The sequence below is a fragment of the Python bivittatus genome, unplaced genomic scaffold, assembly GCF_059951505.1.
Source record: "Python bivittatus isolate LINGU-HERP-01145 unplaced genomic scaffold, Pbiv_v1 ctg000330_np1212, whole genome shotgun sequence".
Taxonomy (NCBI): Eukaryota; Metazoa; Chordata; class Lepidosauria; order Squamata; family Pythonidae; genus Python; species Python bivittatus.
Genome location: NW_028277058.1, coordinates 43727343 through 43788448, shown reverse-complemented (window position 1 = coordinate 43788448; position 61106 = coordinate 43727343). Strand labels below are relative to the sequence as shown.

Sequence of the window (61106 nt, the reverse complement as noted above, 5' to 3'; positions counted from 1 at the left end):
GTATTTTAGAGTTAAGGCACCAGCCCACCGCTCTCTGCCTTTTTGTGGGACAAGTTCATTTTAGTATCTGTGAAACAGCTATTTTGTTGACTGCCTTACATTCCCAGTGAAAAGGCAGGGTATGATCCAGATTAAAATAACTCGGCAGTAATTTTTGGAGTAGGTAAGCTCCATGGCTGCCATTCCACGAGAGCATTCATGACAGGCTTTCAAAGCTCCAACTAGGCCCACCTTCCCAAAAAGTTGGGGAATCTTTTTTTTTTTTTACCTGAGCATTTGCTATTGTTGGAAACTATCACTGTAAAAAGAGAAGCTTTCAAACTACTTCAGAGTTCTCCCACTTTCAGAGATACTTTATGAACAGAACGACTAAGATTAGAAATGAATTTGCTCTTTTTCAGCTGTAGGGCCATCATGTTTCACCAGGTCAGAGCAGGAGTACATGTAACCAACAAAAACTTTCTAGTTCAATTAATAGCAGCTCCCAGGTGTATCAGGCAGATGTGAATCTAGTGGTTTGGAGGCACAGGGATGGAAGTTGGTATCTTATATGGAGGATGTGGACTCTATCACTGACCCATAACTTGATGATTAAATTGAACTCCAGGGCATTGAATCTGTTACAACAGCAGCCACAAACATTTGTACTCCTAAGTGATTTCAGTACCAAAATTAAGTAACAAATGTGTTTAAGGCCTACTGAGAAACAGAAGCAGGCAACAGATCTGAGTATATCACCAGTGCTTGAGATTAACCACTTACCAATGACATCTCTACCAGTGATGGTACTGCCTTATCCTCCAAGCCTGCAAAAACAGTGCCATTCAACACTCTTTTTCTTGAGGTTCAGACATCACTTGGGAGCATTGCAATGCAGTTAGAATTTCCATGCCATATATACGTAGAACAGCAGGACGTCGTTTTCCTTATGATTAGAGAGTCCTAAATAGAAGAACTAGAATGCACCAGTGGCTAGAACTAGAGGCCAGATTACATAAAGATACAATAAAATTGGAGAGATAGTTATCTATATTAGAAGTGGTACAGACCTAAAAGGAACTTCATATATAAATTCATTCCACTGCAGTGTTACTAACTGCAAGGAAGTAAACCGAAAAGTATGAACACCTGACTTGCAACTCCCATTTTATTAGATGGCTTAGACAGCCCATTCCCAACCTTCTTTTCAAACATGAATGAATACAGTGCAAAGGCAAGACAAACCAAACACCAGAGTATATCTGATACTTATACAAAAATCACAGTAATTGTGAGAAACAGAAGTAAAAGTTACTGCTGTTATTCATATAACATGTCCTAATGAAAAAAAAAATGTCAAGGGATTCTTATTTTGTCTCAGTTGAAGCCGGTTACTTTTTAAAGCACACCTTGGAGAAAACTGCTTTTATCAATGATTTAAACAATGTGTTTTGTAGGAAAATATTCTAAACTGCTCTTGATGACTATCAAATGTTAAATACTATGTACTCATAGACTTATTTTTACATGTAGAAAAGGATTCTAAAATTACTTGTAAACTCCCTGAAGAGGACAAAAGTTGTATTACAGTACAAGTAGTTCTATAGGCCAGCTACCTGCATTCTGTAAAAAGTAAATCAATGTGCTAATGTTGTTACCTCATAAAGTTCTTATTTATCTGTGAAATTTCCTGGGTGTGTAGTCTACCACAGCTAGTAAGACTTTCAAACTTCACTTTCAAAATAAGCCCAACATGACTGGGTGTGGTGTTGAAACTTCCAACATACATAACCATTAAAAACTTTTAAAATAGCCCTTGGTGGCTCTTTAGTCATAGATGGTAATTTCTTTATACTATTTCTTATAAGGCATCTGTCTTGAGATTTTTAGTAAACAATGAAGCAAAATTAAATGCATGCAAACGTTGTAGCATCAACCTATAATTTACACTTAGAGGAAGCAGATACATTGGGGAGAATGGTTCCGCAAGGTAAAATCAGATATTATCTATCCAAAGCTCAAAAACTGGAGTGTTTTTTCTTTCTTTGTAATAATTTTATTAAAGTTTACAAAGATAAAAGAAACTAAGAGAAATATAAAAAGTGAGGAAAAGAAAAAGTGCAGAGAAAAGAAAAAAAGAAAAAAAATTAATATAAAAGTGACTCCCCTCTACCTCCCGACAAGTTCAAACAACCCCCATAACTTAATACCTTCTCTAGTATTTCAATAATAAAAAAAGGTATCTTCTTCCCATAATTCATCTATCAATAAAAAAAATCGTAAGAACTTATCGTTCAGTTCTATTCAGCTAAAGTCCATTAAGAGCTACCAGAAATAATATGTTTAAACCTTAATGAAATAAATCAATTTTGTACTCCAACTTATTACTTTCTCTAGAGATAACACAAAAGAAATGTCTCCTCAGTTATAAACAAAGTTTTAAACCATCATCATTCAGTCCTGGTCATAAAGAAATCCCATTAATAGCTACCAGAAACCACAATATATATATTTTAACCCTGATCATATAAGTTCATTTTGTAATCCTTCCGTTTACTTTTAAAAAGCTTGGTCTTTAATCCTGACAAATAGTATTCCACAAGTTGATTTCTTATGTTTTTCTCTTTGTCTCCTCTCAGGAACAGCTTCAGTAGTTGAACAGGTCGCTTTTATAAGTCCAAAATTAAAAAGCTATGCAAGTCACTCTTCTAATTATTTGTTTGTCCCCTTTAATTATTAAAACATCAGCCAGTTTCATTTGTAAATCTACTGTGGCATCTTTTTCCATGTCACTCTTCCATATCTTGTAGTCTGGCTTTTTAAAAAAAAATCCATTTTCAAATCCACATTCAAATCAGCCTCAGACTCTATTTTATCCTGTAAAGTCTGTTCTTCTTCTGTACCTGTTATATCCATTTCTAGAGTGGCAGACAATCTTGAAAGTAATTTCTGAGTACATTATTCCCAGACAGCTTTACTTTCTTCTATAGTCAAATAATATTGCTCCATTGCATTAATAGGTATCTTCTCCTTTAATTGTAATCATTAGTTCTCTCTGATTCCCTCTAGTCAAACTTCAGCGTTCCATCTTATCATATGTTTATTCTCCAGTCAACAAAACTCCCACAGGAGGATTCCTTACACTTAATTTCAAAAACTTCATATACACTTTTATAAAATTTTAATCAACCCACAGGAAATATTCTTTCAAGTCCATCTGGTCCCTTAATTTTCCAAAATCAACATTCTAGATGCTCGTTTGCTGTTTCCCCAAAATTAAAATTGTTCTATTTAATCTTTAAACTTTGAACTTCTTTCACCCAGGATAGAAGGAAACTATCCCGGTGTGATGAAACTTGCCCTTCAGAAGGTTAATATCCAAAAGATTGATAATAAGTAATTTCCTAAATTAGTTAAGAGAGGAAGTGGGCAAACCCAGTGTCTGTTTGAAGGCACTGAACCGCAGCTTAGGCAAGATGACTTTTTCCCCTGCTCCCAGAGCTCTCAAACCCAGCAGAGATCACTATCACGGGTGAGCCTCTGTATGGAGCAAACTTATGGGTGATCCTAATCTTCTTAATCCGGAGAGGGGTTCCAAGGAGCCAATTCCTTCACCCACTCCTCTTTCCACTGCAGCTGTCAGCATAATCTGCCATTGCTTCCCAGAAGCCTAAAAACTGGAAAGCTGTAGCTAGATACGGTTTGCTCCAAGAGTTCCATTACAGATCTGCAAAACTCAGTACAGGACACATTCAACTACATCATATTCACACTAAAGGGTTGTATCTTGAGGTTTCACTAGCACGTAATTAACTCACCACAGCCAACTATATATCCACTGAGATGCAACAAAATGATACCATCTAATGCAACCAAACAACTACTTATGTTACTAAGGTTTATTTAAGTAAATGGTAAGTTCTTAAAAAACATTCCCAACATGTATTTTATATCCCAAACCTAAAATTTTAAGAAGTTGGTCCCTGATGACAGGAAATGCAGACAAATTACAGAATCATATTTTAAAGGAGAAAATCCAGCGTATACATCTCACTCTGCCAGAGAGGAAGCACGAGAGCTAGCAAAGTAAAACAGAGAAAAATGCTACAACAGCATTCCTCAGCTTGATATTTTACAGATGAAAGGGCTACAACTCCAGAATTCCCAACCAATATGATTAACACCCATGCTGAGTGGGTATTCTGGGAATTGTAGTCCAATAAATCTAGAAGGCATTAGCTTAGAGAAGGTTCTTTGACAGACATATTCTAAAAGTGCAGACAAAAATAAGACATATTTGAGAAACCAAGTACAGGGGAAAAAAAGTCATACTGTATTCATTTTTTGGAACTTAAATAATGGTCAGAGTTACATGGTTCATATGGAACTTCAAGATGCACAGACAGAGGGCTGACTGAACTGAAGGTTATCCCTACCCTTGTGGCCTTAGGAAGAGGGAACAGTCATTGAAAGAGATTAATTTATGTTAATGCTAAAATATTAAAATCTACTGCAAAAACAGCAGAACTGTTTCAAATAGCACATTAGAGATTATCAAAACCAGTGCTTCATGTGGGCTCTTGTTGCAACATTATCTGCAATTTACAGATGTCAGATATAAGGTTATCAACTCTTTCAGAGCAGGTGTGGGTGAGCACACCTTATCTATTGGGATAAGGCAGCACCGAGAGATGTAGTATGTCCACATGCCTGCTCCAAAGCACCTTTTCAAACCCCTGCACATCTCCGCTGCAATTAATGCAAAGGGGGGGGGAGTGTTATTATTTAAGGCTAGGTATTAGGGCTATTGCTCCCCTAACAAAACTTAGAGTCATTTCTGATTCAACTGATTAAATCTGTCTATGAATAAAAAAACGTTCTCTAGGATTTTACATGACATACAACTATCAGAACAAGTATAATCACAGCAAAATTATTCCTCCCTGAGAAAGGAATAATGTCTCTTCTAAGAAAGCACTTAACATCCATAGATTTATTGAGCTTTGACAGTAAAAATTAAGTCTGCTTTTTACATTTGTGATGCTCAATGCAGGGGGGGGAGGATCTTTTTTTTAATCTATCAAAAGATGTTTAAAATCAATCAACAAAATACTGACAGTTCTAACATGAATGTATCTGAAGTCTAAGGTCTTTAGTAGTCATTCAGAAAGTAGCTCATTTAGCTTTAAACAGGAATACATGCTCTACACACAAATTCTATTTAATTTCTATATTCAATCAAGTATTCTGGATAAATCTGGTGCTTCTCAAAAATGACAAAGATGGATGGATTCAGGAGACTGTTCACACAGCTGTTATAGAAAAGATTGTTCTGGTTATTTTTGGCAGGAGGGCGGAGATAGGAAGAACAGCCATTTGTAAAATCTCCCACCAATACTTTGGCGAGAAACATATTCTTGACCGAAGAGTTGATTCCACTGTAGTTATCAGAATACGCAGCATCCCTTGCAAAGTAACTTCCTATAAAGAAGAGAGAAAAACATAAAGAAAAAGAGGCCATGCTAGAAGTTCAACAGGTGAATGTAATGTATTTAGTGGTTGTAAGCCAGTGTTGTCCAAACTTGGCCGCTTTAAGATGAGTGGACATGCTGGCTGGGGAATTCTGGGAGTTGAAGTCCACTCATCTTAAAGTGGCCAAGTTTGCACAACACTGTTGTAAGCCAAACAAAGATTGGGAAGACCCAAGTTCAAATCCACATTGGTTTGGGCCAGTCACTACATCTCAGCTCCATCCACCTCGTTGAGGATAAAACTGGAGGAAAAGATTATATATGCCAGCCCAAGTGCCTGGATATCAGGATATAAATGCAACGAATAAAAACAAATATTAAAATTTGAAGACATTTATGGACTTCAGGACAGGGCCACACCACCCCCAGAAAAGCTGGATCAGCATAATTCAAGAAGAGGAACTGAACATGCTATACCTGAATGATAGGTTTTGCACATATCTAGGGCAGAGCTTTTCTTCTGCTAAATACAGACAGAATTTAAAGATACAAAACCCCTTTACTACATCCTTCTTCAACCGGATACCCTTCAGATATGTGAGATTCCAACAGCCATTATTTCCAGCGATTACCATCAGTGGCGAGATATATTGCAATTCAACATCTGGAGGGTCAGAGTTCCCCATCCACTTTTGCTACTGAGTCCAAATAAATGGTATAGAACTATTTCTATACAGTGTGAAATTGAAGCGTATCAACTTCAATTAAATTATTATGCACAAAACACAATATAGGTTACCTTTGCCATAAGCTGTACCATGAACACCACAAATCCTCCAATCAAAATTCTGCTGGCAGATAGCATCAATGTGGTTTTTACTTGTTCCATGAAACAATGACCTTTCATCCACATCCTTGCCCCCATTTGCCTTCTTCATCTGCTCTTTCTGCCTAGAAACATGAAAAAATGACACAAATATGACCATGGGAAAACAAAATAGGAACTGGCAAGGGGATACTTGATACTGAGTACCTTAGCCTAGATATCCAACTCTCTTAATGATGCCGTTCTAGGGATGAACAATTATGGATGGTAGACTCCATTAGAGAAAAAGCAGGGTTCCCCTCCCCTGTGGTGGCTCTGTGGCTTGCAATGTCTGAGTGCGTGTAATCTTTAATAGAGGCTGTCAGCAGCTAAATTAAGGAAAGAGTAGGATTTTCTATTTTGCTTATTCTGATCATCTTCCAGTGGTTAGACTAGCCTTCTCCAACGTGCTGCCAGCCACATGTGTTAGAGAGCCATGCTGGCTGAGGATAACCAAAGCTAACACCCAAAAGATTGGGAGGATGCGGATTCAACCTATTATCTACTAGCTTTTAGATGCTAGAGAATTCTGCTAGTTTGGCATGCTTTTTCCTTTTATTTTAAGTGTCCTTTTCTTTTTTATACCCTGCCTATTCATGATTGAAAGACAAGTTAAAAATACTGTGACCTAATAGGGAACTATTACAGCTGAAAAACAGTCTGCAAATACTGTACATATACTTACATATACCATTTGTTATTAATTTTTCATGATTTAATTCTCACCCAATAACACAAGTTAGAGAGTTATGGAAGGAGAAATCTGTAATGGAGGAACTGCTGTTTCAAAGTCTTGCTCAGCTTTTTAAAACGACTCCTGCTGGGCACCTTTTAATTTTCCCTTCCACTACAGAAATGTTTCATTCTCTTCTGAAGGGGTTACATGGGAGATAAAGACAATTTGACTAACAAATCAAAAGCATTCCTTTTCCCTGCATATATTGTCAAAGCAACGGTGGCGTGACAGCAAGACCAGGACAGCTTTCTATTGGGCCTAGAAATATCTACAAAGGTACCCTTTCTATGAAATGTGGGTGGGGAAAGTATTACTACATCGTGCTGTAGTAAAACAAAGAATGCTATGTATTCTAGTGTTTGTTCTCCATTGTACCAAACAGGAAAGTGTGTGAGGGAGGAGCCAAAACTCAGAGTACACATTTTTCATTTTTATCATTTCCATAAACTCCTGAAAACTGAAGTTGAATCAAACACTTGCCCTTTCATGTCAGCTTGATTCCTGATTTGGTTTTACTGTTTCCAAACCCAGACCTGCTTCTTTCACATCTTACGAAGAGATATTTTGGAAATACTTCTATTGTTCAGAAAAAAAATATCTTTAAAGGTCTTTAACAAAACCTCTTTCCCTCCAAGTCTTCAATCTCTATCCAGACAGGCTCCTTCCCTAACTAAGCTCTTTCTCTCTCTACTTGCAACACCCAATAGCCCCATGAATTTGGAGCTGATCCTTAATGTAAGCCAGTGTTTCTAAACTTTGGCTACTTTTAAGATGTGTGAACTTCAACTCCCAGAATTCCCCAGCATCTCCCAGTCTTCCTTCATCATAATAATGGATTCCTCATGTTACAGCTAGCAAATGGATTTTCCACTTAGGTCCAATAAGCAACATTTGCACACAGGAAGGCTTTTAAAGTACTTGTTATTTTTTTTTCATCCCCAAAGGGGCATATATTCTTATATATTTACTCATAGTACTAATATCATTTCACTTATATCCTGCCTTTTCTCCAGGATTTCCAGATAGCATCATCCTATCACTGAGAGTTATGCTGGGCTGAGTGGGACTCAGCGATTTGGAAAGTATGTATGTGAAGTCATCCAGTGAATTTTCATGGCTAAGGGTGGACGTGGACCTGGACCTGGGCCTCCCATCTCAGTGCAACCTTTCAGTGGGAGTACTCTCAGAGTAACTTGCAGATGAACAGCAGTGACACTCCTACCCTCAGGCATTCAATATGAACTTGAACCCGGGAAAGGCTGGAGAGGGAAAAGGTAGGGTGGTGTGAACTATTCAGAAGGGGACTTTCTACATGTCTCCTCAAGGCTTGGAGGCACCACTTTGTGGACCTCCCCATACTGCCTGAGTACAGCCACTAATGGCAATGTCCAGATATGGGGTGGCTGCTTTAAGAAGATATGCTTTGAGCAGCAGATGCAGAGGGATGCTTTACAAAAGTTCCTGACCCTCTGAATGATTCACACACTGCCAGGGAAAGGATATATTGAACAAATGAACATTCTGCCACAAAAGGAAGTCTACTTATATTCCAGCGATTGGAGAGAACCAGTATATGTGAAGACAAAAGCTTTCAATCAGGTAATTAGCTATGTGACCATCAGAGTGTAGTCCCCAAAGAGTAAGAAACAGTTAAATTCTCTGCTCTCCGGCAATACAGCCATGATCAACCCCCACCACTTTTAATCTAAATAATACTGAGGAATCCTTCCAAAATAGTATTTCCATTTAATCTAGCATTCTGCTATGCAACAGAAACCTGAAGCTTTTAAAAAATCAGTTTCAGAGAAGCCAATGCACAACACCAGTGCAGTTGATTTGCACATACCACTGATAAACTTCCCAAAGAGACACATTCTGGATTCTTTTGATTGCCACAATTGTGGCCCTGGGCATTGTGCGCTGAAAGTTAGCCTGGACTTTTCTGTATTCACTGGAGGATGGGAGGAGGTTGATTAGCTGCAAAAAGGAAAAAAGAGTATAAACATGTTTCAAAAATGGGAGGAAAACTTAATTTATGCAGCAAAATTTGAAATAAGGTTATCTGCCCTAACTTACCAAGCACAACATGTCATTGAGTCCTTAGGTATCCACTGATCAGGGAAGATGAGACAGGGAAAATATCTATGTCTTGAATCATCTTCATACTTTTGAGTATGCTTCCCAAGGATGATCAAGCTGGACAATGATCCATCCTGCATATTCCTCTCACTATGCTATTTTTAATCAGTGCCAATATTTAATCCTGGTGCTGAATAGTGCTTCAAAGAACAAGAGAATAATGACTGGCTGGTTCAGGAGGCTAAAAGATCTGAAATCTCAAGAGAATTGACCTTCCCTATCTAGTAGAAAGATCACAATGGCTTCTAATAAGTTCTTGCTTACTGTGGGCTTAGCAACTACTACCTAACTGGAGTTGTAGAACAATATCTGATCCAGCTTGGGACTATGAATTCTCTCAGTGACTTGACACTCAACAGGTGGTTTTAAGAAACAGGAACTTTTATTTCATTTATAAGATTTATATACCACTTCAGTCTGGGTGACTCTAAGCAATATACAATTTAAGCCATAGCAAAATATATCTGCCCCACTGCAAAAATATTTTTAAAAACTACATTAAATATAACGACTTTAGAGGAAACAATCTCCTACTTAGTGCCAACACCAGTCAATCTCTGAAGGCCTTCTGAAGCAACTAGCCCCTTAAAAATGGGGGCTAGTCTTGCTCTGGGGGACAAGGCATTACAAAGGGTGGGGGGAAGCTCCCACAGAAAATGCCCAGTTCTGTGACCGCTTCTGTCATGCTCCATAATAGGAGGGGACCTTCATTCCCTTTCCCTCAGACTTTCTCTGAGAAAGACATTCCTGCAGCATGGTTTATTTCATGATTAACTGCATTTCTAGCTTGCTTTTCCTCTAAGGAGCAGTGGGTGCCTTATATAGGAGTCTCACCTCATTTTCTATCCCACATCAACCCTGTGATATAGATTAGGCTGAAATTGAGTGGGTTGGCCCCAAATCACTCAGTGAGTATCTCTCCTATGTAAAGGAGCCTTGAACCTCAGTCTTTCCAGCACAGCATGTTAACTGTTACACAATTCTGGCTCTTAATCACCAGTTTTACTCCTTGTTCTCTGTAACCTACTTATCATCAAGCTGCCTTACTCTTTATTTTACAGAGATGGGCAGGGCAGAAGAAGAGTTAATTGAAGAAGTAAACTAATTATTATTAGCATTACTGGATATGAGTTTTGTTGTTCACATGCAATTTTCCATTGCTGATGTTTACTGGACCATTTAAATTTTATTAGAATATTCTGTCCCCCCACCCCTCACACACATACCTGGAGGGAGAAGAGCTAGAGTAAAAACTAAAGGAATAATATCTTACTTCCTTAAAACATAAATTAAGGGACTCAAACAAAACATTCAAAATAAATTAAAGGATGAAGAAAACCTGAATAATTATGGGATACAAAACCAGAGCCTGCCAAGGACAGAATACCAGCATTTGTGCAGAAAAATAACCATTTGTCTATTTGTTATGATACCACTATGCACAGTGCCTGATTTAAAACACACACACACACACACATTATGTAACATACTGAGTTGAGTGACTACATAGGGAATACGGAACCATCTACCTACTTTCGTGAAACCTACCGCATATCCCAGTTCTGGTAAGGCTGACTGGTCCCAGTGAGATGGAATGTGTGTAGAGCTTTCCTTTGATTGCTCTGGCCCACTTGCAAATAAAGAGATTGCAAAATTAGTCAATGCTCTCTTATATATAATGCAAAGGAAAAAAAAAAGATCATCAAGCAAAGTCAAGGAATTCAGTTTTGGAATGTAACTTTGAAGCAAGTGTTAAGAACACCTATTAAATTGAATGAAGGAGGGGAAATCAAAGCAACCAGCAATACTTTCAGTGATGTGTAAGTGAACATCCTTCCCTACTCTTGGTTTACGTTGTTAATTGAGAGCACTTAAAATTTTATCAGCACCCATGCACATAAAACACAGGCAGAACTTTGATCACACCATCATGGCTGCAATCTGGGCTTTTTTTTTAACCACACCCTGTGGATATCCTTGAGTCCCAATACACATCATCTATTACTGAACTTTTATAGCCACTGCACTAGGGCCCTCTTCGGGTCATGCAGGTAGTAGATAAGTCACACAACAGCCATTTCAGTTCTCTCTTCTTGCCTTAAACTGACCTTCCTCCAGCTTCTGCCCTCCTCTTCTCTCAGAATTGACAACTTGCTAGGAATTACTGGTGTTGGACCATTATCTCTGGAGGAACCAGCTTGGGGAAATCAATCAGGATGGTCTGCAAAATGTACCACTCTGGGCTGATGTGGTCCAGAGGAGAAACAGAATGTTCTAGAGATCTTCAGAATTTTCTGTTCCCAGAATGACAGATTCTTCACATACATACTTTCCAAATTACAGACCAAATTATCTGTAATTATGGGGTCCCTTTCTCTCTCTCTCTTTCTCTCTCTGTCTCTCTCACACACACACACATCCATCCATCCAGGTCACCAACCTGCTTTTCTTCTTCTCCACTTCTTTTAAAGACACAAACTTAGGCCGCCTGCAAACACTTCGTTCTGTTAGATATTTCAGGTTTTTCTGTTTCATGGCTGAAAAATGTACACATACCTCCCTCAAAACACTGAATTGTGCCTTAGTAAAGAAAACAGTCTGTCTAGGATCCTAACAGGATTCTGAGAAGGTCAAACACTAGGCAGAACAAAGTTCCCCCTTATTTAGATCAGACAATGAGCCATGCAACAGAATGGCTGCTACTACTTTTTTTTAACCACTGAAAAAGCTAGCTCTGCTTAAAGCAACAGCAAGTTGTCCAAAGAGCCCCCCCCTCCACTTTCCTTTTCCAGCTTCTCTTAGAACTCTTGTGTGTAACATTGTGTGGGCATCCTCCTGTCCACAACATATCAAATATGCTTCTGGCCCCCAAAGATTGTCTATCTTAAGGCATATTAAACTCCCTTCTGCCCACAGGTCTGACCTAGTAAATTTCCAATTTGATTTTTAAATTAAAAATCAGGCTGGAAATTGTGCAACTAGAAATCTATCCTTAGAAACAAACAGAAAGTCACGGTGACTTAACTACTTATCTCTACAACTTATTCCATTCAAAAATCTCTTCTTGTGATGGACTGGAATGGAGGAAGGGGGGTGAAAACGGTGCTCTCGTCTCCAGAGCAACGCTCTGGAGATAAGCGGAGAAAGCTGGCACATCCCTAAACACTCCAGAAGATGGTAGAGAGTTGTGCCTGGGAACTGCTGGTCAGTCTGAGAAGATTCTGTAAATAAGCGCTAGCTAATAAACCTTGCTGATTGAACCTGCACGGTCTCCAGGAGTTCCTTGGGCTAGGCCTGACACTTCTATTAACCAAGCCATCAAAGGGGCCAAGTTTATATATTCACTTTTTTATACAACATTGATTCCAAATTAGAGTAATGCTTTAAAGACAAAAGTTATTTGTCAAGCAAGGCCACTCATGCCCTTTTCCGGAGACTCACTGAAGTCCCGTGTTTAGGAAACTACATGCTTGGATGATGTTACCCATGAAGTTGGGCCTAGCAGTTCATCAGTAACAGCTGAACCTGATTAATAGGGACGTACAATTCACCACCAATTCATGCCGACTAATAGATTTTAGAGTGTCTCTTTTGGACTTGACAAAATAGCCCTATCCACCTTAATCAGCTATGCTTAAGCCAGGTGCATGGACATTCAATCTCAGCAAAGAAAAGGGGATGTTTCTTTGCTTTGTGGCTTCATTGTGAAGGCGCACTTCAATCAAAGTCTCAAGAAAGTGAAACCTCCATTAAAAATCTGCTCCTAATCTAGAAAAAAATATCTATGTACATATACCTACACTCAGAAAAGACAGACTGCCCTCTAAAGCGCCTTTACAGGGACTGTATTATTTGAGGACAAATTGTCTTCTGTCACTAGGTAATCCTACCCAGTTTGACTATTACTGACTTTATGATCTAATACAGCAGTTCTTAAACTGGGGGTAATTTGGGCATATCCTATTTGGGATAATAGAGCAATTTGTAATTGCTTATTTGTGAGTCGAGGATCCAGTTTAGGACTGATGCTGCCGAAACACTTGTGTAAAACAACAGAGTCTGGATATTTTGTAGAGGTATAAATAATGACATTATGTATCTGAGACTGGGAAAATGGTATTGAGTCAAACAGTTTAAGAATCACTGACCTAATATGATAACTTAATTATATCCAAGTTTATTAATACAAAAACTGGTTGATTTCTATTTAGTTGGACAGCTCTTCCTAATAGACAATACTGGGCTAAAAGAACCAAATATTTTGGCTAAGGCAGGACAACATGGACTTTTATCTGGTGCTCTCAACTGATTGCAAGAGGGAAAACACACCTTTAAAATCAATCTCATAATTCTGTATCCCAGCCGAGAACTGGAGGGTCGTAAATGCTTCAGACTGATAGGCTTTCTCCAAGTCAAAGCTGGACACAGTAGCAGCAGCATGATCATTATCCTGGTACCACAGAACCAAACAAAAAGGATTTGTATATCACTCCAGAAAAATCTAGGTTCTTAAGATTTTTTTTTTTAATAAAGGATTTTCCTAAGGATTAGAAAGACCTATCTATACTTTCTAGAATGTCTAAAGGTACTTCAAATTTATGTTGGAAATGTGGAAAATACAAAGGGTCATTTTATTATGCTTGCTGGACTTGTAAAAAGCTAGAATATTTGGGGTTCGATACACACAGTGATATCTTTGTATGCTTTTAAAGAATGATATTCAATTGAAACCAGAACTTTTTTTTTGCTGGGACTAATGGACAGACAACTAGGAAAGACCTGTGGAAGATTGTTTTTGTATATGGTAACTGTAGCGAGATTTTTATATGCACAAAAATGGAAAACGTCTGAAACACTCGCAAGTTGGTATGTCGGTAAAGATGGCAAAATTTGCAGAGATGGCAAAACTGACTTGTTTATTAGGGAAAAGACAAGAACTACATTTGTTAGTGACTGGAAACCCTTTATGGGCTTTTTGCTGAAAACAGAAAAAAATGAACTTGTGATTTATGGGCTTGACAATTGGAACATGGAAGGAAGGGAGCCATGATATAACTATAGAGAGAGAGGATAAAATACAAATGCATTTATAACTGCTGTAAAGAAAATCAGAAGCTGCTTCCTTATTTCTATTTTTTCTTTTCTTTCTTACTTTTCTTTTTCTTCTTTAAATTTGTATTATTTTTACTCTATAAAAAATTTCTTCAATAGAAATTAATACTAAAAAAAAGAAAAAAGAAAGAAAGACCCATCTATACTGTATTGTATTTGGGGATACCTATGAAGAGACCAGTAGGTGGACTTACCATGAAGTAAGAGATGATAATGGGGATATCTGTGATAGGTTCAAAGGGAGCAGTCGTTAGAGCCTTAAGAACCAATGACAAGTCCCATTAAGAAAAATGATGGATGTCTCAGGATAAAAGGGTTGCATTTCTGAGAAAGTGACACATATGAGGGTGGCCAGCTAAAGATGCCCCTTATTCTTCCTGGAGGACAGAGTCCAAGGCAGTTGTCAGTCTGCATAATGTATTTACCACTAGCCTTAGCTAGCAGGTCTCTCTACTGCAACCCACTGTCAGTGCAGTGATCTACCAAGCTCTTCCCCCACTTTCTTCTCAGCGCTGGAGGTGAAATCTTCTACTCTTTCTGAACCTTCAATCCTTCCTCCATGAAAGAACAGAGAGCTACAGACTAAACAGAAAGTTTCCTCCATGAACCAGGAAGAAATCTTAAGTCCTATCTTCTAGCTAGAACTGGTTGAGCCTTTCTTCTTGGCTCCATCGTCAATAAACAAGAATTATTAACTGAGACCACCTAATGGGAAGCAGTTTCACCAGATATCCATTCATTTCCAGCATTGTTCAAACTGAAATTTAACAGCCAGATTTTGGATGGACTGTTTATTTTAACATGAACCAGCCAGCATATTTTGATTATATATGTGATGGCCTTTCTTCTGATGCCTAAGCAGGTATGTCCCCCAAATATTGAAAGAGTGTACAATTCGTAAAACACCATTTCTAGACAGGCTTTCCTGATACCCATAATTTATTGTAAGATTTATTTATTGAAACTCAGTGTGTCACCTTTTGCAGTATTCCCCAACCTGTGATGGAGTTTAACTTCTATTGGTCGCCTTATCTATCTATCTATCTATCTATCTATCTATCTATCTATCTATCTATCTATCCATCCAATCAATCAATGAATCAATCAATCAATCAATCAATCAATCAATCAATCAATTTATATAGCTGCCCATCTCAGACCAATGTCTCTGGGTGGCTAAGACCTTACTAGGGATTATGGGAGTTGAAGTCTGTTTCCTTGTCTTTCCAACATTTTTAATTTGTTTGGCCTTTTAAAAACATTGACCCTGATTTTATTTTATTCTTGCTGTTAAAGTTTCCATTTTGTACTGCTGTTTCATTTTGTACTGCTGCATTACATTAATTTAGTAGTAAGAGAGGAATGTCAGTTGGATTTTCATTCCAGGTACTAAAGTTATTAGGATACTATACATCATACAGAAGAAAATCACAACATTATTTCAGTGTAAGTAATCTTTACTTGAGAGCCAGTTTGGTGTAGTGGTTAAGGCATCAGGCTAGAAACCAGGAGACTTTGAGTTCTAGTCCTGCCTTAGGCACAAAACCAGCTGGGTGACCTTGGCCATTCATTCTCTCTCAGCCCCAAGAAGGAGGCAATAGCAAACCACTTCTGAAAAACCTTGTCAAGAAAACTACAGGGACTTGTCCAGGCAGTCTCCAAGAATCAGACATGACTGAACGATTTTTTTAAAAAAAGCTTTACTTACTTGTTTTCCATATTCATTCCATACATTATATTCATCTTTCCAGTACCAGGTCCAAACTGTTGTGAGAATATAGTGAGGAGGCTTGGTCACAGAAGATGCTGTGGAGAGGCGTCTAATTTTAGCAGAGCCACATGTCATACTGGAGAAATCAATATACTTCATGCATAAACCTTGGCCAAGTTCCTTTCTTCCAAAGTGGAACTGCCTGTGGACAAAAAGGTTAAAGCTATTCAAAAAAATGTATTCTATCTTCTATTTTAATGGTCTTTTTATGAAAAGTAGAAAAATACATTAGAACAGTGAGGTATATTTTCTGTGTGGAAAAAAAACTTTTAGCTAGCTGATGTATTCCTCAGAAGAATCCCAAAACTTCTATTTCTCATAGCTCCACAACCCCAAATAGCTCCCCAATGTAATTTATTATTCCAGACACTTTTCATCCTTTACAAACTGTATCACATTTGCTATGGATGTAAGTTCCTAAGAGCAAGTGAAGCTAATTTAGGGCAAGAATAAGCTTTATCCAACCTCAGGGGCCAAATCTAAATAATGATACCCTTTTATCTAGGAAGAAGATAGACAGATTTTAAAAATAAAGTTGCTAAAGGAGAAATCAAAAGGCATACAAAATTCAGTCTGAAACAATTCTTCCTTGAAATGTCACCAAAAAGCAAGTTTTTTTAAAAAAAATGACAAAAATATTCACAAAAAGCACTGTTTCAGCATAAATTGTTTCGCAACTACAGCAAATAATTAAGCATATGACCTTATTTAAAACCTCACTGTAAAGCCAGAATGATAAGTAGGTGATACCATGGTCATAAAAGAGGCCATATCTATGATACCCAAGCAAGAGACAACTGAAAGGACTTGTATCATTTTTATATTTATAAGGTATATTATTTTATATTGTGTTTCACTGATACAGCATATGCTTTATGTGCTAAAAGTCCCAGGTTCAAATGTTGGGTAGATCCAGGTTAGTGATAAATACTCTTTTAATGCTAGGCTTTTGATTAAAGTCAAATGTTTGAAAAATCTCCTCCTTCTATTATTCTCATTCTTCCCATCTTTGCAAATTCAAAAGAAGGGGAAAGGAGAAATTCAGTCTCACTGAATAAAACTCAATATTAGACTGGGATCAACTGAGTTCTATACCTTTTTGTACTGACTTCATCAAAATCTTAAGTGTAACTTATATGAGTCTAAAAATTGAATTATATGGAGCATAAATTGTATGTTTCCATGCTACTCCGCTTCCAGATTCTATTTACAGTAAATACATAGCAGCCCAATCCAGATTAGGACCTGCATATGGAATGGGAGAAACCTTCTTCTTCCCCTGCTTCTTTAATTCATTACTGAGTGACTGAGAGGAAGAAAAACTCCACTGGAAGGAAAAATTTTGCAAACAGAGAGACTTGAGAGGAAAGATTTAGTTTCTCTCACCCACTTGCAGTAGTCCCAATCTGGATCTGATTACTGTGTATTTACAGTAAATATAAGTCCAGAAATGGAGTAGCACAATATGGGATTTATGTACGATCAGAAATATCAAGGACTGCACATATTTTGATTACAAATTAATGCCAGTTGCATGACTTTGGGCCAGTTACTGTCTCTTAGCCCAAGGAAGAAGGCAATGGCAAACCACTTCTGAAAATATTTCTGAGAAAACTGCATGGATTAGTCCAGGTGAGAGTCAGTTTGGTATAGCAGTTAAAGGCACCAGGTTAGAAACCAGGTGACTGTGAGCTCTGGTCCCACCTTAGGCACAAAGCCAGCTGGGTGACCTTGGGCCAGTCACTCCATTTTGGGAGGACTGACCCAGGAAGAAGGCAAGGGTAAACCACTTCCAAAATGGTGCCAAGAAAACTGCATGGACTTGTCCAAGAAGTCTTCAGGAGTCAAAAACTGACTTGAAGACATACATACACACATATGCATTCCTCTAATTTCCATAGGTAGCCTATATTAAATTAAAATATTTCATATCACGTCTATATGTTACAATAGTAGGTAAACCATTAAAAACAGCTAAGCATGCATTAAAACCTTTAAAGTAGAAAAAAGTAGCAAAAATAGCATCAATACAATTTAAGTCAGGTAAGAACATGTTATTATAAGAACAAATTATTAATATATCTATACCTTTCATTGACTGGGTCACAGTAGGCTCGCTCAACATCCTCCATATCATTCAGATCTTTCCACAAAGTCCCATGTAAAATTTGCCATCTATATGGCAAATGGTAGTGAACTCGGGTACACTTATCTAGATAAACAAAACCAATATTATATTATATTCTTGATCCATTAAAATGCTTTTCAAGGAGAAATGCTAAGGCGTTAGTACTGATGAAATTTCCAGGCATACAGGATGGGGAGCCCCTTGCAACTGTCCCATCTTCAGACCTTTTATTCCCTCTTTTGCACATACTTATATACATCAGCTGTATATTAATTGCCCGGTTTGTGCTACATCAGAAGTCGTCAGAGGTATTACAAATCAGGCCTTCAATTTCTAAGAGTGTTCCAAAACTGGGCTGCCAAAAAAAAAGAAAAGAGCCAAAAAAAACCCTCATAATTCTTTGCTGAATAATTGTCCAGATTTTTGCAGCCTAAATATGGTAGCTGTAGTTCTTAATCAATTATTCCTTCTCACATATGTCCTAACAGCAAGAGATGACAACCTCACTTCACAACACAAATGTGAAATTACACCATAGCTTTCTAAACTAAAAACTGGCTTTTTTTTCCTACTGAAGGCGCAACTAGCAGTGGGTGGTGGCAGAGACCACAAACAAGCATTAAAAAAAAAAAAACTAAGCTAAAGAAGTCCTGTGGCCTACATCTAAGCTGCTCGGAAATGATGCTAAAGGTCAAGTTTGTGGTATCTGGAAATACACAAAACCAAGACCAGATCAACAAGGGAACCAATTTCGCGGAATGGTGATGATCTCTATACAGATAGAGACTAGAGAGCTATCTATCTAGGATCCTTTATTTTGGATTTCTGCACTGAGCAAGAGTTGGACTCAGCCTAAATGACCTCTTCTAACTTCATGATTCTAAGGGTAGGGTGAGAAATAGTAGCATTCATATCACATATCAGAAACAGGGAAAGCTTGACCCAAGTGATGCCAGAACACCCAACATGGATTTTACCCCACTTACCTTGAAAGCTACAACTTTTCCTAATGTGGTATAAACAAATCATATCTGATTCATCAGTGTCTGTGGTGGACAATACCTGATTTTCTCTTCTCTCTAAGGAAAAATGATGCATATACTTTGACTCAAAATGACAAAAGATACATTATTTTGACTTCCTCCAATTCCCTGTATATCTGAGGTTTACAAAAGTTGATCCCCCTCAAGGGAAGACTTAAGTACCCAGATCAGTTCTAGAATTACAAGGCCAGAAAGAGGCTGTGGTTAAAAGGTTATGGGCGGGGGCATGATTTGGGAGAGGATTTCTTGATTTCATTAAGACTCTGTAGGAAGAGAACTCTGTTAGTCTATGGTGGCAAAAAATCAGGAAGAGTTGGGAACACCTTTCATGACTAACATATTTTATTAACAAGGATAAGCTTTTGTGAGTTGCAGCTCACTTAAGACCCTCTATCTTTCTTTCAGTGTTTCAAGGCCTAAACCCTTCCTAACATCAGGAAGAAAAGTATTATTTTATGCAACATTTCCCCTAATCCTCAACATATATTTAAATTGTTTACAGCAAGGACAGTTGTGATTCCTCCCTCACACACAAGCAATCAACAAGAGAAAAGACATGCTGATCCCTGTAGGCAGAATTCACACATTACACAAAACCATAATGAAGTCTGGTCTTGTCTTAGCATGGTATGTGAATCCAGCCTCTGTGGTTCATGTATCATGGTTTATCCAATCAAACATTTTGCCTGGTGGGAAATTATCTTCCAGTGACCTGAAAGGGGAATCAATTGCCGTCTTCTAATGTTTCCATTTTACATCCACCCCTGGCATAACCCAAAAAAATGTACAAAAAAAGCACAAGATTGTTGTATTGCAGAGTTGAGAAAATATAAGAACTGAAAAAGGCGGTGGTGAAGGATAAGGGAGAAGCAACAAGTTCAGAAAAGGAAGAACAAGGTAGGAAAGAACAGGGACTTCTCATTAGCTTATTGCAGAGAAATATTTGTGGAGAACACATTTACTAGAAGTGTAGGAATCACATGGACTCTCTCAGATCAATGTGAAATGACCAAAACATCACATTAAGGAAAAAAGGTAACAAGATACCCAACACAGATTAACACAATTGATTTCCATAACTGTCTTTATAAGATTTATATCCTTTCTTTCATTCATCTCAACATGTTATATATAGCACTCCCTCCTATTTTTCCCCACAATAATCCTTGGAGGCTCAGGTAGTTCTCCATTAACGACCACTCATTCAGTGACTGTTAGAAGTTACGACAGCACTGAATGAGTGGTACTTACAACAGATCCTGGCCATTCCGGCACCCTGCAGTCATGTGATCATGATCTGAGTGCTTAGCAACTGGCTTGCACTTACAACAGTTGTACCGTCCCATGGTCATGGGACTGTAATTTGTGACTTTCCCTGCCAGCTTCCTACAAGCAAAGTCAATGGGGAGGCTAGCAGGGAAGGTCACAAGTCGCCCCTGTAAGTCTCTCCCACTCCTGCTGCTTTTTCTCCAGAGAAGCCTGGCTATGGAGTATGAGACCCCTGTAGCACGCACTCACCTGCAGCACCCCCCACCCATACTCTGTGGCACACCTGCCTGACCAGCCACACTTGTGCACTGCTGCGGCAGCCACGGGTGCATCCTCCCACACTTGGCAGCGGTCATCCCCGGCCTGGCCATGCTCACATGACAGTGGCCACCAGCACATCCTCCCGCACCTGGCAGCAGCCACCTCCCCTCAACCCGTGTTTGCACCAAGCCACAGCAGTGACTTACCGACCCAGCGGCCTGGGACTTGCAACCCACCTGGGACTTTCAACTTCCTGACGGCTTCCCCATTAACTTTGCTTGTTGAAAGCTGGCAAGGAATCATGATGAGGTCCTCGCTTAACGACCCACGATCCTCGCTTAACAACAGTAATGGAGACTGCTGGGATTGCTGTTGCTAAGTGATGTGGTCATGTGATATCGCACTTTATGACCCCATCACTTAGTTACAGAAATTCCAGTTCCTATTACTGTCGTTAAGCGAGGACTATCTGTAATTTGGGCTAAAAAAGAGTGACTGGTAACTGCTGATTGATCATGCAGCAGAGCTGGAGAAAGCTTCCAAATGCTTATCTTCCCATAAATTATTTAAAAACTTTGAACTATGCAATCCTAATCGGCAAACAGCCAAATGCAGCCTATTTAATACTGTTTCCAATTGCATAATTGAGGTTTTTACAATCACAGCTGAGAAAGCACAGAAGATCAACTATATTTTCTCTCTTTTTTCAGAGATGACCAAGCTGGCCATGTCATGCAAAGTAGACAGATGTAAACCCTTGCATACCTCCCTGATCAACAACAGTGGTCTTAGAATGCCTAGGTGAGTGTCAAACTGAGTTTGGATTACCCCAGTTCAGATCTCCTGTATCACAAGCTGGCTAATTGCTACAATGCAAAGCACTGAGGTGATTCTGACAGCCCAACCCTTCCAACTTACTATACTTCCTGACTGTGCAGAGATAACAACTCCCAGAATTCCCAAGTTAGCATGACAGGAAAATTAGGAATTATAGTCCCAAGACATTTAGAGAGTATCAGACTGGAGATGACTGCTGTACTGTTTCCAAACAGGATAAAGTACTTTACCTTTGTGTGTTGATGCTGCTCTGCTTTTTATGTCATACACATTCCTGTAGATCAATGGAATTCGACTAATCAAAGCTTGACTCATCCCCCACTTCTCCAGTTTCTCGTAACAATCAGGATTAAAAATATCATGAGAGTGTCTGCAGTTATTCCCAAATCTACATTCTCCCTGGAGATAGTACTGACATATATGAAGTTTAACACAGATCTTCTTAAAGGTGCAAGATCCATAAGGCCCATCCCCTTTGTTGTAATATGGGCAGATCTGGTGAAGGAAAGGGGGAAAAATGGTATCTTTAAAGCAAATGGATATATTTAGTCTATCTCTAGCCAAGCAAACATGTAAATACATAATTATGCCTAAATGTTCACAAGGAACATGGGATTCAAAGCATCTCCAGGGAGGTTTAGACAGAGAGCAAGGAGCCACCCTAATTCAATACCAGGTGCTCACCTTCTATTATACAAGGTTCTATCCCCAGCTATGACCACTGATAGCACTGGAAGATTGCTTTCTTCCAAAATGCATATTCAAAACTGATTACACCAGTCAGTGGCAATTTTCTACTGCCTTATTAAAGGAATCCCACAGCATAAACTATGCCTCCTTATGATAAAGTTAGCAATGCTGTAATCTTAGACTAGGGCCTTTATTTTAATTGAGTATTATTATATCCCACTCATTCAACAAGAGGTTTTCAAAGCAATCTTGGAAAAAAGATTTAACCAAAATAAAAATACTAAGCCCAATAATTGAGACCAATTTTGGGGGGGGGGTGCCTTCAAGTCAGTCTTGACTCCTGATAACTGCCTGGACAAGTCCCAGCAGTTTTCTTGGAAAGATTTCAGAAGTGGCTGGCCACTGCCTTCTTCCTAGGGCTGAAAGAAGGTGACTGGCCCAAGGTCAACCAGCTGCTTTATGCTTAAGGTGAGACTAGAACTCACAGTCTCCCAGTTTCTAGCCTAGTGCCTTAACCAAACTGGCTCTCCAACTAGAAATACTGATTTATCACTGGAAAGGCCACTGATAGTCACTGAAAGTGCCACTTGAATATGTGCAGGGACATATTCCTTCTATACTTCACAATTTCCAGTTAAAACACATCAGGAGCATAAGTTTGAATTTGCTTAAATGGCAACAACTAACCAATAGCCTAAAACAAGCCCAAATTACTTCTGAACTGTCAGACAGAGGTGTTTTGCAAAATACATTTCTTCCTCTTTTATGACAAGAATACCTATTCTGATGTTACGATGTAAACCAATCAGGGTCATTAATAACTGCAAGGGTATAAAAATACAATAATAAACAAATAAATAGATGTGACCAGCAGAAGCATCTATAATTATGTGAAAGGAATCAATAAAATAGTAACATTCAAAGCCCAAAATATAAAGACAAGTATTTACATTCCTGAAACATGTATGGTTAAAAATGCATGTTGCAAGTAATTTTTTTTCTCTGCATCAATCACAGAGAAAAATGTCTTGCACCAAACTGAAGTCTGTTCCTCTCTTTCAACTCTAAACACAACAGCTGATTTCATGTACCTTGTTTGGTCATTAAGCAGACTGCTTGGTTCTGGCCTGAATTTTGACCTTGAATTCAGCCACTGTAGTTTGCAAACCATGGTTTATATTCAGTGTGTAGTATGATACCAAGCAACTGTAGCTTATTCAATAAATGGTTACACAAACTACTGTAGCATGATTCTAGAAAATGGGCTGGATATGATTATCAGGTCATTTTCGACTCCTAGCAACCACATAGATTCTATGAAGATCTGTCCCTAACCTGGTCTTCCAATATTGCACCCATTGTTACAATTAGTGGAGTCCTTGGTGGTCTCTGAGCTTGGTTGTTTGCCCAACTAGGTAACATCATCAGTACAAGTAAGGATGCTGCTTGGTCCCTGTTTATATATAGTAGTTTGCCCTGCCACTTTAGTGGGGGTGTGGTTTTCTCCTTGGGTTCCTTGATTTGGGTAGTGTTTTCTGCTTGATTGCCTGGTGTTACCTCCCTACTTATCTGTGTGTTGGCTGCTGGAGAGGATGTGGCCTTTTTGTTTCCTTCTGAGCTTTTTTATTGTCTCTTTTGAATGGTGTGTAAATGTGGTTTATCTCTATGTGTCTATTGATGGTTGATTTGTTTGAATGCCAAGCTTCCAGGAATTCCCAAGCAGTTTTGGATTTGGTTTGGTCTAGGATGCTAACAGTTTCCCAGTTGAAACTGTGGTTGAGTCTATCCATGTGTTGCGAGATTAAGTTTTCATCATGTCTTCTGACTGCTAGTTGGTGTTCATGGATGTGCTCTGCTAGTCTTCTGCCTTTCTGTCCTACATAGTGATTGTTATAGTCCTTAAGCTGTACGTTGTAGATGTCTCCTGTTGTAGTTATAATTAGATTAGCCTCAATCAGTGGGGGTTATATTAGACAACACTCAATCCTACTGATTGCAGGTTTACTCTGACCAAGTCTGGATCCATCCCAAAATGCAGGCTACTTTTCCTCATCAGCAATGACGACAATGTTGACTACAGCACTTTTTGCATTCAAGTTTATAACAGAAAACCCACAAAGATTATATATGTTTACTTTTAAAACTGAAGATGAAATTCCCCTAACACCAAATTTCCTGGATAAATTAGAATGATTCAGTGGGCCACATCGTGCACAATTAAAATTTCATTCCATTAAGAAGCATCAACCATGCGTGATAAGCTCACCTCGGGCAAGAGCGAAGGATCATTCTGAAGCAGCAGTTGACATAATTCATCAGAGTTTAAGATTTGCAGCCCATGTTCTTTTAGGACAGAAAGGTTGTGTCCTGTATAAATGTCATGGATAAACTTGCATGGTTTCCTAAAAGTTTTGGAAATATTAAACATGGTTTGTAATTCTACCTAGTTTTAAGTTTAAAACTATATACTGTTCATAGGCATGAGCGGACAGCAGACAGTGGCATCTTGACTGATATTGAAAGCTTAGCTGGGTGTCCCTTGAACCAGGGACTTCCTGGGAATTCCCAGGATGGTAATTTAAAGTCTAGGAATTAAAAAAAAATCCTAGAAGAAAGCAATGGCAGACTACTTCCATTTCATGCCAAGCAAACTGTACAGATATATCCAGGCAAATTATCAACAGAGCTCATCTGAAAAATAGTTTTATTTCTACATGGAATTCAATTCCAGGGCAAGAAATGGAGTTGTTTTGCACACTCCAACAAAAACCAGAACTTATATTGACTGATGAACATGGTACATTTGTTGGGGTGGAAGTTGAACCACGTGGGGGCTAAGACTATGATATTGGGAATTTATGCCCCACATGAGGATAATGCAACCTTTTATAAATGACTTATGGAGAAATTAATGTTTTTATGAATATTTCTTACAAAAATTGGTGTTTGATGGGGGATTGGAATGGAGAGATTTCCCCAGTTAGACTATACATCTGACAAAAACATTAAAACCACTCATGATAAATTACCAAGTTTTTTTTTTTTTTTAATTTGATGGAAAATTTAGGGTTAGTGGGTGCACAGAAACAAAAAATGGTAATTCTAAAGAATATACTTATTTTTCAGAAAGACATAGTTCTTTTTCAAGAATAGATATGATCTGTATCTCAAAGAATCTAGCTAAGATTTCTAAAGTAGAGATTTTACCAAAGACTTTTTCTGACCACAATCCTATGAGTTTGGTTTATAAAAGGAAATCTACACCTTTTAGATGGAGATTAAATGAAATGTTGTTACAGAAAGAAGTAATAGTGAAGGATTGTAAAAAGAAACTAACATAATTTTTTGAAAATAATCTGAATATAGGCACTAACTTAAGAATGGCTTGGGGTGCAAGTAAAGCTTTTATGAGAGGATATTTTATACAACTCAACTTAAAAAGAAGAGCAAGAGAAAACACAGGCTATTTTAGATGAGATAAAGAGAAAAGAAGAATAATTAAAGAAATCTCCAGGGAAGATAAACATTTCTCATCAAGTTAAACTTTTACAGTTTTTGATGTTAACAGTAAAAGAAATGGAAATAAAAATGAACCATGCAAAGCAAAAAAACTATGAATTTGCAATTAAACCAGGGAAATGGTTAGCATATAAATTAAAAAAAGAAAAAGAAAACAGTATTGAAACTTCAAGAGAGAAACACTGTATGAACGGATAATATGGCAATGCAAAAAGCATTTCATCAGTGTTATTCCAATCTGTATAAAGGACATGATATTTCTTTGGAGAAAATAGATGAATATTTAAAAATATTGAGATGGGCGGTGACAAATTTGAAATATAAATAAATAAACAAACAAAATTTACCAAAGATTACAGAGAAACAAAGACAGATTTTGAATGGACCTATAACAATAAGAGAGGTTTTTCTGAAGCTATAAAAAAGATTAAATCAGGAAATATACCTGGACCAGATGGATTACTGGGTTCTTCTTATAAATGCGTTGATGAACTTTTACAACCTTTGCAAAATACAATGAATTTTATTTTAGAGGGAGGAAAGATGCCTGAGACTTGGAAAGAGGCAAATATAGCATTAATACCTAAAGAAGGATGATTTGACTTTGATAAGAAATTATAGGCTAATATCACTACTTAATGAGTATAAACTATTTACAATGATCCTAGCTGATAGGTTGAAAACAATTTTACAAGATTTTGAACTTCATGAATAATGTGTGTTTCTACCTAAAAGACAATTAAAAGATAATGTTAGAACTGTACTGGTATATTAGAATATTTTGAACAGCACAGTGAAAAACAAGTTGTACTACTACTACTACTACTACTACTACTACTATTATTATTATTATTATTATTATTATTATTATTATTATTATTATTTTAGATGCAGAGAAAGCTTTTGACAATTTGAATTGGACTTCTTTATTTAAAGTTTTGGAAGATATGAACTTTGAAGAGAATTTTAGAAAATGGATAAAATAGATATATACTTCACAGAACACACAAATAATTGTTAATGGAGATCTAACTAAACCATGTGAGATACAAAAAGGAACAAGACAAGGTTGCCCATTGTCCCCTCTTCTGTTTATTTTGGTTCTTGGAATGCTGAATGGAGATGTAAGACAAGAGGATTATGGGTGTTGAGATTAAAAGAGACTTATAAACTAAGAGCCTTTGCAGATGATCTGGTGTTGGTTTTTTCTTTTAAAGATCTTTTAAAGGGAAGTGAAATATTAATGGGAAAATTAAAATAATTTGGTGCATTAGCAGGTTTTAAGATTAACAAACAGAAGACAAAGATGTTGACAAAAATATGAAGATACAAGATCAAATAGAATTGATGAATAAAATGGGTTTTAAGGTCGAGAAGATGATAAAAAATTGGGTATTAAGATGACAAATAGGAATTGTATGTTATTTCAAAATAATTAAGACTTCAAATGAAATTTAAAAGGATATGTTAAGATGGAAGAAGACACTATTGTCATTGTTCAGGAGAATTTCTGTGATTAAGATTAATGTTTTGCCGAGAATGTTATTTTTATTTCAGACAGTACCTGTTTTGACATCTGATGTACCAATTAAACAGTGGCAGAAAAATGTATCTAAATTTGTGTGGCAAGGAAAAAACCCATGAGTTAAATATATGGTGTTAGAAGATGTAAAAGAAAGAGGAGGATTGGGTTTACCTGACTTGAAATTACACTTTGCAGCTTGTTTAGTTTGAATGAAAGAATGGATATTGCTGAGAAACAGAACGCCTTTGGAGTTAGGAGGACATGATGTGAGATTTGGGTGGCATGGATACTTATGGCACAATAAAACCAAGGTTAATATAGATTTTAAAAATAATTTTGTTAGATGTACCATACTGAGAATATGGAACAGATATAAACCTAAGTGGTGCCTGAAAATCCCTTTGTGGCTCTCCGCACAAGAAGCATTTTATAAAAGAGAAATGATAATTAAACATAAATGGTTAACTTCCTCTGATATACTAGAATTTTGTCAAGGAGAATGTAAAATGAAATCAAGAGAAGAACTGGCAGCAGAAGGATACACATGCCAGTGGTTTTCTTATATACAATTATTAGATTTAAAGTAGATAAAAACTTTTGAACACTGTAAGACTGAATTTGAACAATGAACATGTTATTGCTAAAACGTAGAAACTTTGATTGAAACAGAAGAACAAGTGAAAGAATATGATAAAATGGGCTAAAAACTTTGATTATAATATACAAATGGAACAAAGGGAGAATATGTGGTTTAAAGACTAAAATTTTACATTATGTTATACTCTTAAAAAGACTTTTTATAAAATGATGTATCATTGGTACATGTCACCAGAAAAAAATGTCTAGAATGTATAAAGGTACTTCAAATTTATGCTGGAAATGTAAACAAGAAGAGATATTTTATCATGCTTGGTGGACGTGTAAAAAAGCCAGAAAAATTGGACTCAAATATATATAACAATACATTTTAAAGATTAATATACAATTGAAACCAGAGACTTTTCTTTTGGGACTTATAAACAGCTGGGAAAAAATCATGGAACTTTGTTTTTGTATATGACAATTGCAGTGAGATTATTATATGCACAAAGGTGGAAAGATTCGAATTTACACACAATGGAGGAATGGATGGTGAAGATGACGGTACTTGCTGAGATGGCCAAATTGACAGCTTTAATTAGAGGCAAGAAATCGTCTAAGTTTAATGCTGACTGGAAACCCCTTATTGACTTTTTGCATGAAATGGAAAAAAATGAAATTATGATACATGGTTTTGATGATTAGGAAAAAAAACCAGATTATATAAAAAGTGTAAGTAAGGTTGTAACCATACAGTAAGAGGTTAATTTACATTTATTATAGCTGTTGCAAAAGAAAATCGGAAGTCGTTTTTTTTTTCTTTTTTCCTGTACTTTTGGCTTTCTTTTCTCCTTTTCTCTTTTCACTCTAAATGTTAGCTTTTGTTAGTTTTTATCTTTCTTCTTAAAATTTTTAATAAAGCTTATATATGTGTGATCAAAAAAAGGAATTCAATCCTAGGGCTTTCGGTGTACATACCAAACTTAGAAAGCTTCTTCTAATGATAAATGCTTTAGACACATTGTGCAATTTTGCAATGTCAGTAAAGATTGGGGAAGGGAAAATGAAAGATCTGGGCCAAACAGGAGAATGAAGAGAGAGTCAGCTGAGAAATGGTGCTGCACAGTAGAGCTTCTTGTTCATGTCCTGCTTACGTATGCAGAGAGACACATTGTTTTAGACTAATAAAGACAAGAAACACAACATTCCACTTCCTTCTTAGTTAAGTCTTGATAAGGCAGAGTAAACAGGATGGCCAGGAACAGAGAGGTAAGAACTAGGCCTGAGAGGATCCTCTTTCCGAAAGGCCCTGGGAAGGAAACTCTCTTGGTAGAACCAGGTGCCATTTTCTTTGGAAAGGCTGGATTGGAAAGTCCATTTACACATCTCATCTCAGCGGTACATACAAGTTATCTCAGCTTCACCCCATTACTAATAAATATACTTTGTGTGAGATGGGCGGCTATATAAATTAGATAGCTAGATAGCTAGATAGATAATGTTGCTGAAGAAAAGTATTAGCGGAAGATCACCCACGGTTTCCCTAGATCCGAACTTGAAACGCTTTCCAAGACGCAGCCTCCCTACGGAAAGTTTCAAGGCTCTTTCATAAAAAAACAGCACCACGATCAGGACCCTCAGGTTCGGCACCGGGAGTCGTATTTCGAGTTTTTTTTCCTAGCCAGGAGGGGAAAAGGAACCTCAGATGCAAAGCTGCTGTCTCAAAAGTCCCCGTCAATGAATCCGGAGTGAGAATAGCGCCCTGCACCGCACCCCCGCCTTCCGCTTTGCCGGAGTTCACCGCATAAAAGGGCGAATTGCCTCCGGAGCCGAGCGGCCCCAGAGCGAACTCCCGCGATCGGCCGGGGCGCAGCCGGGCGCCCCCAGCGCCAAAGAAAATCCCGGGAAAACAGGATCCGCGGCAAGCGAAGTTCTTCCTCCCAAAGGACGCGCCTCCTTTGGGAGGTTTCAAGACTGCCCCCGTCCCTCTCGCTCGGGGCGACCCTCCCCTTCCCGGCGGACGTGTCGGGCTCACCTCGCGGCCTGATGGCGGCACCCCCCGTACACGAAGTACCGGCAGAGGTGGAACTGCCGGCAGCCACCGGCGCACTTCCCACTACCGTGCTCCCGGCACAGCCGCGCCCCAGTGGTAGCCACCACAACACGGTGCTCCTCGCTGCCGGCCGCCGAGGGGGGGTCCTCCCGGGTCACCAGCGTGAACTTCGTCTTATCCTGCAGTATCAAGGCCAGGCCCTCCGAGGTCAGCCGGACCTTTATGTCGCTGACTTTCAGAGAGCCGCCCGCGGCGCACACCGCCCGGAGGATTTCGCCGGCGAAGACCGTGTCCATCCTGGCCTAGGAGCCTCACCCCTTCCTCTTCCTTTTCCCCTTCCCCACCAGCCGCAGCCCCCCAGGCGACCACCTCCTCCTCCTCCACTGAATTCCCGCCCTCAAGATCGCTCGTCCCACCCCCTCGGGTCAGCCCAGAGTTTGCTCTGTTGTTCCCTTCCCTGCTCGCTCCCCGGAGAAATGAAACCGAAAGCAGCCGAGAGCTTCCCAATAGAACAAGGCGCAGCTGGGTTGCTAAGCAACGGAGGGATGGGAAAAGTTTAACTTTTACTTCTGAATCGACAGTCGAGTGCCAAGGGCCGGGGCCAGAACGGTGCGCGAGCTTTCGACTCGCCCGGGACTCATCATTAGGCGAGCAGCAAAGGCAGAAGTAGAAGTGATCCCAAATTATGCTAGGAGTTATGGTGTAAGGTTAGGCTAGTTTCCCATATCACACTGTGCGAAGTTATGGCTTTGGCTTATTAGTTCATAAGCAATGGTTACTTGGTTAGGCACACAGAACACACTAACATCATGTTTTGTTAAGCCAGATGACATAACATGGAGTGTAAGTCACCTGAATCTTAAAATGGAGGCTACAGACTAGAAGTAATAACATCTGGCTGGGAAAGCTGGACCACCAGAGTCATTGGGAGCAGGTGGCTTATAAATTTAATTAATAAAAATAAGGCTGAATGAACAACAAAATGATGCCTTTGAATTGTGGTGCTGAGAAAATAGTTGAATATTCCTTGGACCACAAGAAGAACAAATTGTTCAGTGCTAGATGAAGACAACCAACCAACTTCCTGGAAGCCCTCATGAAGAAGCTAAAACTTAGATATTTTGGACAGGAAATCCAGAAGCAGAAGTCACTGGAAAAAAATGAAGGCAATAACAAAAGGCCAGCAGAAGACAAGGTGGCTTAAGTACTAGCCCTGATGACACAAGCATGAGCTTACAAGAATTCAAAGAAGCAATTACCAACAGATAGTGCTGGCAGAATGATGTCCATCAAATCACAGAAAGTCAAAAGGGAATGAATGACAACAACTACCTGATTATGACTCAGTTCACACAAGAAAGAGATAAGGAAACATAGCTAATTCTAATTTACTTCAACACTCTTTGCTATACCTCCCCATACCTTCCTTTCTTTGTAAACCCTTCTTCCATCATGTCACCACACTGCTTCCAACATTGCTGTTTGTTCTTTAAACTTCTTACCTCTCTTTGAGGATCTCACCAAATCCATTGAACCATGACCTTCTCAGTCTTCCCATTTCTCTTGACGTATTCCATTACATATTTGTTTTACAAGTCATTCTTTCAAAGCATTTCAATATACTTGTTACTTTGGTATTCAGTTGATAATTATTCAACACCCATTTTAAGTTCTTGATTCCCACTGCAGTTGATGTACTTATGTTTCTCCTGACATACCCAACTCTCACTTTCATATAGCAAAATGCACAGAAGTGTGTTATTATATACAGCCATTTTTGTTCCTTTGGATATCATTTCCTTGCAACATATTAGATATGATTCACTAGTAGTTGCATATCTTAAAATTTCTCCATGCATTTTCCCCATCTTAAGTAAATATTCTGTCCAGGTAAACAAATGGATTTGTTTAAATTCATATACTCTAGTTTTTGCTTTTATTACATTTATTATATATCCTTCTCTTAGTTCATGCTTAGAACTTAACCATTCACTAAGCATTCTGTTTATTCTCACACATTTTCTACTTCATCATATAATTTACAATAAATTACTGAATTTTCTGTTAAACACAGCTACTTTGGATTTTGAAACACTTGATATAAGTGCTAATGTGATGCAATGATTAAAGTGTTGGACTAGGAGATGGGAGACCCAGGTTTCTAGTCTACCCTCCCCTATGGAAGCTTATGGGCAATTTTAGGCCATTCACTCTCTCTCTCAGCCAAACCTACGTCACAGAGTTGTGGAGAAAATTAGGAGAAGGGTGTGCCATGTATGCAACCCTGAACTCCTGATTTAAAGGCAGGATATAAATCAAATAAATTTTCAGCTTCATCTTTCTCATTGCATCATATAATGTATCTAATATTGTCAGCCCATAACATGATATTGTACAAAGGTACATGCATATTTGTGTCCCCAACCAGCCCTTTTAAAGTCAACACAAAAATGCCTTATACATTTATCCATAAATACATTAAACAACCAAAGGGATATTACGTATCCTCGTTTTAGTTCATGCTTAGAACTTAACCATTCACTAAGCATTCTGTTTACTCTCACACATCCTGTACTTCATCATATACCACTCTTATTGCATTCAGCTTCATATTTTGGCACATTCCCTAATAACACCTATTCACTTTTATCATATAGGAGGAATGCCTGAAGGGCCAATGTGAGGAATTCCCTAGGCATCTGGAAGAGGAAGTTGCTCAGATTCACTCAGAGTAGAATGCTCTGGACAGATCCTGAGGAGATGGCCAAATCTTTGTCTTGCAAAGTTAACCGTGATAAGTTTAATACTGTGATTCCTGAGGAAGTAGACAGGGTTCTCTGCAACATCAGCTCAACCCCTCACAGTCTGGACTCTGCCATTCCATATAGGTAAAAGCCATAACAGAGGTGATGGGGAGTGGGATTGGGACAGTGGTGAATGCACTCTTCAGAGTGGGAGTGTTACCCCCTTCTTTGAAAAAGGCAGTGGTATGCTCCTCCTCAGGAGGCTATGGCTGAACCCAGATGTACTGGACAATTATCAACCTGTTTCCAACCTCCCCATTGGGGGAAGGTTGTGGAGCAAATGGCAGATTACAACTGCAGAAGACCCTGAAGGAAGTGGGTCTGGACCAATTGCAGTCAGGTTTCAGGCCTGGGTTCAGCTTGGAGATGTCACTGATTATGGATATTAATGATTTCTGGTAGGTAGTCCCTCCTGGTCTTGCTGGATGTCTCAGTAGCTTTCAGTCATAGTATCCTTCTGAGCCACCTCTGAGGGTTAGGAGTGTGGGTTACTGTTTTGCAGTGGTTCTTTTCTTTCCTGAAATGAGAGTTTTGGGAAAGGGAGAAACTCCTAACTCCTCTATTGTGGGGTGCCACAATGCTTAATGCTGTACCTGGTGCTATTTAATATTTACCCCTAGGTGAGATCATCTGTTGGCATGAGGCCAGGTTTCATCAGTATGCTGATTATGTCCAACTGTACATTTTGACCCCTGGCTGAATAAATGCTGCTGTTGAAGTGTTGTCCAGATGTCTATAGGCTGTCTGGGTCTGAATAAAGAGGAACAAGTTCAGATTCAATCCCAGAGAGATGGAGTGAAGTTCAAAGGCCTACTGATTCCAGTGAAATTCCATCATTAGCTCTGGGTGAGTTTGCAGTTTGAGTTTTCCCTGAACAGAGCTAGTTTTCCATTTTGGAGTTCTCTTGGACTCACAGTTCCTGCTTGAGGAACAGATGACACCTATAGCTAAGAGGGCTTTTGCACAGCTCCTTCTTGTGCACCACCTGAAACCTTTCCTGAAGCAGGATGCATTACTTACTGTCAATTCCTGGCTTAGTTAATCCCTTGACTGATTGCTTTATCCCTTGGTGCTAATTGTCACCTTTAAAGCCCTACATCATTCAAAGCCTCGGTGTCTGAAGGACCATTATCTTCCAGCAATATTTGGCTGCCTGATAAAATCTATTAGGGCAAAGTCTTTACGTGTCCCCTTGATTAGAGAATCCATCTTCAGGGGCCACAGAAGCATGCCTTTTCAATCGACACCCACCCTTTTATGGAATAGTATTCCTCAATATTCAGGGAGCCCTTTCCTTGCCTTCAGGACATTAGTGCAAACTTGGCTATCAAGCCATGGACTAGGCATGAGGCATGTCGACCACATTTTAGGTCATTATTTAGGTCAAACCGAGAGTGAACAGCTACTTTATGGTTCAGTGACTTATGTGAACCTCCCAAATGGATTAATTAGGTAAACCAATAAATAAAAAAATAAAATATAAATAAACCAAGATAGGCAAAGTTGTTTGGCAGAAAAATATTTAAAATGCAGTGGGCACATTCCCAAAATGTAAGTTACTTTCACATATATAAAGCTTATTAATCATAGTAGTATAGATTACCCTTTGAGATAGAGGAAGAAGCAACACTGACATGGCTGAAGTTCAGCCTTCTCATCTCTCTTCTCTGAACTAGCATCTTCTTGAACTGCAGAGCTATAATCATATACCTCCATTTAAAGGTCATTGGAGCTTACTTCTGAGAAAATAATAGGACTAGAAAGTAGCACACGGGACTAAGTGACACTAAGTCCAGTCAACACTTGGACTGTTCAGTGCTTCAGATTCCCTCTCCAAAGGGGCTTTGGAATGTATGGGATGCCAAACAGAGCATCTGTCTGCAACCCTTTAGAGTAACTGTATCTTTTCCCAGGATCTTAGGAGAAGATATAGCTACTTTAAGTCATTTGCAAGCAGGTGCTACATGTTCACTCTTGAACCCCTGGAGGCACATTTTGGAGGTAAAACCTGAAGTTCTCTACAGTCCTAAGAAATAAAGCATAATTTATGTTGCACAGCAATATTTTGCAAAAGTGACATAAACAAGGAATAAACACACCTAGCGAATTATACTCAATAATTCATTACCATTGACACTTTTAAGTAGACATAGTATCATAAAACACAGAGCAAGCCACAAACGTCTTGACTCTCACTTCTGTGTATGAGTTTTAATCATGCAGATATGGATCCACAAAGCCCAAAACAAAGCATAGGAAAGCAGGAAAACTATCACAGCAGCAAAAATCTAAATTTTGTGAACCATTATTCTAGAAGGACTAATGTAATTCCTCTTTAAGGTTATCTATTAAAGTGAACAAACATCATTTGTGTCAGATGAGATGGCTTTTTCTGTTGCTTTTAAAAATCTGACTAAGAATGCAACAACATTTGATAACAGCCAGACCTATCTTCACAAGACAAGGCCAAAGGCTATTATCTTAAAGAAAAAATCCAAGGGAGGCCTGCTGGATATGTGCCGATTTTTGTGTGTGTGTTTGTTAAGATCCATCCTTATTCTCTGCTAAGAGACACCATGCTAACATTTATAATTGTGAGTTGCTAATCTTACTGTCTTCAAGGTTGACCTCCATTCTCACAGCCTCTAGAAGATAAATTTCTGAGTGGGATGCTTTTTCATACTTCTAAGGTATGCTTTGAATTGCTGATAGCATATTCGCTGCATTTAGACATCACCTCAAGTTATAATTTTTGATGATTTTGTCTTAACTGTGAATGAGTTGTGTGTGCTAGTACTTGTTGCATAATTGCTTCTGTTTTCCTACTAAAAGGAGCGACTAAAACAAAGCTAGATGGCTCTATCCATGGTATGTTTAGTATGAAGCCAGAGTCATAAGCCAAAAACAATATTAGGAGACAGAGGAGACAGAGTCTCCAGTTCACAACTGATTAGGTTCACACATTGAACAAAGACATGATTTGCTTTTGTGTGTTTGTCTTGGAATATATCACAACTGGTTGAGGTCACTTGCCAATAAGCTTTAAACCAGGGTTTATAAACAACAATAGCTGTGTTCACCCAAATATACTAAACCAAACCACATTAGCACAATGTGTGAACCCAGCTGAAATTGTAAGAATGGAAAGAATAATATGCAAGTGTATCAATTTTCTCCTGACGTAGAAGACAGGTAATTTGATAATATATCAATACACTGAGACTTTGTTGAGTTTTCAGACAATAATCTCAGTAAAAGAAAAGCAGAGTACCCTCCAGGATGTTGTGGACATTAGTTCCAGCAGTTCCTCACCATTGGTTATGGCCATACATCTGGAGAACACCAGTTGTCCATCTTTATGTCCCTATTTTTACTTATAAAAGGATGAATCTAAAATAAGGGACATGTCTCTACAATCATAGTTTCTCAACACACACAGTTAATCACCTGGCACCTTTCAGGTCCTATTAGCTGGAAATTAAGGAAACTGTGATTTCAGCATCTGGAAGGCATCAGCATTGGGATCTAATGGAAGCCACAATGGCTTCTACTAGACAGCTTCTTCTAGACAATATCACTAACTACTTTCCACCCACATTCATGGGCAACCACATTGGAGAAAGCTCACATGCACATCAAATTTTCAGTGCTCTATGAGAAAAAACATGACTCACACCCATGCAGTGTACACAATCTGAATGGATATAGTCAAATTTAAAATTGACTAAATTTTAAACATAAATACAGTTAAATGTTTGATTTTATATATTCCTATTGGGTTTTTCATATTTAATTAATCAAATATCAAAGAACTATACCCATTCAATGAAATAAAAGAATCAGAGCTAGGTCTGGTTTATACCACAAGTTGTGCCATAATGTGATATATGTATTAGGATTTGGTTTAGCGTATTGTGTATCATCTAAATCCATTGTGTTTTTTTTCATTAAACCATGGTTAAACAATCCATGGCTTAGTGTGAATCCAGCCTTAATGACCATCTGCCATCTCTAGATATTTTCTAAAATGAAGCTGCACAGATTTTTAGGAGGAAAGGTTGGCTTCTCATTTCCAGTGGCTAGTTTGTAGAAGGATAAAATGTAGCAAATGTGGTTGAAAATTGGATTTAATTTAGGTGCCTCTAAATGAAGGAAACAAACATGCCTATGCCTTCTTAAAATTTATCAGTCCCCTTTTTCTAAGAATCTGGGCCACCTAAGCTCATCTCAAAGCTGGCTAGTACATAATCAACCCCATGGTTCCAATTTAAACTACTTTCCTTTTGAAGCCCATTAACTTTAACAAAGGAATATCAGCTTGGATCTAGTTTCTGGATTCTTTCCCTCATATCCTAGAGCATTTGGCACATTCATTAATATATTCTGCAAGATGAAGGTAGCTGTTGTCTCTGAAAGTGGAAATAGGCTTTCAAAGCTTTAATCTACCTCAACATTCTGTAGAAATAAAAAAGAAGTTTCTTAGCCTAGGCAGGAGAAAGTCTATTCCTATGGGTCATTTCCTGCAAATTTGTAAGGACACCCTGTCTGCAACAATTTCCTTACTTACCCTAACTGTGAAAGAGCAATTTGAAAAAAAGGAAAACAGAGTTCTTAGATTGGACACAACATGATACCTGGGCAAGGGAATCTTAAATGTTTGAAATGGCCCCCAGGTGAGCTTGATTCTTGGTGCCTACATCAATATAGTTTTCTTGAAAATTACACTAATGGCTTGCCATTGCTTTCTTCCAGGATGCTTTTTCAGTGTAGCCCTGGGATTATCAGGTGTTCCCTACTGAAGTCCTAAGCAGGGCCAAATCTGCTTAACTTCTCTGAGATCACCAAGGGCTGACTAGGTGCTGCCCTCTGCTGAAGCAATAGGGTCTTTCCAGCTTCAGAAGGCAAAATCCAAATTAAATTCCAATGAAATCTTTGAAATACGTGTTCCCTGGATTTATAGCCAGATATTAGATTGAGATTGTAAAGAATATTGTTCTCATGTATACATGTTTAAGTCCATGATACATGCTTACCTATGTAACTCAACTCTCAAGAAATCAACCTTCAGGCAGATACAGTCGATATTAGAAGATTACACTTGGTGTCATCATGAGAGGCAGATGTCCAGAGAGATTTAGGAATCATAGGAAACAGGGTTTTTCAAGATATACTATGATGTATAACTGAAACACACAATGACACATGCCATCAATTGCAATGCTACAGAAAGGCCAGACTGTAGGGTTACGTTGTATTTTCTTAGAGAAATAACATTTGTAGTGGAGTCCTTGGGGTTCTCTGAGCTTGGTTCTTTTCTTGCAATTGTTTCATTACCCGGCTAGGTAACATCTTCAGTGCTAAAATGGGATGGGGTTTGCTCTCCCAGTGCTAGAAGGATCACACTGCCATACATCAGAAATGTCTCAGAAACCACCAACAGACTATTACAATCATATGGCATCTCTGTAGCACACAAACCAACAAAATCACTCCAAAATATCCTAAGTAAACCAAAAGACCCAGGAGCCCAAGAAGAAAAAACAGGAGTCATCTACAACATACAGTGTAAGGACTGTAACAAACACTACGTAGGACAGACAGGCAGAAGACTAGCGGAGCACATCCACGAGCACCAACTAGCAGTCAGAAGACATGATGGAAATTCCTTAATCTCACAACACATGGACAGGCACAACCATAGTTTTAACTGGGAAACTGTCCGCATTTTAGACCAAGCTAAATCCAAACATGCAAGAGAATTCTTGGAAGCTTGGTATTCAGACAAGGCAACAATTAACAGACACAAAGAGATAAAGAGCATCTACATACTATTCAAAAGAGACAAAAGACCAGAAGATGGCCTCACCAGCATTCAATCACCAGCAGTCATCACCAGGAATCATCACCCAGATAAGCAAAGGTTACCACCAGGCACACAACCAAGCAGTCAACATATGCTAATCAAGGAACTAGCAGAGAAGCAAAACAGAACCCCCACCCCCACCAGCACTGGCAAGGCAGACCACAGCACATAAATAGAGAGCAAACCCCATCCCATTTTAGCACTGAAGATGTTACCTAGCCGGGTAATGAAATGTTTGCAAATGTTTGCTCAGAGAACCCCAAGGACTCCACAGTTCAACCCTGAGCTACACATATTCACCTCCATTGCTAACATTTGTAGTCTTATTTGTCTCAGGGCATAACATTGTCGAAGAAGATGTAATCACCTTGTTCTCAGGTATAGAAGCCCTGTTTAAATCCCGCAACATGAAATAGTCTGCCCTATTATGCTGACTTCTCCTCCTTTCAATGTTTAATTAAAAAGCAGGTAAAATAAAGTGACAGATTATGCCAACTAATAAGCACTCAGCCACAGAGGAAAATCTTCTCCTTCCATCTTCTTCCATTGCGTATAAGAACTGCACCCTCACTTTTAATATTTAGGAAGCTTTTTAAAACATGGCTTTTTCCATATGCATTTGGGGACTGAAGCAAGAGTAGGAGATGTACCTGAGCTAGGAATGAGTCTGGTTGTTTTAATGTTATGAAGGGTTGTGGTTTTAATAACTGTATTATGATTTATGATTATACTATATTCATGTTAGGCATTTATTATTTTATAACTTTGATGATTTGTTAATTATTGCAATGTATGTATGTTATAACACATGTAATTATTACAGGTTGTTGCCATGAGGTGCTTAGAGTCTGGAGACTGAAGTGGCATAAAAGCATTTGCAATAGATAAAAATGAATATATATTATTTCTTGTATGGATACGGAAGGACAACAGAAGAAAGAAGATAGAGACTGATAAATTGTGAATGTAGTACCTGCAGCTTCAGGTAATGGCTTGCATTGTGAATGGGATATCAGGGATTACAGCGTTTTTCAGCAGATAAAGTACGTTTAACTAGGTATCATTATTTTTCAAATAGTGCATCCATTTAGATAAGTAAGTAGTGACCCACCTATTCAAATGGAGAATTGCCTGGCACACATCTGGATGTCATTCTGGTTCCAGGTCAAAGCCTCTTTATTTCTCTAGCCTTTTTAATCCTCTGCTGCTGTTTTCTCTAATTTGATACCTTCCCTTTCGGTTCACCCATTAAGTAGCATCCCCAAATATGAGTACTGTACTGCTTTTATATTGCTTGAGAGTTCTTTTTAATTTTGTTTCCTGTCTTTATGCTGTTTTGTACTGTGGTCTTTTAATATTATTGTTTTCATGGTCTACTCAATTCTGTAATTTGTGTAGATCATCTTGAGTATCTCTGGATAGGCAAGGTATAAATAAAACAAAGGTCCCAATAGAAGCGAATATGTGTAGCTCAGGGTTGAACTGTGGAGTCCTTGGGGTTCTCTGAGCTTGGTTGGACTCCACAAAACAAAGGCCCACATATTTGTGTATTGGTTCTGCTTAGCAGAGAAATTTGTGTAATTAAACTAATTTTAAAAAATGCTGAGAGAATCTACCAGGAAGGGCTAAATTGTATTAAGGTTACAATCCAATGTTCAGCTTTTCTTGCAGTGCCTACTGATCATGGTAGGGTTTCTGTCTGAATAACCACCCATACAATTAGAAAGTAAAGTTCTTTTAGTAGAAAATGTGTCTGTGTTTTCCTGCTCATGACCTCCTGACTGATTTATGGGAAATTCAGAAGAACCTATAAATGCAAAGCAGGGATTTTTTAAAATTGATTAACGGTTAATCCCCAATATGCTTTGCTAGGTACATTTTATTGTTATTCATAAAATGATGCTCTCAGCATCTTTAGAAAAAGTTAAGCATTTCATTTGATTTTCAATATGTTCCTTCTTGTTGCGGTTTTCAAGGGTTCCTTTCTCAATGGGACTTCCCAAAGAAGCCCTGTCTTGGGTTAAACAGGGCCAAGAATATAGCGGCGTAAGAAACAGTGCTGACTGCTGGGAATTATCCTTAAAAATGGCATTGTAGCTCCTGTAAGGCCTACTTGGGTGGATGAAACCATCCTCAGACCAACAGGGACTGACCCTTGCTTAAATGGAGAAGAATGAGTAGGTGGGGGCACCACTTGCAACACTTAGAAAAAGTAAAAAAGGGCAGCATGTCGCGCTTGGGCATAGACCACTTTCTAGTTTTTAAAGACTAATCTTTAGGTGTCATCTGATTAAAGCAGGGCTGGCCAGCCTCCAATCCCAAGGCAGTTTACAGCTCTCAGCCAAATTCCCCAAACAATCTCTAAAAGGATGAGTTCAGAGGGAAAAGAGAATGACAGGAACAAAGATGTCAAAACCAATGTCCGATGGATAATGTATTTCTCGATTCACCTCGGCTTGGGATCCACCCAATGCTTGCTTGTGCCCTGCTCACAAGCAGCCCCGAACAGACTTTTCCTGAGGAAGAGTGGTCCTTACTGAAAAGGAGAGTAAAAAAGTCACAGCTGAATTCTGTCTTCCTATGTAAGCATTACCTACATAAGATCAAGTCACAGAACAAGAGAGAATTGGGGAGAAGACATTCCTTCCTTGAAAAAGAAAGGTGGTCTCTGTCATCTGGGGTCCCTGAACACACATGCACTAAAAATAAAGCACTTGCAAATGTCCTTAACTGAATCAGATAAACATTTTAATTGACCAAGAGATATAAACAGTAGGACTGTGCAAATCGTTTGTCCTTTGCAACCTTGGTAGTAGGTACAAAACGTCTCCCTTTGAATTCTTTAGGCTGCTGTATATTTTTCTAGGCTTCCATGGCTTCTTGGTAAGGTGCTCCTTGTTGTCTCTGTGTACAGCTATCCTGCTTTGGTTTTTTTTCCCCCAGGGAAGTAGTTGTACACATACATGCATATGGAGATAGGTGGGAGCAGAACAGCAAACACCTCATTCAAAGGTTTGTCCAGATGGTGCCACAACTATGTGATCGGAGCCCCACCCTGTTTTTACATACACATGGTTGTGGCTGCCATCTTGACCCCGCTCCCTGTGGACTCCCCTGCCATCTTCAGATGTCCTAGGTTACAGCACTACTGCTCCTAACTAGCATGTCCTTACTTGCTGGGAATTCTGAGACTTACAGTCCCAAGTTATCAGGAAGGCACTAGATTGGAGAAGGCTGATTTGATTGATTAAATATAGTAATAATAATGATAAATAGATCTGTATATAGGTCTGAAGCATTAGTCAACTCATGTACATTTGTAACTGAGCTTAAGTACCTCTTTTGATCTCAGCCATTCCTTGCTCTATTTGATTGCATTCTTTGCAACCATCTTTTTCTCTTTAAACACATTACACAATACCTTTTTCTCACGCTTTTTTTTGGGGGGGGTGGCAGCATTTCTTTCCAATCCACATCCTCATTCATTTTATGACTTCTCCATTCACCCTTTCTCCTACCTCCTATTAGCATAACTCCACACACTTCTGCGGCAGTCTGTAAAGAATTCTTTTCATTTTGTTCTACATCCTTTTTCTGTATGTCTGATTTCCATTATTATGTTGGGAAACACTTCTTCATACTTGAAGACTTGTGCCACTTCTGCAGTTGTTCTACTTTTACTCTAGTTCTCTTTTCTTCCATGTCCTCCCCCCCACGCCGATCCATTCTTGCCACTACCAAATAATGATCTGTCCCACATTAGGAACTTCATGTTACCCTTATATTCTTCACTAATCCGTGCATTTTCTGTTTGTACTTATGAATACACTTGTGTTTAACCACATACTAGAAATAAATCAATCTCTTATCAAACATTTTCCATTCACATTCATTCTGGGTTTCTGAATGAGCCAATTGCCTTTTCTATACACTCTCATCTCATTTCCACGCACACATTCATATCATCTAACAGAATATTTTTTTCTTATGGATTACATTCATTCAGAATGTTGCACAGCTTTTCCTAAAACCCATTCCTGGTTCTTTCGTGTCAGTATTCACCCAGCATAACATGCAACTATCACCAACCTATGGGTTCCTATTTTTATATGGACTCACAACAACTTAGATGATACCAGTTCCTACTTTGAATCATATATTGTAGCCATTCTTACATTCATAATTAAACCTATACCTTCACTCCCTTACATGTATTGCTAAACTGAACAAAACTCAAGGTTATAGAAGGTGAATACTTTAAAATCTTGATAAAGCAGATATCCGGACTTCACATTCTTTAATTATAAGGAAATATCTTCTTATAGGCTCTAAGTATTCGATATCTCAGACCTAAAATAAGCTCTTCAAAAGTTGCCACCAAATTGTAAATTCTTAATATGACAAAAGGAATTATTAAATGCCTGTGTTGCAATAATATTTATTATGATTGATCGATTATGTGCCATCAAGTTGGTGTCGACTCTTAGCCACCACATAGATTTTCTCCATGATGATCTGTCCCTAGCCTTGTCCTTCAGCTCTTCCAATGGTGCACTCATTACCACTTTGTAACTATTATAGACTATAACTGAGTCTATCCAACTTGCTGCTGGTCATCCTCTTCTTTGCTTTCTTTCCATCTTTTCCAGTATTAGAGCCTTCTCCAGACAGCTAGGTCTTTGCATAATGTGTCCAATGTAGGACCATTTGAGCCTGAATAACACTAATTGCATTTAACTAATTTTAATGCAAATTAAATCAAACTTAGCTTTTTTTCCATCTTCTTCACCCTGGCTCTGTCTAATTTTTGGAGCATACCAGTTAAATGCCAAATGGACCTCACAGCTTGAAAAATGCTGTGCCCCTGTTCCTTTTATTTATATATAAATAAAATATTTATTAAATAAATATATATTTATTAAAGTTTTTAAGCAGAAAGATAAAAACTAACAAGAACTAATATTTAGCATAAAGAAAGAAGAAAGAGGAAAAAGATAAGAAAAAGACAAGCTAAAGGTGCAGGAAAAAAAAAGAAAATATAAAGAAATGACTTCCAATTTTCTTTTACAGCTGTTATAAGTGTAAGTGTAAATTAACCTCTTACTCTATGATGCATTACTTACCTTTTTTGCTCCCCTGTTCCAAAGTACTATCTTTGCTTTCTTTTGCCATAGTCCTTCTACTTCTATTTGCAGGTCTTTATATGCTGTGATTTTTCTCCAGTTCTTTCTCTTCCAATATGTCATTATTGTTGTTGTTCTTTCTTTCTCTGGTGAATATTCAGGACAGCTAATAAAATTAAGAACTAATAGAGTATTGAAAGATACATTCAAATGAATTGGAAAATTAACAATTACAGGCTCAGTGAAAGAGATGCATTGTTACAGATTTTCTAAAGGCTGAGAGAAGAGAGATCAAATCTGGTTCCTGAGGAATTGTCTTCCATAACCTTTAAAGAATACAGAAGAAGGGCCTCTCCTGTGTGCCAAAATGACATAAACAAGTGAGTTACCTTCAAAGAGACCTCTCTTGTAGATCTTAACAGCCAGAGAAGCTGATAACATGAAAAGAGATCTTATGAGATTTAGGCCATTTAAATGAATTGTCAGCTAATTATGGGATCCTGCAAATACCATTTTGGGGAATCACATCAGCCATAGTGCTTGTAGACATCATGCTGCTGATCCCAGCTTATGTGGTGGTCCTCAAAAATGTTTTATGATGATGTAGTGCTGCACAGAAATGAAAAGGTTGGGAGCCACTAATATACAGTATAGTATTTATGTATTGTGAGTTCTATAAATGAGAGAAGGGCTTTGGTCTGGCTGACAGTCACCAATCATAATAAAGACTCAAGGTATTATGTAGAATGGAACATAGAAATTAATTTCAGCTTTGTCTTCAGGCTTACAATCTAAATAAAGAGACACATGGAAACATGAAGGAAAAAGGGGACAGGGAAAGAGAAACAGAGACACTAACTGTGCAATTTTATACATATCTGTATAAAAGAAGTAAGTTTTCAAGAGTAATTTTTCAGTACATCTCAGTTAAGCATCCATAGAAAATGGAATTTGCATACCCATTATGCAAAATTTGCAAAAGGAATAGCAAAAGGAATTGCATACCCATTATCCTATTCCTTTTGGAGCAAGCAATCCCATGTAGAACATAAAAAAGGAGTAGGAAATAGTAATCCAAATAAATTAAAAGTCTGAGATAAGAAAAAGAAAAGGAAACAGAGCTAAAGCTAGTTTATATTGACACAAGACACTATACTTCTTTATATCTTTTTATCCTTGCAGGCTCTCCTTCTTCCACCATGTCCATATGCAGATAGAAGATAAAAGAAAAAGTGCTAGAAACAGAGAAAGAGTAAAAAAAAAAAAAAAAAAAGAGTCAAAGAAGCAGCTTCCAATCTTCTTTATAGCAGTTACAAACAAATTTATATCATTTCTCCCCCTTTAAAACTACATTATATAGTTCCCTTCTTCCCATATTCAACCACTTTTAAATCAGCAAACCCAGAAATCACCAGTTTGTTTTTATCCATTTTCAGCAAAAAGTCCATAAAAGGTTTCCAGTCTTTTATAAAAGTACTTACTGTTTTGTCCCTAATCAAACAAGTCAATTTTACCTTCTCTGCAAGTTCTGCCATCTTCACAATCCACTCCTCCATTGTGGGTATTTCTGTATTTTTCCATCTTGTGCATATTTTATTTATTTATTTATTTATTTATTTATTTATTTATTTAACTTGTCCCCGCCCATCTCCCCACAATGGGGGACTCTGGGCGGCTTACAACATACTAAAAACATAAATACAATTAAAAGTTATAAAAACCAAGCATTAAAAAATAAAAAAGCTAAAAAATCCAAGAGGCCGATTGATATGGTAGCCTTGCTGCAGTTGCCATATATAAAACTAATTGTCCATGAGTCCTTTCTAATTGTATATCCATAAGTCTTAATAAAAAAGTTACTGGTTTCACCTGAATGTTAGTTTTTAAATTCATTGTATTATTGTAAGTATTTGTGTCCAGTACTTTTTTACTTTTTCACATGTCCACCATGTTTTAAACCTTTCTTTTTGACTTTTGATGGAATCTCATTGATTCCATCCTCTCACAACTTTCTCAGTCTTCTCTCTTCTGTTGGCCCATCCAGTTTTCCTTCATATATTAAGTTTGCAATTTGATCCCCATTCATTATCTCCATATGAACAAATCACCTTAACTTACCATAGAGTCCTACTAGTCACTTGGTTTTCTGTTCAATTTACTTTCACTCGGTGCTCATTCATCTTAGACTCTGTCTCATCTTGTTTTTCCAGACACGTGGAGTCCTTGGGTTCTCTGAGCTTGGTTCTTTTCTTGCAAACATTTCATTACCTGGCTAGGTAACATCTTCAGTGCTAAAATGGGATGGGGTTTGCTCTCTATTTATGTGCTGTGGCTTACCTTGCCAGTGCTGGTGGGGGTGGGGGTTTGTTTTGCTCCTCTGGTAGTTCTTTGATTAGCATCTGTTTGCTGCTTGATTGTGTGCCTGGTGGTAACCTTTGCTTATCTGGGTGATGATTCCTGGTGATGATTGCTGGTGACTGATTGCTGGTGAGGCGAACTTCTGGTCTTTTGTCTCTTTTGAATAGTATGTAGGATGCTATTATCTCTATGTGTCTGTAAACTGCTGCCTTGTCTGAATACCAAACTTCCAAGAATTCTCTTGCATGTTTGGATTTAGCTTGGTCTAAAATGCGGACAGTTTCCCAGTTAAAACTATGGTTGAGTCTGTCCATGTGTTATGAGATTAAGGAATTTCCATCATGTCTTCTGACTGCTAGTTGGTGCTCGTGGATGTGCTCTGCTAGTCTTCTGCCTGTCTGTCCTACGTAGTGTTTGTTACAGTCCTTACACTGTATGTTGTAGATGACTCCTGTTTTTTCTTCTTGGGCTCCTGGGTCTTTTGGTTTACTTAGGATATTTTGGAGTGATTTTGTTGGTTTGTGTGCTACAGAGATGCCATATGATTGTAATAGTCTGTTGGTGGTTTCTGAGACATTTCTGATGTATGGCAGTGTGATCCTTCTAGCACTGGGAGAGCAAACCCCATCCCATTTTAGCACTGAAGATGTTACCTAGCCAGGTATTGAAACGTTTGCAAGAAAACAACCAAGCTCAGAGAACCCCAGGGACTCCACAGTTCAACCCTCAGCTACACATATTCATCTCTATTTTTCCAGACATACTTCTTAAGTTCTTCTTAACATGCAACTGTCATCAATCTATGAATGCTTATGCACCTACAGGGGTCATTGTCTTTACTGTAACAGACTAATAGGGCCATTTCTCTGGAAAATGTCACAGTGGATTAAATGAATATCATATTCACTTTCATGGCAGAAGTTAAAATCGTGTGTGTGTGTGCGTGTGTTCAAACAGTTCCATATCCCTTTGCTTCCATCTGGTGGCCATACAGAGATTTTCAGCCCAGATCTGATAGTCTGAATGTTTATGGCTTTTACAACCTAAGCCTCTGAACCCAGAGAATTCCAAGATTGTTGTATGGAAATCAGCCTCTATCCTTAAAAAAAGCTACACAGCTGTGCAAAACTATTAGAAGAACACTTAGTGAAGCAAACACTACTCTACACCTGTTGATTGGACCATCAAAGTAATCATATCTCCTGAAGCTTTATGCTGCCATTTTGAGGCCCATACACTGAAAACACGTTGGCCAGAATTTATGCCAAAGTGGATTCAAAAAACAGTAGGCTCTATGATAAGAAACAGAAATCATGTTAAATCCAAATGAAGAAAAGTGTCTGAATTACTGTATGTATAAGATTTGGGTAAAAAACAATCTCTGAAAGATCACCTAGATTAAGCTTACAGTACTAATGTGTGTGTGTGTGTGTGTTGTGTATACATACCTACATAGATATATTGTGTTTGTGTATATATACACAATATGTACATACATACATACATACATACATTATATTTGTGTAAATGTTTGCATTTGCCCATTCATATATACAAATGACACATAGACTAGAATATGACAAAAGTGTTAGTAAAAAGAAATATACACTAAACTGAAAGAATTTTGGGCACATCTCAAATGATACAGCTCAGTGGCTGAGTTTATACATCATGCTAAACTGTAATTTGGTTTTGGCTTACTACATATATAAATAAATTTTATTACAGTCACTGACCAGGGAAAGATTGGTACAATATGTGAACCCAGTCATCTTGGTTTGAAAACCAGGCTTTATGACGAAGCATTATGTACAAACCAGCGCATTATATCTTGTAAAGCAAATTACAGTGAAAACAATCCATCACTAAGCACAGTGCATAAACTAAGACATTCCTTATATGTGGATTTTTATGTAATCCAAGCAGCACTATCCATATGGAAGAAGTATATGGTAACCACCACAGTTTGCAGAACTACAAGATTATTTAGGGGAACCTTCAAAACTGCTGATGGAGCATGCTCTGTAGAGATGGACTGCTTCTTACTAATAGCAATATTTGCTGATTTAGTCCCCAACCACAAGTAAGCGTTTAAGGAGGACATCCTGCACACAAGAATTCCCCTCAGTTACTACATATCAGATGCTCATTAAAAAGGATCTATATTTTTGTGGCTGATGCAAAAAAGAAAAAAGAAAAAAAAAGATAAGGCCTTTTAATGCTCCATATGTGAAGTAAGTTTATACTGCATTTAGATTAGAATTCAATTTAATTAATGGAACTTTCTTCATTTTGGGTTGAACATGACTTCTACTTCTTATAATAGAGCCTATCGTTTATTGAATGCACTTTGGCATCAATTCTGGCCAACATATTTTCAGTGTATGGGCCTCAAAAAGGCAGCCAAAAGCTTCAGGAGATATGATTATTTTGTTGGTCTAACCAGCAGGTATAGAGTAGTGTTTGCTTCACTAAGTGTTCTTCTAATAGCTTTGCAGAGCCATGTAGCTTTTTTTAAAGTTAGAGGCTCATTTCCATACAACAATCTTGCCATTAGCCATAGATGCGTATAGAACCTATGTGGGATTAATCAGCATCATGCAAGTAAAGATGATGCTGAAGGATATGTGAATCTGTTACAGCAAAAATAGTTGTCAATAGTTGTCAGCATCACCAGAGAGCTGCAAAGTTTGTCAACACCAGTATTCTACATCATTTGGGGACCATCATGAGATCTGTTGATTCCAAACTATCATCTGCTTTTGAAACCTGCCATGGTTTCAAAGACATACGTGAAGCAAACTTTCCATCAGATAAATCCACACAACTACATGGACTGAAAAATACTATTGGTGGAAGGGTGCTAATAATTTATTTTCTTTGCCTTTTGTATGATATGAAGTTGTGGGGACTTTCACTGCTCCACAACTGGTGCTACTCAGGAAGGGGGATACTGAATGTTGGTTCCTTTTTTGCACTTTCTCCTTGGTTAACTAGAGAGGAACAGGCAAGCATTGATTTGCTTGTAGTATTCCTTACAACTTTTCTGTTTTATGAGGTCAGCAGAAATTAAGACAATTGTGGGTCAGTTTCAAAGTACCTTATGGGAGGGAGGGATGGAAACACTGATGGTGAGAAAGCCCTTCTATTCAGGCTTAAATGGACCAGAGCCTGCTTCAACAGATTTTTGAAGCATTATCCTTCTTAAATAATGGTTAAAAACAACCCCACTACTGATGATAACAGATTGCAAAAAATAAAAAACAAAACCCTCTTCCCTTATAGTCATTTCTTTCCAGGCTGATGCATTTTTTCCCCTAGCCCTCTTCCTTTTTCAGAAAGAAAAATTAAATTTTAGTCTTATGAATGGGAGAGTCTAAAACATTTCCTTAATATTTGTATTGAAATGAGTGGACTTCAAGATGCTTCCCATTGGCTTGGCCTTGGCCATTTCCCCACAACTGACTTCTAGCATGCTGTAGAGTCACTCAACCATCATTAAGGCAATGACAAGTCAGTCATAATTACTATTCTAACGTCTCCATAATATATGGATTTTTTGCACCAGTCACTAGTGGGGAAATGGCCCATCCCTAAAGCAAGGTAGCAGATTGTCTCAAGTTTTAATCAAGCAATGAGGATGACTTTATCAGCTTAATTTCTGTGGGAACCCATTCATGGGATTTGTAAATCATGCTTCATGCCAAAGTAAACAACCTGGTGCTTTCCAGTTGTTTAGGATTTCAATTCATATCAGCTTAGCAATCTGTGAAATGGCAAGGAGTTCTGGGAGTTGTAATCCAAACATCTGGAGGGCTCCTGATTTATGGTTTGACATTATATATGAACTCAATTAATAGTTTCTTAGCCAATAAACCACAATTTAGCACAGTGTTAAGAAAAGTATGGTTCAGCCTACAGTTCATATCTCTTGTGTGATTAAATCTAACCACTTGATTTTCCTTAAAGTTTTACATTATAGGAGGGAAGTCGTGTTAATCTATGGTGGCAAAAATCAGGAATCTGGTAGCATCTTCTCTAATTAACAAATCTTGTTAAAAGGCATAAACTTCTGTAAGCTGAAGCTCACTTTATCAGATGCATTAGAATAGCTAGACGGATGTAGGATTTAAATTGGGGGCAGGTAAGGGGGGGGAGGAAGAGGAGATAGGTTAGTTATGTAGTTAGAGGTTACATGTGAGACATATTACAATTAGTTTATTAATTAACAATTGTAATGTGTTAATAACCTACTGTTTGTTGAGTTCTTTTGAGATTGCCTGAAACCTTTTGATGTATGTGAGTTCAACAGTTTCTCACTTGATGGTGCTGTTAAAGGCCTGCTATGGAGTGTCTTGGGAGTTTTACATAGTTTAAAACTGTTAATTTCATTTGTTTCCAACAGAAGTGTCCATTTTACCCCGATAGATGCCTTCTTTGTAACATTAAGGAACTTCCTTTTTTTCTCTCTGCTTTTGCCTATGAAAAGGCAGTCTATATACATCAGCTAAGACTGTAATGTACCACATCTTTTATTTACAAAGAAATCCCCAAATGGAATACTTCCCTAAAACTGGCTACTTAATACAGCCCTTCTAGTGATTGACTTCTGTTGCTGTTAGCAATTCATGTTCCATTAAAGCAGGTTCTGTGTTTTTTAAGCCAGCATACCTTCTTGGTAAGCTGCTTAAAAATCCAGCTGTTTTAGCCTTAGATGTATCTTGGCTTCCTTCTAGAAGTCACCAGGTGAGTGCATGGAGAGAGACTGACAGGTATGTACCAGGTTGGCTCCAGGTTAGAGAAGAATATCTTTTAGTGGGCATAACCCAAGGCTCTAATAACACTGAGCAGTTGGGTCTAGGCCAGCCCTGATGTTCTCTATTGGTTTGAAACCAGTTCCATCATCTCAGCCAGTATGGGCAATGATAAGGGATTATGAGAATTATAATTTACTTCACCCAGAGGAGACCAATTTACTGGCCCCTATTCTACTTATTCTTTTAATGATAAGCTTCAATAAAAGGGTGGTTAGTTCCAAATGCATCGCATTTCTTGGGATGGTAATAATAATAATTATTATTATTAATGGGACAGGAATTAATTGTGGCTCATTACAAGTAGTGTGTGCTCTGCTAGAGATACACAGTAATGGAGGAGCAAGAAGTTGAATATTGGTGCCAGTAGTTAGGTAAGCTCTAGCATTGCCCCAATATGCCAGATGTTAATGCTAGAGCTGACTACCAAGTTTTCAGATAGCTGAGTAGCTAGTGGCTTAACTCCAACTAAAAATTAACGCAAGGCTCTTTTGTGTAGTAATACAGCATTACCAGGTTTTTTTAATAGCTGGTATCTTTAAGTTCAGTTTGATGTAAGCGGAGAAGACTGTTTATATTCTAATGGAACAATCTGAGTGACACCTGGTTGGTGGACGCTGCTTTAGAGGCAATTGTTTGAACAATGTTGTATTTACACTATTTTATTTTATTTGGAGTATTTCAATCGCAAGACTGATAGCAAACATTATGAATTATGGTCACAATTTAGGGGAGCACTAAAGGCATGAGGGCTTAGGGCTGTAGGTTCTTCAAAAATGATTTGAAAGGGCTCCTTTGGACCTCACATGAACATAGCACCCCTCTGCTTTTCATCAGCGCTGCCTGTTGTTTTTTAGACTACTGTGCAAGCTTGAAAACATGGTGCTGGTGTTTTATATGGACAGCCTTTTAAACAACAATACATTGTTAATGCAACTCTTAAAGCAGTGGCATCTTTTTTTTCAGGCGCATATGGAAATTAATGAATTTAATGAATGATAAAGCAGCGCTGAGCTTGTGTGCTATCCAAAGCAGTTTCCAAATCATTTTTGATGAGTGCACCATCTTACTGAGTACCTTTAGGTATTTCTCAGCAGTGTTAGGTGTGCATGTAGGGGGGAGGGTGTCAAAAATGTCACGATGGCAATTGCAACCACTATCTTGACCTTTTTTTAAATCTCCCTCCCCCTGTGGACATCCTGATGCTTATACAAGAGGACCACGCTCTTCTCCCGAGGCTGCATTATAGCTGCATTTCAAAACCTTACTATTTGCAAGGCTTTTTGGGAAAGTTCAAAACCCCACAAGGAATTCACTGCACATTTATCACAACTGCACTCCTGAAATCAAAATGCATTTGTAATATCACATCTCATTATTTCATTCCTTTCCCTCATAAATTTGAGTATATCATTCCAGAATTTCTTGGATATGATTCTGTACACCACAGTATATGCTCCTTTTTATACTGGTTTGCCTTTTTAAATATGTGGTTTAAAACTCAGAAAACTGCAGTTTTTAGGTATTTTTCAGTAAAATTTCAAATGATTTAACCGGTACTAAAGCCTTCTTTATTTAGAAGTATTGCATTATTTCTTTATCTTCTCAAAGGACAAACCCGAAATATTCTAGCATCAATTGAAAGGTTGGTGGAATAAAATAACATGGTGCTAAAATGATGCAAAGTGAAAAGGCAGTCTGTTTTTTTAAATCAGATTTTAAATATTTAATTTTAATTGTGCAAAGATTTTAGTTTTATTTCAAATATAAAGGTTAAAGCATTATAGTGGGTATGTTTGCCTATAGACACATATGCAAGTACTAAAAAATGTTATGAAGTAGATGAGTAACTAACAGGTTATGCATTTACTAATATCAATCCTATCTGAACCTTGGGTTTTGACTCTGCTACTTTGGCTAATTTGAACCACCAGCTGGTTCAAATTAGTAGAAGTAATTTACCTATGTTGCCAAAAATGCCTCAGGAGGTACACTGATGGCTACAGACAGAGAGACAGACAGACAGAATTTTTAATGAGTGCCCCTAATATTAGGAGTGCAGTCTAAGTTCACAATGTGTCACTCCATCACATCTGGATTATGGAGCACAGGTCAAATTAAGAATTGCTTTCATCAGTTATACTGTTTGGGTCTCACACAGGCTTGAAGACCTGATCTGGGATTTTAAAATGGTAAGTACAAGCTCTTAATTTCCTTGTTTGAGGACAGCTACCTGTTTGTATCAAAGAATTGTTTATAAAGGAGTATAGGTTAGGACCAGAGCAACCAGGTTTAGATCTACCCTCACCCATGGAGTCGCAGTGGGTGACCTGGGCCAGTCACTTACTATTTCCTAGCCCAAACAGGGTTGTTACTATCAGAAAATGGGAGGAGAGAATGCTACATTTGTCATCTCAAGGTCCTAAGAAAAAGGAGAAATATAAATCCAACAGTAGCTAATAAATAAGTAACGTTTGCCTAACTGGTATGCCTACCAAGTTGATTTTCTGACTGGACTAATACTAAATAGGCAACAAAGCATGTTATAAAATGAATGAAGAATAATGAGGATATATTGTAATTATAAAAGATATTCTGTAGTTAAATGGCTAGTCAAATCCATGATAGTTTTCAGCTTTTCAAATATTAGTCTTCATTTTTTGTAGCCAGCGTAAATGAAATCCAATCTGGGACTTCATGTATTCTCACTGGTGGGAACACACACACTTTGTGTCTTTATGAGCTATGTGAAAGTAATGCTGAATCCTGCTTCTCTTAGTAACAAGGACAGTTTCACACAGCACCCCTCACCATGATAGTCTGGGTTAGAGAAATCAGGGCTAGTGTTAATGAGCCTGGAGCCAAATATTCCTGCCAGCTGTTCACTGGACATATATGAGAATGAGCTCTGTGTATCTACTGATTATGCACCAAGAGATAGTTCCAAAAGGACATTCACTCACCGTCTGCAAACACAAAGCCCCTTCTTACACACTTACTAATGGGTAGACAGGGAATAGTTGTTTCAACCTCCTTATCATCAGGGCAGAGAGATAAGATTGCAGAGTGATGGTTCCCAGAAGGTTGGTCATATGGTTCTAGTGGTCACATGGTTCATATTTCTTTTCAGCTTGACAATTTGGGACTGCAACTCCCAGAATTCCTTCATTCACTCACCTGGAGGGGATCCAGCTGTGAAAGGTTGTCCTAGTCAAAGAATCAAACTAGCTGAAACAGCATTGCTAATTTACAGCATATCGTGTACATTACATTACTCTTCTAACTGGATCATGACTCAGGGAAGAGCAAGGGGTTAAATCTTCCTTTTATAAAGGCTCAGATATGCAGGTGTGTGCTCTATTTAATTTTCCTGGCTCTTGCTTCCTTTCCACTGCCCAGAACCAAACCAATGTTTCTTGTTGTAGAGTTTTACAGGCCAAGACTTGTTTGGACAAGCTCTTGAAGATGCCTTGGAGGTGTTACAGCAACATTCTGATGGTACCAATAATTATAGGCCAGGTAAAAACAAAACAACAAGGTCCATTCACTGTTTTATTTTATTGAGTTTCTACATTTCTGAATGAGTGTATACAGATATTTGTAGAAGTTTGTGCAAATAGAGTACTGGTTATTGTTTTAAAGGTCTGATACATTCAACATAAAAATATTTAATAAATTACATTAAGAGCAAAACAGTACATTATCTCAGGATACAGGGAGCTATTATGCAGTGAATCCTTTTTTAATCAATTATTTGTTGTGTTTTTACTGTACCTTTCCTCCAAAATCCTCAGTCTATGGTATGCTTAACTGCCCTGCTATAACCATTACCTCATACTAACCTCCAGTTATAGCAAACTGACATAATCAGCTCTAGATTATCAAAAAAAAGGGGGGGGGGTAATGCATGCACATTTACACATATACACATATAAGGTAAAAGTTTCCTTATGATAGGCAGACATTCTCCAGGGTGATATGAAAAGTTGCTAGAGCTGAATGTTAGTCCTTCTATTATCCACTACTTGAAGATTTGGGACATTTACTCCATACATCAGAAGTGTCCCACCATGGGAGGAGCTACAGAAAGGAAAAGATGCTTCTCTGTTATGGCCCCCTCATGGTAGAACAGTTTACCACCAGAGATCAGGCTCAATGTTAACCTTTCACAAGCAGCTTCAAGCAAAACTCTGATTACGAAGATGGGTGCTTTATTGGAAGACCTGGCCAAGCTGAGGACAGATTATCCTGGACAAGGTCTATCTGTGTGGTCAGTCAGAGTCAACACTGACTTGATGGCATATATGTTGTAAACTGCCAAATCTCACATGATTGTGATGGTTTAAACATCTAATAAATAAACAGACTCAAGAGACCTAGCAGGCTTTGCTTGGCAATGCCTAGGGCTATGTTCTAAAAGCACATGGGATCTGGACCCATATGCTAGGAGTTCAGGAAAGGGTGTAATAGGTGCATTAGGCTTCAGTTTATATAAGGTGCCATTTTGCCCATAATCCCCCTCCCAAATTCCAAAAAAATGACAAAAAGTCCTTTTTTTTTTTTTTTTTTTTTACCTCAACCACTATGAGGGGGCTCAGGACTGCAGAACAGATGCTGGCAGACCATACTTTTTGCAACCTTGCCCACATGAATGTAACCATGCAGAAGAACAGATGGGGACTATCACATACCAGCCTACCCAAACATCCTAGTTTATTCTGCTTCTGTGCAAATTAGGCTTTTAACTCATAGCTAGATCCTGGCTTGCAGTTAATCATGTGTTGGACAAGGAACTTCTGTTTGGCCCTCAGATTTGATTATTATTTAAATGAGTAAATCTTACATTTTCCATAGACATAAAATGTTTCTCACAGTTTTAGTCATGTGACTGAAGAAAAACTGTAACTGGCTTAAAACAGGAATCCAGTCTTCGGTCTGATTTTCTTTTGGTAGCTATATTCCCATTATCCTGTTTTCATTTCCTTCATTTTTCCTTCTCACATATTTTAGTCCATTTTTCCCCCCTTAGGAGACCATAAAAACTATCTGACTTGCCATCACAATGTTTTCCAAACAAATATGAATAACTTGCTTGAGTCTTCCACTGAAGAAACAATGTATAACTGGAATAATACAACAGTAAGTGAAAGATTAAAGTGTACTGGGGAGGAATTTTAATTTAATTAATTTAATTAAATTTAATCTCTGCTTTGTGCTGCTTTTTCTTCTTAAGTAGAGCTTAAGTTTAAAGAATATTGCAACTCTGTGTGGTATTAAGAAATTTATGGGAGGCTTTATCATTAGTGATCACAAGAGGAGAATTACCAAGAGTGTAACCTTGTGCATTCTATTTTGATAATGAAACATATTGTACTCTGTAGAAGTTATTTCTCTGTTAGTATACCTAGAGTGATGCACAGTTAAAAGTTCAGTACAGTGCTAATTAAGAGACTATAAAGGCTCTTATTTTAAGAAGTAATATTAATTTATTGCTTAAAATGGGGATTCAAATTTATCCTTGAATGCCTGAAGGTGAATTTCACCTAGATATCAGTTAAAGGGCATTTCACCATATTGTGCTTACAAGATCACTCATGAAACCTGAATATTACTGATCCTGGGATAGAGCCGTGAAAGTAGGGGAAACAAGTTCTAGTCCTTATTTTCACCCAACATGTATCTTGCAAACAGCTGAACCCTATTAAATTGTGGTTTAAAATAAATATTGGGAAGACTTGAAGGGAATAAGAGAGTAGCCATAATTCCCAGGCAACCTGGCCATATATATTTCCAGTCTAATGCATCTGGAGATCACCTGTTTGGGGGATTCTGGTTCCTATATTCTTTGTTAGTAACCTGTCTGTTTCTTCCCATTTGTTCCTCAACCTTCACTTATGTTGTTCTATGCATGATGTAGAACATTCTACCCAAGGTCCCCTCCTGTTACCCTTCTCCCAAATGACATGAAATAGGTAATTATTAACCATGGGCATCCACAGGGAAGAACAAGTGATGTCACTTTGTATGATGATTTCAAGATGCATTAGGCATCATTGTGGCTTCTACTGGGTGCCTGTGTCAACCATATTTCTTCCTAGATGGCTGGTTAATTGCTGAAATGTTCTGTTTCTTCCCATGGTGATTACCTGCTTCTGCAAGAATGTCACAGACTTGTATTCGGATGGAGCTAGCTATTATACCCTGCAGACCATTCCAGAAAACCAGAAGATGTATACAGCAGCTCTCCAGCCAAAAAGCAACAGAGGTTTGCAAAAATCTTGATTTCCACATGTACATAGTTTTGATTTTGAGTTTATTCTTGTGAAAATTTTGGAATGCACACTTTGTTTTGTACTGAATTCGGCGGCATCAAGAACATGTATTAATGTTGAGTATTTAGATCTCTAATTTATACTGTTACATGTCTGCATGCCTTGTCTGAGAAATAAGTGTCAGGAATATGAATAATTATGTAGAATTCTGTTTCCTTAGAGGATCACTAGAGATAATAGTTTTTCACTATTCATGCATATATATGCGTATATACATATCACTCTAAATCATGGCTGGTTGTTAAAGCCACCAGTGGCTAGGCTGGGACATCATATTTACTAAGTCATAAACCAAGGCTTATTAACTGCAATAGTGGGTTCACCCAACACCTACACCAAAAGGAAGAAACAACATTAAATCTTGTTAGGAGAGAGGCAGAGATACAGAACTCTATTCCAATGTCCCAGCTTCCTTCCTTCCTTCCTTCCTTCCTGTAAGTGAGGGCACTGATCAATTCCACCTTTTCCTCTGTCCTCCCACCCACTATGTGTTCTATAGCATAGAAGGCACCAGAACTCAGGACTTGACACCTACCACTCCTTAGATCAACCAGTCAGTTAAAAGTGGCTGAAGAAGCAAGGTTCCAGTCTCTGTCCCAGTCACAAGGCAAATGACATTCAGGCACAGGTGCAGCAACCAGAAGGAAGGAGATGCCCCACAGTAGACCTAATGGACTAATTGCAGCAAAGCAGGTCACAAATCCCAACCATGTCACCTCAACTGTTCTCCATACAACCTAGAATTCCTCATAGGTTTTCTTCCCTTTTCCCAAATTAATGGCACTGTCCAGCAGGCTGACACTGAGATCATATGAGATCATATCTTCTGCAAAAGATAAGTCTGGGAAATGGGTTAAGAAACTGGATGAACCCCTAAGTCTACTGAGTTACATTAGATCAGTCTTTCCCAACCCAGTTTTGCAAATGCTTTGGGTTTGCTGCTCCCGGAATATCCAGCAGTGGGAACTCTAGGAAATCTGTATTAACGTGTTTAGAGATTTCCAGTTTATATCAGTGGACAATTGTATCAGATTTACAATTATTTTGGGAACTTTGGAACTGAGAGGGAAACTTGAGATTCCTAACAGTCCAAAATGCTTCCAATCATCAGTTCAAAACTAGAATGTATCTCTAATGAAAACACACATTTGGGGACCCACTTTTTATTTTCAGGATATGTTGTGCCGTAACAGTCCTGCAGCCCACCTTGTCAATTGGCTTACACCTTGCATTAAACCATGAATTGTTTTAGTTACTGTTTGTTGAGCAAGCTATAATGGTGTTGTGTGTATATAATTCTAAGTCATGGTTTAACAGAACACAGTGACTAAAGTTACATGTCTTACTAGATCAAAACCAAATAAAGCACATTAAGGCTTAGCATCATATGTGAACCCAGCTGTGGCATAGTAGATCTGTCATAGAAGACCAACAAACTAGATAATGGCTTATTATGCATATAATCTAACTTCAGTCAATTGCTGAACTTAATCTCAATTTTCATATCAAATCAAGCTAAGGTTTCATTTTAATTCATTTTGAAATTCCAAAATAGATTCCATCATACACCCATTCCATTTATGGTCTTGTCCTTTTACTTCCGGATAGGTCGGAAAAGACTGCGACTGTTTGAATATATTCTTGAGTCTCTTCATAATCCAGATATGGCAAACTGTATCCAGTGGATAGATAAAGCCAATGGTGTCTTCCAATTTATTTCCAAAAACAAGGAGAAATTGGCAGAACAGTGGGGGGATCGCAAGGGCAACCGAAAAGTCATGACTTACCAAAAAATGGCAAGAGCACTGAGGAATTATGGGAAAACAGGAGAAATAATTAAAATTAGAAGAAAGCTGACCTATCAGTTTGGTGCTAAGGTTATGCGAAAGCTTTCTCTAGCCTGCTTTTCGGGAAAAGATGGAAATATTGATGATCAATTTGCTAAAGCTGAGCAGGAATGCCTGTATGCAGCTGACTGGCTTACTTATCAATATTGCATAAACTGAAAAGGCTGCAAACTACAACAGGACAGCAGCCTTACAAGTTCATTCTACTATGAACCTTAGCAGAAGAAACTTTTCTTCATGATGCATCCCCACACAGACTTACGTGGAATGATTAACTCGCCAGAAACATAAGCCAGCTGCATGTAACCTTTTTTTAGGCTAATTCTGGAGTGGTCTACAAAAAGATTTTTCTGGGAGTAAGCTCTATTGAACCTCTGATCCTCAACCCTGGCAACTTTAAGACTGTGGACTCCAACTCCCAGAATTCCTGAGTCAACAAGGCTGGCTGGGGAATTCTGGGAGTTGAAGTCCACATGTCTTAAAGTTGCCATGGTTGAGAAACAGTGGAATAGACACCTAGAGAATTGCACTACCTAGCTGGAATCTCATGCTTAATTGCATCAAATCTTATTGAATGAAAGGGGTTGCTTCTGGGTAGTCATACATAGGATGAGATTTCATCCCCTCAAAAAAAAAAAAAACCCAAAACACCACCACCACAACAAAAACCATCATGATGTTAACATAACTGGTTTAGAAAGAAATCTCATTTATTGCAGTGAATTTTTTCTATCTTATAATTGTTTATTTAGAAGAAAACTTACTGAACTTAGTCCTGCCTGGCCGCTTTTAGTATTGCAGTCTTAATAAGGGTTAGTGGTATAATATAAATAAATGTAATATAAATGTGTAATAAAACTCACGCACATGTTAAGCTTTCTGAATTTTGTTATGCCTAAAAGTTAAGCTTTCTGAATTTTGTTATGCCTAAAATGTATTAAGAATGACTAGCTTCTGTCTCCTCAATGACTTTACAACTTCATTTAAATCTTAAATGCTGTACTACATTTAACTGCAATTTTGTCTACGTTTGTTCCAGTTATTTTAGCTGTCCATTGAAGAAATCTACACATACACATTATATGGGACTTTTTTTGTGTACTATTTACCAAGATTCAATAACTTTAAACAATTTTGCATAAACACCATTGAATGGTAGCTCAAAACCCTCAGAATCTGTCTATGCTGATTATGAAATAATACTATTAATGGTATAATGGAAAATTGAGGGGAGAAATAAAAGGACTCTCAGAGCCAAAAGAAAGAGCACAAAAATAATTATAAAAACAATATACAATATACAGCAGCAATATATGAATATATACTCCTATAAGGAAAATGCATCAGTGACAATAAATCTCTAAGACCACCATACCCTGCAATAAACCATTTAGCATTTTCAAATATGCTTACAGATTTATTCATTAGGGTTATAACCCACTCCCAGAAAAACTAACCCGTGGCAGTTAACAAACACATTTTTTAAAAAATTGCCCACACCTTAAAAAAAAAACTGGTGGTGCAAGGTGGGATTACTAGATCTAGGCTGCAAAAATCAGACAGCCAGTAGATGGCCAGAAAGAAATAGAGTTTTCTGTATCTCTCTGCTGCCATGTCTAGTGGTCATCCAGATCTTTGCAGCCCAGCCCAGCCCACTGTTGGGCCCCAATGGGAGTCATAGCAGGAGAGTGGAGTGCTAGGGAGGGAGGACGGTGGAGCTTCTTCTTACCACCACTTCTCTGGTACCATTCTCTGCTCAGGTGTTGCCTCAGCAGTAGTAACATGTACTGGAAGAAGAATCTTCAGAGGCTTTGTGGCTTCCTTGATGATAACCACTGGCTCCTCTTATGCTCTTCTACCTCTCCTCCTTGTGAAGGAATGAGAGGCAAGAGAAGAAGCATGCCGTCTGCACCCGGGCTGCAAAAATCCAGAGAACCACCAGCTGGCCATAAATGTAAACCAAAATCGGTGGCCATTTAGAGGTCAAA

At 38.2% G+C, this 61106-nt stretch overlaps 2 protein-coding genes across 2 annotated transcripts; one reads left to right on the top strand and one right to left on the bottom strand.

The window, feature by feature from the left end:
• Window positions 1–1137: 1137 nt before the first annotated feature.
• Window positions 1138–30388, bottom strand: LOC103065932 (protein mono-ADP-ribosyltransferase PARP12). Its single transcript, XM_088141111.1, has 12 exons — window positions 29960–30388; window positions 24568–24703; window positions 21842–22106; window positions 19188–19280; window positions 18162–18285; window positions 16011–16215; window positions 13520–13640; window positions 11631–11727; window positions 10739–10820; window positions 8898–9028; window positions 6250–6401; window positions 1138–5460 (listed from the first exon to the last, which is right to left on the bottom strand). The coding sequence occupies exons 1-12, from the start codon at window positions 30271–30273 to the stop codon at window positions 5201–5203; spliced, it is 1980 nt and encodes a 659-aa protein (XP_087997237.1). The 5' UTR covers window positions 30274–30388; the 3' UTR covers window positions 1138–5200.
• A 22527-nt stretch (window positions 30389–52915) lies between these two features.
• On the top strand, window positions 52916–59504 carry SPIC (Spi-C transcription factor). The gene is made up of 5 exons (XM_088141516.1): window positions 52916–52927; window positions 54365–54458; window positions 55969–56078; window positions 57099–57204; window positions 58880–59504. Exons 1-5 carry the CDS (start codon window positions 52916–52918, stop codon window positions 59275–59277), a joined length of 720 nt encoding a protein of 239 aa, XP_087997642.1. The 3' UTR covers window positions 59278–59504.
• Window positions 59505–61106: the final 1602 nt, after the last annotated feature.

What these genes read in the sequence shown, in the direction of transcription:
- LOC103065932 (XM_088141111.1), bottom strand. Translation starts at nt 30,273, where the DNA reads ATGGACACGGTCTTCGCCGGCGAAATCCTCCGGGCGGTGTGCGCCGCG. An exon ending in GGAATGAATATGGAAAACAA is followed by an intron (nt 13,641 to 16,010) that starts GTAAGTAAAGCT and finishes CTGTGGTACCAG; the next exon opens with GATAATGATCATGCTGCTGC. An exon ending in TGGTACAGCTTATGGCAAAG is followed by an intron (nt 5,461 to 6,249) that starts GTAACCTATATT and finishes TCTTCTTTATAG; the next exon opens with GAAGTTACTTTGCAAGGGAT.
- SPIC (XM_088141516.1), top strand. An exon ending in TACCAATAATTATAGGCCAG is followed by an intron (nt 54,459 to 55,968) that starts GTAAAAACAAAA and finishes TTCCCCCCTTAG; the next exon opens with GAGACCATAAAAACTATCTG. An exon ending in ATAACTGGAATAATACAACA is followed by an intron (nt 56,079 to 57,098) that starts GTAAGTGAAAGA and finishes TGCTTCTGCAAG; the next exon opens with AATGTCACAGACTTGTATTC.